Genomic DNA, 62200 nt, shown 5'->3' with positions numbered 1-62200 from the left:
GAATAATGAGCTGCTAATGCAGTGAAGAGAAAGCGGACATTAAACCTCTGAGGTCATCAAATTACACAAGAGGAAAAGGAAGTGCTAGGAGAGTCATCGACTATTGCACTCACTATTACACAAACCAAAAGGTCAACTCCCAGAAGGAAAGGGTGCCCAGCAAATCACGTCCTCAAGAAAGGAGGGGGTTTGGAGAGGGAAAGGAGGCACCTCCCTGGGCTAGGAGAAAAGGTAACAAAAGTTGCTATGGTGGTCCCGTTCCACCCAGGTAAGCATTGGGACCATTTGTTCTATCCCTTAAACCTAGGCAACAGAAGTTTTAATTTGTCTCTTTTCTTCACTTATTACATTGTATTTTGGCCATTTTCTCCCTCAGATGTCTCGGGCCTTCATTCGCTGCTGCGGCTGCCGAGCACCAAAGCTCGTGCTCGCCACTATTCTCAAGCAGGGAGATGGGAGAAGGAGCAGCAGGAATGCAGAGTCCATTTGCTCTTAACCCCTCCTCCCCTGGGCCTGGCACGTGAGGAGAGAAAAGAGGCCTTAACTGGAGTTTATCACCCCTGAGTTCAGCCTGTCCCCGGGCCAGTGGGGGTCTACTGCCTCCTCGTCACAAAGCTCCTGGCGTTCAGGAACGATCGCTCCCTGCGCCACAAGGGCACTTGTTTCTCAGCCAATCCGGAGCACAGGGGCCGTTGCCAAGGGCCCTGGAGGAGGGCAGGGCCTAGCGCTGGGATTTTGCGTCTTGTAGCTGAGCCAAAAGCAGGAGTGAGGTGGCTGACTCCGGGTTACTTGTGCAAAGTAGCCTTGGAATGGAATCAGTGAGCTCCATTAAAGTCTATTATACCAGCGTTTTAGGGTCTAGGGAGGTGAGTGAAAAGAAAAGGGCCTCAGCAGGCAAAAAAGATTAGAGTGAAGACATTCTAGTTGGAGACTTCAGGATTGTGCTAAGACATCCCCTTCTTGCCTTTCATCTTTCAACTCCCTCCTGTCTAAATTTTTAGGGGTAGGAGGTGCAGGGGAGAACAGAGAATGTAGTTAATGCCCTCAGCCAGGTTGTCCTCTGGAAACTGATTGATCTGGAACGTTTCTGTGTCCTGAGCTCAACCATCTTAAGGGCTTGAATAATTTTGCATATGTTTCAAATGGAAGAGATAAAGAACGCTGTTTAGGATGAGAGAGGAAAAATGCCAATGAGTGAACAGCCAAAATCCTCAGAGAAGACTAGGTAACTTCCAAAAGACAACCTGATAGTTAATTTCTAAGAACAAGGTGTATTTGCATAGATCAGACATTTCTTAGATCAGAATTTAGATGAATTATATTGACCAGGATGTAAGAAGTTTTATAGAATAGTGCTTTCCAACAGCAATATATTGTAAGCCACATATGTAATTTTGAATTTTATACTAGCCATTTAAAAAAAGAGATGAGATTTTTAATATATTTTATTGAACATGAAATATATAAATGTTATATCATTGCAACATATCAGTACAAAAATAGAGATGTTATGTATTCATTTTTCACATTAAGTCCTCAAAATCCAGTATGTATTTTGCATCTTATAGCACATCTCATTTTGGACTGGCCACATTTCAAGTGCTTGATAGTCACACGTGGCTAGTGGTTATCCCATTAAATAGTTTAGTTAAAGAAACCATTGTATGGCTAATAAACTCATTCTGCAAAGTTATGGAGAAACATGAAAACTGAAGGATTTGGAAATTGATTATGAATGGTTGACAGACATTCATCACACTCCTGCGTGTGTCAGACACCATGATAGGCTCAGGGAGGAGTGAGATTTGATCTCAGCCCAGAAAGAGGGCACTGCTTTTGCATAAAAGCTTGTCAGGGAGATTAAGGATTTCATCTGGGTACAAAGAAACAACAAGAACAAGAAACAGTTTAAAAAAGAAAAATACGGGCCATGTGACTAGTTTTTTTTTTAAACGTTATGATTTATGTTATTGGATATGGTACTAAGAGTCTCTAAGAGGGAATGATTAGGAATTAATAAAGACCACAACGAATGCAGCAGAGGACTCACCCAACTGTTGGTCTGTGTCTCTCAGGTTCTGTGCAGGGCATTATCTGGAGGGCGCAGCCGTAAAGCAGCGCCCCAGACCCGTGGGGACGCCCCTGCCCTTGGAGGCTCCTGGGGGGTCTGGCAGGTTCGGTGCAGGGCAAGGCTCCAGGGCTCTGGACTGCTCCGAACCCTGCCCCGGGTTAGCCTGGCCAACTTTAAGCCGAACTGGGCTCCTCTGGTAAGTGGGGTGGCGTTGCGGGCAAGGTGGCGCACGGGGCGATGGAAGCGGCCCTGCACTGCCCGCGCTTTTGGACTGCTTACTCCGAGGGTATTGGGATGGAAGTAGGGTTTCTGAGTCCCTGTTCTCCTTAACTGCAGGAAAATCTTCTCGCGTGGTTCAACTCGTAATACGGTTTATGCTTAAAAGCATAATTATTAGGGCGTAGGAGCGAAGTCGCACTGCAAAATGATTGTCCCGTTCAAAATTGGAATTAAAATGAAGGACTTTTCCAGTATAGCTTCATGGGAAAGAGTTGAATTGATTTATTCCGTTAGATGTCTCTTCAAATCACTAAATACAGCCAGAAGCTGTTATGAACTGTAATTTTGAAAATCGTCGTTGTGAAGTGACAGGAAGTAAATTAAGAAAAATGTTTTCTTTATAAATTATTTTAAAAAAATAATGTATGGGTAGCAATGATATTTTACAATTCCAAAATAGAATTTTAACTTTGTAGTTTGTGTGTTGTGGATGTTTAACTCTAGGTTTTTTTCCGTTAACCTGTTGTAGAATCTTAAAGTTCATTTGAGAGGACATTGCTTGAACTTGCCACTTTTTGCAAGAATTAGGTACATCTTAGAGGCAAAGGTGCTGATTTAGTTTTAGTACTGCTTGGCACAAGGTAGTGTTAGCTAGTACTGGTTGGTTGGATGAATAAATGGTAACAAAAAATATACAACGAAAAGATGAGATACAGTTTATAAAAAGGCATCTGTAGATCATAAAACTTTGTTCTTTCCTTTAGGAAAGACGACCGAGGGGCGGAGAGAGGTAGAAGATGTGGCAGAGGCGACAGATAAAGGAGAACGACAGAGAGGAACCCGGCCCCGACTGGGCTTTGAGGGAGGCCAGACTCCATTTTACATACAAATCCCAAAATACGGGTTTAATGAAGGACATAGGTAGGTTGTTCTGCTTTTTAAAGTAGAAAGCCCTGTTTTTCGCTGAGAATCACCTAAAAAATAGCTTGGTAGAAATTGATAGTCACTTTGAAGCAAACTTTTGCCCCTGTTCCTCTGAAGCATCTTTAGTCGTGCAATTAGTTTGGAATAGCAGGGAAAAAAGCCCAGACATTGAGCCTGCAAAATGGAGATAATGATGCCTGCTCTCCTGGTTGTTTAGAGGCTTAGCAATAATATATATAAAAACCTGGCTCATTGTGATTACCCAATAAATGACAACTACGATGGTTACTTTGAGTTCCATTAATGCATAATTCAGATAGTGGGTTAAATTTTCCCCAAATTTGTTTGTTGATTTGTGTAAATGAGTGAAGTAAAATGCTTAAGAGGCAAAGTATTTTTAGCAAAATAAAGGAAATACTGGTTTTGTGTCGTTACCAAAAATCAAGCAGTATAACGTTTCTGTTGTAGTCAGGAGGGTCTTATTTTGTTACCATCTAAATTGTTGGAGGAAAATAGAGAACAAAACTTTTAAGTTGATGTGGAGAACTTAAGAGGAAGAGAGTTGAGTTTTCCAACTGTTACTTTCTTGTTTTGTAGCTTCAGACGCCGGTATCAGCCTTTGAGTCTCAACAGGCTGCAGTGTCTTATTGATTTGGGTCGAGTTGATCCTACTCAGCCTATTGACTTAACCCAGCTTGTCAATGGGAGAGGTGTGACCATCCAGCCATATAAAAGGGATTATGGTGTCCAGCTGGTAGAGGAGGTAAGTCTGGATTAGTATTTTTGGAGTTAGATAGGAGGCTATTTCTGATTTTCATATAATCTATACTCTGCCTCCTTTGTTTTTATCCCTTTTGAATTGTTATAACCATTACATAGTGGTGATTGTGTTTATACTCAGTTGTGGTTTTAGAAAGCCAGCATGATCACGTCGAGGGGCCTCTGTTCCCATGGTCCGGGAATGCTCTTCTCCCGTGTGTCCGTTCAGCTTGTTCCCTCCCTCCCTTTGGTTCTCTGTTCAGATCTGATAATATCAGAAAGGTCTTTTTTGATTTTCTTTTATAAAGGAACACTCAGCCCCCACCCGCTTCCCCCACAGTCGTACTCTGTCTGCATTACTCTGCCCGAAGTATTTTTTCTTTGAATATATGAACACCTGACATTTATTACTAAGTAATGCATTTATTTTTCACTGTCTTCCTCAGTGTGATGTAAGTTCTTTGAGAGCAGGTACTGTGATTCATTCCTATGTTTGCAATATTGGAAATATTGGCTCATGATAATAACTCAGTATTTATGGAAGAAAGGGATCAAATCCAATTCTAATCGCAGTAAAGGACTTTTCTATTTATAGACATTGGCCAGGCATTTCATAAGCAAATAAACGTGTTGTTAATTAACTGCTCCTCCTCCTTGTTGTCAGTAATGTAACTGTGTGAGTAACTTAGTGTCCACTAGAGGGAGGCATATGTTTATGGAAAAACCTTTTAGATTCCTTTGAAAAAGTAAACCTTACGGATAAAGGATTTTCAAATAAGATGATTTGAAGATAGATTACCAAATATGCGATTAAGTCTCAGTATCCTACTCTGGGTGTATAAGGGAATGCACATGTAAATTGACATGGAAAAATCCGTGACCTCTTCAGCTGTTAAACTGCGCATCCCAGCAACTCACAGGTATGTGTCTATTAAACTAACAAAAATAATCCTGAAAACGACACCAGGGCAGTGGTTGTGTAAGTACAGTTCCACATCGTTTACAGCGCTGTAAATTGATTTCAGATTTGTAGTAAATAGTGGATAATAAGACTTTCTGATCCTTCAGCATAAAATTACCAATTTGGAAAGACATGTTTTCAAGGAAAAACAAAATAAACCTAACTGATAGAAAGACATTCCTAAAAATGCTTTTATAATACTTAAAATACTGCAACTAACCCCAATGTCCAAGGATGGGGAGTGGTCAAGCAATCTATGGAATAGTAATTAAAAATCACAAATTATAGGGGCTGGCCCTGTGGCCTAGTGGTTAAGTTTGGCGCCCTCCCCTTCTGTGGCCTGGGTTCAGTTCCTGGGTACAGACCCACACCACTCGTCGACGGCCATGCTCTGGCAGCAACCCGCAGACAAAATAGAGAAAGACGGGCAACAGATGTTAGCTCAGGGTGAATCTTCCTCAGCAGAAAAAAAAAAAAAAATCACAAATAATATGGCAAGACCTTACTTTATTGAGTCAAACGTACCATAATTATTAAAATGCAGGTCGGTATCATAGATGGAAAAAGTGTATCTTAGAATTGATGGAATATTTTTTAAATATATTAAAGGTTCATAATTAATAAAAGGAACTTGATTGGGAGCCAGCTTGTTTCAACCACACCAAAATAGGAAAAAATTCTTATCACTACAAAAAGAATGGTAATGATGCCATCTTTTTATTTTTGTCAGAATCTGTTTTGAAATTAAAATATAGCACATCCTAACTAAAGTGATCAAAAGTAGAACTTAAAAAAGTTCAGGACTACATTTTTCAGTGTTGACCATGGTAGGGAAAGGTAAACTTATTTTCTGTCAGTTTAGAGGCTGTAGTAAAGTCAATAATGAATGCAAAGTGAATTTCTGTTGTCCTTTGCTCCCTTTTTTCTTAGAGGGGGTGACCCCTCCAAAGCTCAGATATTTTATTCTTTCGCTGATTCTAGCCCACTCGTCCCCCTCTTTAACCTTCTCTTGGCCTCTTGCTTGTTAAGGGATAGGAAGATAAGTCATGATCTGTATCCTACAGCATAATGTTGTGGTTAAGAACACATACTGTGGCTGGACTGTCTGGGTTAGAATCCTAGCTTTGTGATTTTGGGCAAGGTATTTAACCTATCTGTGCTTCAGTTTCCCCATCTGTGAAGTTGGTTTAGCAATAATCCTGTCATAGGGTTGTTATGAGGGTTAAACAGCCAACTATTACCGAAGTACTGGGAATGGGTGCTTATATTGGTGTCTACGAAATACATCAAGTGAAAATATAGTCATCTCTGCTCACAGGGAAGGAAAATTGGTAAAAGAAGGGGGCCTAGAAAATGTAAAAGAATTTGATGTTATTTGATAGGACCTGGAAGCAGAAGTCTTTGAAGTAGGAATTGCTGTTACATTGTGGGCATTTTGGAGGAGGAAACACAGTGTAAAAAGGAAGCTTGCCATAGTTAATTTACTTTTAGCCAAGCTAGCTACTCACAGACTATTTTGACGTGTTACAGGGTGCTGATACCTTTAAGGCGAAAGTTAATATTGAAGTACAGTTGGCTTCGGAACTAGCCATTGCTGCAATCGAAGAGAGTGGTGGTGTCGTTACTACAGCCTTCTGTGATCCCAGAAGTCTGGGTAAGCTTGCTCCGCAGTCATTTTCTTCTCTCCCTCTTTGTCTCATGCTGGCTGCATGTGAGGATTGTAAAAGTCCTCATGGCTGTTTGACTTGCCGTTTGGACACCTCTGTTTTCTGTTTCAGGATTTCTTATTAGTGCTGTGGCTGGTGGGGCTCTGTCCTCTGATAGACCTCAGCCAGTAGGTCATAAAAAGGTTTTGTTTTTGTTTTTGAACACAGGGCTTAAATACAATGTTACCTATGTCTAGAAACTCACTAATGGTTGGTAACCCAGGAGTAACTCTGACTTTCAAGATACAAACTTTTGAAAATTAAGCATTTCCATTTGTTTACTTAAAACAAGCTTATTTAATTAAAAGAGTTCTTGGAATTAAGTTCTCATCTTGGTCATATTTAAAAATTAATGATTATAAAATACCATTATTAAAAGAAAACCATCATGTAAATAAAATAGTCAACATTTGCCTTTCTCTTTTTTTAATTTAAAAATTGTTTTAGAAATTCTATGCAAACCTGTTCCATTCTTTCTGCGTGGACAACCCATTCCAAAACGAATGCTTGCACCTGAAGCACTGGTGCCGTATTATACTGATGCAAAGAATCGTGGTGACCTGGCGGATCCGGCCAAATTTCCTGAAGCAAGACTTGAACTCGCCCAGAAGTATGGTTATATTTTACCTGACGTTACTAAAGATGAACTCTTCAAAGTTACTACTCGAAAGGACCCAAGGCAGATTTTCTTTGGTCTTGCTCCTGGACGGGTGGTGAATATGGCAGATAAGAAAATCCTGAAACCTACAGAGGAGAATGTCCTCAAGTATTACAGCTCATGAATTCCCTTCCAAGAAAGCAGAGTTGGAAAAGAGGACTGGAAAAGGAGGCCATGCGATAAAACAAAGAATTGGTGCGGTCACTGTGTTTGAGTGATGTCTACGACCTGGCTCTCAATAATACTTTCATCTTGGTCATTGTATTATTTCTTATCATAGTCATTGTCAAGGAAAGTCTGCCTAGCAATGGCTTAAACAAATTAGTTTTTTTCTTATTTTTTATCACCTAAGAAGAATTGGTAGTGACGGTAATAGCCATAGCAGTTCAATAATCTTGCAGTTTCTGTATCTGCAATTCTCATGGCCTCTCCCCAAGACCCTAAGATGATCACCATGGCTCCAGTAAGAATAACCTTAAAGGGCAGGAAGAAGCGGGGAGAATGGTTCAAGCTATAGCTGCCCTGTTCATAAGGAAGCAAAAGTTTTCTCATGACCACCCCTTGCAGACTTTCATATACATCTTATTATCCATAGCTGTGTCATTTGATTCCCTCTAAGGGCAATGAGGCTGACGCACTGAGACTTAACTATGCCTGCCTCTACAGTTGGTAGATGGGAGAGGCAGAACATCCTTGGGGATGGAAATTGATTAGCCAACCACTAAGGACTGCCAACGTCATCAAAAAAGTTATTCATTCAGTATATATTTGTTGAATGTCAAGTATTCTAGGTTCTATTTAAATAACATAATATACATATATTTTATAGGGTACTTGATATTTACAAAATATATTTTTATAAATATAAAATAATTAAAAATACTTTAGAAAAGGTGCACTACTTCAAAAAAAGATCATAATAGAAGTTTTCAATGTACATTTTTTAAAATGTGCTTTCAAAAACCGTACCTAGGCATTCTGGAAAATGTAATGAAAACAGGTATTGCAGTTTGAATGGTACTACGCTAGAAAACAGAAGTAAATAGTTGTAGCAAAAACTTGTAGATATAAAGATGTTTCTGTGAGAACATAAAGGGCTGATGTACCCATAATGCACATGACAGAGGGTTTAACAATGTGCTGCCAGGCACCGTAGCTTTTATATACTCGTTGATCCGTTGCTGCTGCTATTAAGTTGGTTTTTCTTACTAACGCAATAGGATAGACTTAGGGTAGATGATAATAACACATTGTGTTCTGTGAGACAATATTGGGCCGTGGAAAAGAGAAAATTAAAAGGGGCGATTTAATTTTGAAGTTACATATATGATCCTGAAAGAGATAGAGAAACAACAGGAATAGTATTATCTTATAATAGCACATCTATTTATTTGGTAAATTTAAGACAACTGTTTAATAGTATCTTTATTATGTTCAAGATTATCATTATTATGTTTAAGATATTATTATTATGTTTTTAAGACATAATTTTCACTCTGAGCTCATTAGTAACAGTATAACAAAAGTTGAGGCAAATTCATTTTTGTTTTCAATCTGAAAAAAGTCACTTTTGGAAGTTTCAAGAATGGAAAAAGTGCTATAAATGTGTTTCATTAAATTGTTCTTTTAAAAATGTATTTTGAAAGTCTACAACAATGTATGAACACACCATTTTACTATTAATTTCTTCTCCTGTACATATCCGTGAGACCAGAATAAAAATGGACTATTTTCCTGGCTAGATATGCATTTATTTCATAAAGGAGCTCCTAATTGCGAAAATACTTGGGTGAAACCATCATCTCCATTCTCTGGATCCATTCCCAACGTCAGATGGAGAGACGAATGTGACTGGATTTCACCTGTTCAGCTTGTAACCCCAACCTTTGTCTCCACTTGGAATAAAGTTGTGTACTTTCGCTATCAAAAGGAACTTCCCATTCACCATCTGGCCCTTCAGCAGTCCCCTAAGCACTAAAAATAGAAGTAAGACTAAACGGGTGAAATTAATTTTAATGATTTGTTTTACTTAAGCCAGTATTTCCAAGTATTGTCATTTCAATATGTACGTAGTGTACACTTAGTAATGAGATATTTGATCTTCTTTTTTTGTACTAAGTTTTCAAAATCTGGCTTTTACAGCATATCTCAATTCAGACTATCTGCATTTCAAGTGTTCAATAGCCACATGTGGCTAATGGCTACTGTGTTGGACAGTCCAACTCCAGAGTATCTGGGATTTAGCTGCTCTGTTTCCAGTTGACTAAAGCAGCACAGCTACCGTGACAATCAAGTTCGGTGGTGGGTTAAAATAGTTCTATATGAATTGATGTGCATAATGAAGATGCATGCCTAATTAAAATACAAAACCACCTCCCCTTGGAGAGAAATCAAGCAGGTACCATAAGCCAAAACATAGACCACACATCAGAAAATATTTAGATAATCATCACAAATCTGCTTTTAATTTTGAAATATTTGAAACATAACCAGCCAATATTAGAAGACTAACAGAAAATATTTGAAGTAATCCAATAGTACAAAATAGAGGCAATAAAAGTTATGAGTATTTAATAAATGTTGTGTTTAATAACATGGATAATATAGCCATGAAGTATCTTTAAGTAAAAAGAGTTAGAAGACACTGTGTCTGATATTACTTCATTTTGGTAAAATAAAAACATTTATCATTATTTGAACAAATACATAGTAAAAAACATTGAAAATGCTTATTTATGTTTTCTAAAGGCACCATTTTTTGTTCATAACAAAAAATAAAATAAGGCATGGCACTGTGCATGAGTAGCTAATCTGAAAAACCTTCCACTGTAAACGCCTGGATATGCAAGACAAATTATATCAAGCATTCTTGTACCTGCAAAATTGAGGTCATATAAAGGAAAGCACAATGCCTCGTTTTCCACAAAGGAGGAGGAGTTCAGAACAAGCTCAATGAGCATCCAGTGCTGAGGCTGGTGTACCGCTTCCCTAAGTTGATGGGTATGGGAGGATGGGTGGGGAGCTTCTCTAGAACCTAGAGGATTGGGTTTTACTATCCCTACTGGAAGAGGAACTCTGTACTGGGACCCTGAAGGATCCGTGTTTCACAATGAAACCCCTACAGTAAAACTAACCCTCAATGAAAAACTTGGCTGAAATAGAAACCCACAAACACAGGGAGTTGACAGACAAGTCTTTGTTTTTTTCTTGGACTCCAGCTGGGATTCCTCTAAGAATTTGTCACTAAATGTGTGCCATCCAGTTGGTGTGGCTTCAGTGTCCACCACAACTGTACCTAGGAAAAGTCTAGCCGAAAAATAAATATAAAAGTATATTCTAAATTAATTGCATTTCCGTAGCAAGAGAAACTCTACACCCAGGCTACACAACAGTTTCAAGATAAAGCATTATGAAGTTTTAGCTTCTAGTATAAATATAAATTTACAAATCCTATATTGGGGTTTCTATTGTTAGATAACAAATTCTTACAAAACTACTGGCTGAAAACCACCTTTCCATATACTTATGGGTTCTGTGGGTTTAGAATTCAGGAAAAGCATAGGAGGAAGCTTCTACATGTTGCATGGTGTCTGGGGCACAGGCTCGTGAAGACTTGACAGGTCAGGGTGACTCCGTGGCTGGTGGCTGGAATCAATCAGAGGAGTCTTCACATGTCTGTGAGTTGATTTTGGCTGTAGTCTGGGTCCTCAGTGAGGGTTCACAGGAGCACCAGCATTTGGCCTCTCCGTGTGACTTGGGATTTCCACTGCATGGTGGCCCCAAGGTTCCAAAAGCAAGCGTCTTTGCAAACAAGTCAGAATCAACATTGCCTTTCATGACATAGCTTCAGGAGTCCTGCAGCATCACATCTGCTATATTCTATTTGTTAAAAGTGAGTTACTTATATCAGCTGAGATTTGAAGGAAGGGGACACGGAAACTGCCCTCAATGAGAAGAGTGTTAAAGGATTTATGGACATATTTTAAAAACACCACAGTCTGCATTTGGGCTACAAATTATTTAAATTCCTCTCACTTGCAAAACATACTTACCTTCTCCCAAGACCCCTCAAAAATTTGATTTCATTACAGCATTTGGGTCCGGTTCAAGGCCCAGGATCTCATAATCTAAATCAGATCCAGGCCAGATTAAGTTCTTCAGATACAGTCACCCTTGATATGAAGACCTGTGAAGCAAAGAGGTAAGTTTTCTGCCCCCTCTAGCCACACCCCTCTTCCAAACATACACATCTGTGGGGATACAGGCATTGGATAACTGCTACTGATATACCCACTTAAAAAGATGGCAAAAAAAAAAATTTGTTATGTAACAGTGATACAGTGTCGGATACATATGCTGTGTATCCACAGCAATTCTGAGGTACACCCAGGTGCATGCTGGCAGTTCTCTGATGTAGGCTCAGCCCTACTCTCTGGAGGGTTTTTTTCTTGCTTTTGTTTTGCTTTCCCCATGGTGCTTGGCTTTGACTTCTGGTTTCTTGGTTCTGTACTCTGACAAGCTGCACGGTATTTCCATAGATAAAGCATGACAAATTATGAGCTAAAGATGCCAAGTTATAAGGCCCATTATGAAAAAACCTAACATGATTGAATGTAATTAATATCAACTGAAAGTAGGTTTAGAATGCTAAGAATTTATAAAAGTGGTATGATAAATTATAAAAAGCATATTTTAAATGATTAAGACACAATCTTAAAATCTGAAAAATAAGATACCACGAAGGGGTAGGTATAAAAAAGTAGAATTTTATAAACAAAAGTTTTATTAAAATTTAAAACACCTTACACGGGTAAAATAACAGTTTAGATACAACTGAAGACAGAATTAGTTAACCAGAAGAAAGGACTAAAGGGAATGCAGATTAGAGTGAAAAACAAATATGTAAGGTTTAATGAGCTTGTGGGATAAAACTGTATGGTCTAACATATCTAATGGAATGTCTTTGAGGAAAGGAAAGAGGCAATATATGATGTGAAAATGATTGAAAATATTCCAGACTTATCTTAAATCGTTAGATCCCAGAAGTATAATTACCCCCCAAAAGGATAAGTAACAATAAATCTATACCTAGAAATATTCTAAAGGAAATTTCAGAGTCAGATCTTACAAGCAGCCTGGGGAAAAAAGACAGGATAACTACAAAAAACAGTAAGCTTGACGTTAAAGTTAACATCAATAAAATGTCGAAAGATAATATTATATATTCATGGTGCTCAGAAAAATTAACTATCATTCTAGAATTCCAAGCCCAGGTAAACTACCATTAAGCGTAGGCATGAAATAGACATTTTCTAGAGAAACCACGAGGCAGGAGGTGTCTACCACTTATAGACATTCATAAAAGAACTTACAAAGGGTGTCATTTAGGAGGAGGGAAGTCTCCACACTAGGAAGGAATAGGATACTAGATCCAATGGGGATCGAAGAATCTGTTAGATACATGGGTAAGTCCAATTAAGGTTTACCCAAGTTCTGGAGATATAAAAAATTATGGAAAAGAAAAGTGTGTAAGACAGGAGGCAGTGGAGTAACTGGAAGTAACAGATAATAAGCATCTTGTATATCTTGGGAGGAGACTAATCATAACTCACTTTAGACATTCTTAAATGAATTACGGTTATTAAAATTGTTAAAATATCACAAAAGTCAGAGAGAGAAGATAAAACTCTGTTTCAGGAATATAGAAGAGAAGGGACTTTGAAAATTCTCTCATGACAAAAGCACTTAGAATATTGCAAACACCATTGTAAAGGTATACTGAAATGCTCATGATTGAAAGTGTAACACCTCGGCTCCAAAAACAAAGAGTGAATGGACAGCTGGAGTGGAAAGTGAGAGCTGACACAGCTGCTGTGCCAGGAGGCACGTCTGTATAGTGGTGACCGAAGGCTTGGCTGATAGTCGTCCACAAGACAACGTGTAAGTTCTACACTAGGGCTGAAAGGGAGCACCGATGCTTCAGCCGTGCTTGTGGCAATTGTTGATAGTGGTGATCAAAGGGCTTGAGTGCTAATGGTCACATAGGATGTGGGAATTTGAGCAACAGATTTGAGCATGAAGCCGGGACTTGCAAAGGATCTCTGCTCTCCGTGTAAATGTGGACCAAAAGAAAATGCCCACCTTCAATAGGAAATGAAAAGAAATATTGTCTGCTTCAGTTCTGGCTGTGGGAAGGGTAGAAAAAAAATTTTCCCCCTAACATTTTATGACCACATGCTTCCATTCACATGGATTTTTGTGCTCATATTTGTATTGCTTTACTTATGAGGTCTGGGAACTCAGACGACACAGGATTTCTGAGATAAAGTCGCACCAAATGGAAACTTTGAATCTAAAATAACAAAATACAAGAGGAAGCAAGCTATCATGATGTCAGCAGCAGACAGAAACAAATCGCATCACTAATCTGTCAAGAAAAGCAGAATAGAATTATTGGACGGAGACTATGTGGTGTAGACTGGCTAGCTGTTCTCTCAATGTATTTCATCTTCCTCTCGGATTCAGAGATGGAGTCATTACATCTCCAAGTTTCCCTTATGGTTGGCTATGGCCATATGACCAAGTTCTGGCCTATGGAATGTGTCACTTTCAGGCCTACTTGATAGAAACTTCCAAAATACAATCCTCCATTCTCAACCTTGCAGAATGGAGAGAACAGTATGGGTTTGGAGGAGGAGGATCCAAGATGTATACTCAAATAGGCACAAGGAAGACCACTCAGCCCCAAATACCTGTTGATCTGATTTCTGTTTGCAAGGAATACATGGCACAGAGACTGATTGCGTTTTTGCAGCAACAGCTAGCACTAAACAAATCAATAAACTATAAAATATGTGTAAGTGATTAAACAGATAAAAGAAGGAATTGAAAATAAGAAAAAGAAAAACTCTTTCAGTAAGGACCAGGCAGATTTGGAAAAGAACCAAAGTGAATACCTATAAATTATATGCGTCATCTTGTATATCTTGGGAGGAGACTAATCATAACTAACTTTAGACATTCTTAAATGAATGACAGTTATTAAAATTGTTAAAATATCACGAAAGTAAGAGAGAGAGAAGATAAAACCCTGTTTCAGGAATCATATGAAAGCCTGGGGGAGGGTGTGGTCTTTACTCCCAGGGATCATCATCTGTATTATTGATCCTTCAGCCAGTTGCAGCTATGTGACAGTGAGGTCCAGAGACGGTCCTCTGCTTCAAGCAAATTTGGAACTATTCCCTTTAGCGGCTGCCACTCTGATCCTAGATTAATCCATAAAAGCTATGATCTTAAGCATTTTCCATCAAGCTAATGAAGCTCAGCCATCAGGGTTCCTACACTTGCTTGCACTCCTTAAGGGCCTTGGGATAAAATCCAGCAGTTTGTTCACCTGGTCAGAGATTTTTTTGTAACGTTGAAATAGTTTTAAATGCAACTGACTCCTGTCTCCAACTCTCAACTTTCCCTACATCCCATATTCTCTCGTATCAGAAGGCTTGAGAACGACAAAGCTGACTTAGGGTATGACTAAATTTGGCTGAATGGCACTGATTTTTGTGGTTTGCAGTCACATCTGTATTAAGTTATTTAGAACAGATGTAGCAAGATGACCACTCTCCACTGTGCTGATTCATCCTGCACCGTTGTGACACAACAGTGTCACAAAATACGTCAGGTGCAGCGCATGTCCTTTTTTTCATTGGAGTAAAGGCTTCTACCACAGTTCCTCATGCTGTTGACTATTTCAATATTTTACAATAGTTTACATTTTCTTTGGGAATTTGGCTATTATGTGGAATATGTTGACTACAGAGCAACTTGAGTTTGTCTTTATCATTTAAATGTAATAAGATGCTCATTATACAGCTGTTCAAGCCTTGTAAGGTGAGTACAGCAAGGTTCTGAAAACTAAAACATATTTTTGCTGAATTAGAGGAGAAACCCATTCACAAATGAGATGCAAAATATGTATTTAAAAAGCTAATAAAGTTTGAATCCTCTATCTTAACTGAAATGACATTTGGAAGAGTTTCAATGAACCCTGTTAGAAGTGGCAGATTCCTGGTTGGGTGTAGGAAGTTGCTGTGGCTGGGTGGCACGGAGGCTCCAATATTTCACATCCCTCGGTTTCTGTGCCCTTTGCCATGTGACTTGCACCGTCTGCCAACTCAGCCCTTCGAAACAGGCCTAGACTTGTGAGCTGCTTTGGTCAACAGAGTGGGCAAATGTGCCAGTGTGCCAGTTCTGACCCTAGGCCTTCAGAAGCTGTGTGTGCCTGTGGAGTTGATTTCCCCTCTGTCGTGATCATGAGAACACGTCTGTGTAGCCTGTTGGGGGATCAGGAACCATGTGGAGGAGAGATGCCTCACTCCCCCTAGAGGACATTCCAGACCAGCCAGCACCCAGCTGACAAGCCAGCTGAATGCGGACACCTGAGTGAGCCCAACAGAGCTCGGCAGAGCCCGTCCGAGACCAGCGCAAGCAGCCAGCTACCCCCGAGACTGTGCAGAAATGGTCAGTAACAGGTTTTTTGTTCTACCCAAGTTACGTTTTGAAGTGGGTTTATTATGCTCGTTATTGTGACAACAGATGCCTGACATAGAGGGATGCATTCTTTGTTTTTGTTTTTATTAATGAAAGAAATAAGAGGAAAAACAGCTAAGAATTAGGGAAATATGGGAAATGTAATAAAATGAGCCCTAAACTTCATAGACATTATTCAAATACTGTAGTGGGCTGCACGGTGGTCCCCAAAAGATATGTCCACATCCTAACCCCTGAAATTGGTGACTGTTACCTTATTTGGAAAAAGGGCCTTTGCAGTTGTAGTTAAATTACAGATTTGAGATGAGATCATCCTGTAGGATCCAGGTGGGCCCTCAATCCAGTGACAGCTGTTCTTATAAGACACACACAAGAGAAGACAGACATAGAAGAGGGGGCGACGTGAGGACAGAGACACATTGGAGGGATGTGGCCACCAGCTGAGGAAGCTTCAGCCACCAGAAGCCACAGGGGCGTGAAGTGGATGCTCCCCGCAGTCTCTGCAGGGAACGCGGCCCTGCCGACAACTGGATCTGAGAATCTTGCCTCCAGAGCTGGAGGAGAGGACATTTATGGTTTTTTTAGGCACCCAGTTTGTGGCAACTTGTTACAGTGACCCTAGGAAATTAATGCAGGTACCCAGAAGTAATTTGTAGTCAAAACATTTTAGATTCTGACCAAGCCGCTGCCTCAGAAACCACACGAGCCTCTTATTGTCTGTGATGGTCTCTAGGGAATGAGCTGGTCAGGGTCAGGAAGGAGGGGCTCGAGACCTTCCCATCTGTTCACCAGCAGCGATGCCCTGACACTCACCTGAGCAGGGAACAACGCTTCCCCGGGCCGTTCAAGCCTCATTATCTTCTTCACCCTCGGATCACGGGATTATCCAATTCTTTCTCTACCACAAGTATCAGTATTTTCCAAGATTTTTGTATCTTAATGTCACGGTCATTAGCACTTCCTTAGGCCCATTCCTCACTAACTTTAGAAGCACATCCTGCTTAACACTGTTCAAAAATTATTTAAATACACTGTTTTCGTTGTCCCTCAGTCACAAACAAATGTAGATATTAATCAAACAGAATACTAATCTGTGATAGGAAAAAGCTGTAACCAAAGCCCTGTTAGACACAGTACGTCCGCTAGTTCCTGTGACTGCATCTATTTCTATTAGAATTTTATGGATTAAGCACTGAAGATCCTAAAAAATAATATTCATTATGTGAACAGCATTTCCCAGGTATGATAGAAATATCACTAGTGGCGTTTAAAATAAAGTTATCTACCACATGTTGGGATTTTTAAATAAGTATGTATTATTCAAATAGATATTAGGAAAAAATAACACACCAACCTATGACTCCACATGTATTACTTCTTATGACAATGCTAAGTTTAAAAAGAAAAAAGTGAGAAAGGGGCCGGCCCTGTGGTGTAGTGGTTAAGTTCGGCACACTCCACTTCAGTGGCCCAGGTTGGTGGGTTCGGGTCCCAGGTGCAGACCTACACCACTCATCGGCCATGCTGTGGCAGCATCCCACATGCAAAATAGAGGAAGACTGGCACAGATGTTAGCTCAGGGAGAATCTTCCTCAAGCAAAAAAAGGAAGCTTGGCAACAGACGTTACCAAACAAACAGAACAACAAACAAAAAACAAGAGTGAGATAAAATGCTGTGGTATAAAACACAGCAAAAACAATGAAGGAGTAGGGAAATGACTTAAGTTTGGAAAATGCCACATCATACATACCTCATACATTTGCTAATTTTTCAATTATGTAAATTCTAGGAAATCAATAAAAACTAACAATTCTTAGCCCTAAGATCATTATTAAACGAGAGTGCTCTGAAGATCAGTCTCTCCTCCACTGCTGGCAACCTTCACAGTTGGCATCACAAATCCTCATTCACCAGTTTTCACCTGAGTAGTAGCCTCCTTCAGATTACACCTCTAAGAAAGTACTGCAGCCTAATAAAACGTCCCAACTCTGTCACATCACACGTCTACATTCTGAGGAACAGATAACAGAATTATACACGTGGAGAAGGAAAACTGCAGAATACTAATTTTCTACATACTCAGAACCTGCCTTTCCTTTGAGATTTGGATACAGTGGCTAGAATCCATCTAACAAGAAGATAATGCCCTAATACCATACTGGTATAAAACGTGCACTTACAACTGGCCAAAGCACAACAGAAGTCTCTCTCTCGCTCTGGTAAACTTCCACGGCAGGTGTTCCTGGTCAGCAGGCGGTCTGTTGCAGGCCGACTCAGGGATCCTGGCTCCTTCCATCTTGCAGCTCTGCCCTGGAGCTTCCTCGTTCCCTGCATTCAGCTGACTGAAGAAAGCAAGCCTGGAAGCAGCAGACTCTTGATGAAGTATCATCGAGACGTGCTCTGAGACAATTCTCCATGTCCCAACCAGCTCTGCTTCCATCTGCTGACCTTTGACTTTCAGTATCTGGTCAGACATAACTAACAGTAGTCTTGCAATCTTGACTCAAAAGCAGTGTTGGGACCCAGGGCAGACTGCCCCCAAAATATGCTACAATGGCACGCTGATTATTTTGACTTAGTTATTTGAGAAGCAGCTGATGCAAAAATTGCACTTTGACCCTTTCCATTTCCCCCTGAAAGCAGCAAACGAATCTCCCATGTGAAAAACAGCTTCCTCACGAGGCTGACCCAACGGCATAAGGGTTAAGTTGGCGTGCTCTGCTTCGGCGGCCCAGGGTTTGCAGGTCCGGATCCCGGGGCGGACCTAGCACCGCTCATCAAGCCACACTGCAGCGTCATCCCACATAAAACAGAGGAAGGTTGGCACAGATGATAGCTCAGGAACAATCTTCCTCAAGCAAAAAGGGTGGGGCTGGGAGGGGGTGGAATTCAGGGCGGAGAGGCCTGTATAAACACACCTTGTTACTTTTTTACTAATTTACCACCACAAGTCCAAACTCTGCTTAGATTGCTTACTAATGAAGCACCCAAACCTAAGTATCTTTGTCCTGTCAAATCCTCACAAATTTAGTGTTTCTGTGTGTAAAAAGTATAAAAGCTGCCTGCTTTGGTCACTTCTGAGCGTTAATTTTAGGATCTCCCACGTGTACGCATTACATTCGAGTTTTCTCTTTAATCTGTCTTGTGTTCATTTTACTATGAGGCCAGCCACAAGAACTCAAGAGGAATAAGGGGGAAATTTCCCCCTCCCGGACAGGGGCATCTACCACTTCCACTCATACCTGCTTCGCCGCAAGGGAATCTGAAAAGTGAAACCTGGAGCTGTAGAACTGTATCTTATGGAAGGACAGAACCGATTTAGATGGACAGCTAGCCATCTCTGCCACATACCAATGCCCAAAAATTATCATATCGCTTGTCACTCTACCATTAATGAAGGCTTTGCAAGACCTTCGACAACCTTTTCTGAGAAACGCAACTGTCCCTGGAAGAGCATGCCTGGACTTACTACCTCCACGTCTGTAACACAAGGGAGCCACAGACAATACCAATCATTTATCAGTTTAGCTAATCAGCCAAACATGAATCCCTTGGTCCCACCCATGGAGAGATCCTGATTAAGAGAGTCTGGGGTAAGGACAAGGATCTGTAGTTTCAGAGAGCTCCCTGAGTGATTCTGATGAGCCAGATTTGGGACCCCCTGGAGTAAAGTCCCTTCTAACTTCAAAAAAAAAATAATATAAACCTAACATATATTTACTAGACAGAGAGCTGAAGTGTGGAGAAGAGGGGAAAAAAGGAGAAGAAAGGTGAATGAGGAAGGAGAGTAAACAAACGCACTCAATAGGGATGTCACACAGGGATTCCAAAACAATCTCTCATGCAAAATGACTCTGAGGAATGTCACTTTTAGCAAACACTGCCTCCACCTCCCACCCTGAAATCCTAGGGTGTTAAACACCACCCATATGGAAAACCAGATTACAGACCCTGAAGATTCTTAATGAAAACCATTTGGTCTCATTTTTTGAAAGACTATAATTCCTACTACCTCTCCTCGAATGATCTAAATTGTCTAAGCTATTTGTAAAAGCAGATTACCACCTTAGTTTAAATTCTAATGGTTTTATAGTTATATGAACTTCTATAACTGTGATTTCTCATTCTAGAATAATTGATCCAATAATACGCATCAAATTCTGGTCCGGAATCCACGATCAGCAGAAATCACAAGTGAATTACACACTTTGAAAGAAGTGGTTTGTTGCTTGCTCTAGGTTTAAAACACAAAGTTTCCATTATCCTTAGTAACTGACAAGCATGCTGGGCTTTGGCTACATTTGATGATTACACTGCTATTATTCCAAATGCATCAAACAATAAATATCTTTTTCCTATTAGGCTTCCTATTACCTTACTTGTTTTTATTTAAAACTTTTCGTGTTTCTGTTTAAAGGGGGGAAAAAAGCATATAAGAGAAAATAAAAGAGAAATAGGAACATGAAACACATTGAAAAGCACTGGCAATTAAGACTGAGATTATCCAGCTTCAGCAAAATGCATCTGAAACTAGAAGAGCTGAAGTACTTAAAATTTGTTTTAAGAAGCCTATGTTCGGATCTCCAACAAGCACTACATGTGTCTCAAATGCAGACATCCCTGCTATGGAAGGACTCTCCTGGCTGTCAGCTTAGTAAGGGGCTGACTCTGCTGGAAAGCATGACATTACACAATTACAAATGCTTGACAGTTCATGTGGTTTAGACAATTTGAGCACTCTGAATTGAATACCAAACAAAAACAGTAGTGCTATTTGGTTTCATATCATTTGACTTATGGCTTCTGGAACATCTTTTAATTTTTTCTGTATTTGTTCATTTTAAGGAGTGACTGTCATACTACGGTGGCTTAAAATAAAGTTTACAATATAACCAATGTTTATCTAAGAAATAGTCCTCATAATATGAGATAATTATGATACAAAAACAATTATCAAAGGCTAGAAAACAATAGGCAAAGGGAGAGTCCCCAAAAGTGCCCTTTTTAGCAACCAAACTGCCTAAGCAAAGAAGTAAGATTTCCCAAATCCTATGGTGTGATCTTACCAATTTCTAATGAACTGGAAGATGCAATCCTTAAAACTAAAAACAAAATCCAATTACTTTTCTGCTTTAGGGACTCAGCATCTGCTAGAATGACACTCATATACGCTGGTTTAGAAACAAACCTACTAAGATAAAGAAAGCAACTTCAAAAATGCGGGTATATACAGCCTTCCCTCTCCACAGTCTTCCACACTCCCATTCCTATTTTGACTTTTCCTTTTTGTCTCGAAACTCCAACACTCTCAGGCATAACAGTCTTGTCTGGCTGTCCTCTCCCTCTGACCAGGTCTGACAGAGTGTTAGGAGTCAGCCAGCCTCTACCGTTTTCACCTCTGTATCCACACACACCTTTCCTCCCCTAGGAAACAGGAGGAGTCGTGGTACCAACCCCCATATGCTCACTGTGAGGCTCAATCCTCAGTTAACTGAGGATAAACTCAGTACGTAATGTCCTTAGACCAGTGTTTGGCACCTGGCAAGTGCTCAGCAAGTATTAACCATCATCATCATCAAAAACAATCTTCTGTTTGATATCCCTACTGCTGAAAGTACTTTCAGACCATAATGCTGCCAGAACATATCTTCTCCACCATCACCCCCACCAGATCTTTTTCATACAAACTGAATAGTCCCTGTGTAGACAGACTTCGCAAAAAGAAAAGACCTAAGTGTATGTTTTTTAAAAATTTGGCAGGTACAAAAAATAATTTGAATATGTGCGAGGCACTAAGCATAACATAAGAAAACCCTGAGTACAGATCACAGTTTAAGAAAATTAAATTCAGGGGGCCAGCCCCATGACCAAGCAGTTAAAATTCTGCACACTCAGCTTCAGGAGCCTGGGTTCACAGCTTCGCATCCCAGATACAAACCTACTCCACTCATCAGCCATGCTGTGGAGGCATCCCACACACAAAACAGAGGGAGACAGGCAACAGATGTTAGCTCAAGACGAGTCTTCCCCACCAAAAAAAAAAAAAAAAAATTAAATTCCTATCTTTCAGTTCCGTTTCGGGATCCCTATCACCTTCTCTCTTCTAATAGAGCTACCCACTAATTTGAATGTGTTTGTAATTAATCTGCTTTATTACTTTGCCATATCTGTATTCCTAACAGTATGGACTTTTGCTTCACATGTTTCAAAACTTTAAAAAAGGAAAAATACTATGTGCATTCTTCTGGAAGTAGCTTTTTTTCCTCAATATGATATTCCTGACAATAATCCTCAGTGGTGCAGGTGGCTAAAATCCATTCAGTTGCACTCCTATAGGAATACAATTTATCCATTCTCCTCGGATGGACACTGCTTCCAGTTTTTGCCTTTTACAAACAGTGCAACTGTGAGCATTTTGTCATGTCCTCAGGCACTCACATACATGCGTTTCTCTGGGGCACCAGTTTGCCAATTTTAGCATGCATTAAACCACCTGAACGGCTTGTTAAGACTGAAAGCTGGCTCATCCCCAAAGCCTCTGATTCAATAGGTCTAGGGTGGAGCCCCAAATTTTGCATTTATAAGAAGTTCCTGTGAGATGCTGAAAACACAATTTAGAAGCACTGCTCCAGGATAAAGACCCAGGAGTAGAATCACTGGGTCAAAGTGTACATCCATCTTTAACTTTACTAGGTAATCCCAAAGTTATGGTACCAATTTACAATCCCACCAGTTGTGTGTAAGCATTCCAGTTATTTCCGCCCTTCCTAAACAGCAGACATTGTCAGATTTTTACACTGTTGCCAACCCAATGTTATGAAACTATACACCACGTTGGTCCTAAACTGCCTTTCCCTAATTGCTAACGAAGTCGAGAATCTCTGCATGCAGGTTTCCTCTTCTGTGAGATGCCTACTTGGGTCATAGGCCCATTTTTCTATTGTTCTTACTGATTTGTCACTGTTTACCTTTCTAGATACAATCCTTTCTCAATAATACGTACTGAAAATATCTATTCTCACTTGTGACTTGTCTGTTCACTTTCTTGATGGTTTCTTTTCATAACCACAAGCTGTCAAATTAATGCTGTCAAAGCAGTCAATCTTTTCCTTTATGGTCTACACCTTCTGTGATCTGTTTAAGAAGCTCTTCCTTGTATTAGACTCACACAATTACTGTCCTACATTGTCTTCCAAAAATTTCATAGTTTTGCCTTCTGTATTTAAGCCTTTAATTCACCTGTAGTTGATTTTTCTGAATGATATGAATTAGAAATGTATCCCACTCTCAAGGAGTTTCCTATTGGCTAAGGCCCACAGATATGACCAACTATAACTTCAGAGAGGATAATGATTCCTGTTAACCCCTACCTTATTGAGGTTTATTCTGCTCTCTCATCGAGGCAAACCAAAAACTGGATAATTTCAATACGGAAAACTTGGAGGGTTATTAGCAAATTAGTGAGACTATGATCCCCACCCCACCATACTCCAGGAAGAATCCTTAAAAATACCACACACACAAAAAAAGAGGCCAGCCCTGTGGCCAAGTGGTTAAGTTTACACACTCGGCTTCAGCAGCCCCAGCTTTTGCCAGTTCGGATCCTGGCTGCAGGCAGGGCCATGGCACCACTCATCAGGCCATGCTGAGGCAGCGTCCCACAGAGCACAACCAGGAAGGCCTACAAGTACAATACACAGCTATGCACTGGGGAGCTTTGGGGAGAAGAAGAAGAAAAACAAAGGTGCAAATCGTAAAAACAAAAAACAAATTTTTTTAACTCTAAATTTAGTCTTATTCTAAAAAACTGAAAGTTGAGCATTGGGGAAAGTGTGGCAAAATGAGCATTCTCAACAGTACTGGCTGGAATATAAATCTATACAAACTTTCTAGAGGGTTATTTGCAATATATCAAAAGCCTTAAAATACATATCTTCTTTGAGCTATCAATGACTCTTTACAGAACTTATCTTAAGGAAACAACTGAACAAAATACATATTTAGGAATATTCACCATGGAACTCTTTCTAATAGAAAAAATTGGAAACAGCCTAATCTCCAACAACGCAGGATGGGTTACAGACGTAGCTGCTGCAGCACATCCATATATGGTCATGCGCCACCTAAGGACGTTTCAGTCAACAGTAGATCACGTAGATGATGGCCATCCCATGAGATTAGTACCACAGAGCCTACATGTGTAGGAGGCTATGATAGAAGAAAATTTTATATATTGAGGTGTATGGGGAAGCCGTTCTGGTTTAAATGCGATTTGGACTAAATTTTATTTAAACCAAAGAAGCCTGACTTACAGCCTGTCAAATGTTCGTTGTATATTGTCCCAAAATAAAGAATGTACTCTTTTTTTTTCAATATTTCTTTTTCTGCTTTATCTCCCCAACCCCGCCCCCCCCGCACACAGTTGTATATCTTAGTTGCAGGCGCTTCTAGTTGTGGGATGTGGGAAGCCACCTCAACGTGGCCTGATGAGCGGTGCCATGTCCGCACCCAGGATGCGAACCCTGGGCCGCCGCAGCAGAGTGCGCGAACTTAGCCACTCAGCCACAGAGCCGGCCCCAGAATGTACTCTTTGAAGGTAAGAACCAATGCCTCTCTTCTTATGACACCAGTACTTTTTGAAGATAAGTGTCCTTTCCCATGACACTGGGGTCATGCTGACCCACTGTGTATGTACTAATCTATAACAAAGTATCTCCTTGAACCCTTGAGAGAATGTACCCCTGTCACACTTGATGTATGTCTGTTTGGAAATGGTATATAATGGTGCTGAAAAATCACTCTTCTTCACAGCACTTACGAAGGCTGCACTCCCAGGCTGCAGTCCTCAGCTTGGCTCGAATAAAACTCCCCGCTGTAGAATGACTATTGATTATTCGTGTCAACAGCTCGACCATCTAGGTTTGTGAAAGTACACTTTATGATGTTTGCACAATGATAAAATCACTTACACATTTCTCAGAACGTATCCCCATTGTTAAGCAAGGCATGACTATAGTGGAATACTATGATGATTATATAGCTGTGTTAATGTGGAAAGATGTTTCTAATAGTCTGGTAATTTCTAAAACCAGTTAACAAGATGCACATATGATATTCTTTTATTCTCAAATATTTATGGAGAGCCTTGTGTATGCCAAGCACCAAGCAAGTGACTGGTAAACAAAAAGAGATCTGTTCCCTGCTTCTAAGGAGCTTACAAGCTTTGGAGGGGAATGAGGGGGAGGGAGACAGGCCACATACATATCTTCCAACTGACTCCTGTTGGCATATTAAAGGGATATACGTTTTGAAAATACAGACCATTTCTATGTGTCTGTGTATCTATGTAATATCTGCAGCACCTCATCAGCATAGTCTACAAAGAGAACACACACGCTCAGCTGTATGGACTAGGAAGTGGGTCAACAAGAGGATACTTGGAGCAACTGCCTTGTGATGAACTGAAGCACACAAATCTTCTACAAAAATGCTCTAGGGAGAATCTTAAGAAACGCAATGTAGTTATGGAAAGTCATCCACTGGAAGACAGATGCGAGACAGATCGCAGAACCACAGAAAAAGAATTGGAACAAAGAGCTTCCGCTGTTGACAATTCAAGACTAAGACTGACCAAGATCAGGTACAAGTTCTTGAACAAATAACTGTTCTTCTACAAGTCTACAGCTTTACCCTTCCCTACTATGTTGGGATCTAACAAATAATAATGAAGCCTCCAAGATAAGAAAGATCTCATAATTAGGGTCAGGCTCAAAGGATTCTGACATTCTATATCCATTTCATTTAAACATCTGCACTACAATCAGTAAACTTACGAGAGTCATTAATTACAAAGGGAAAATTTTTTTCTTTGGAGCACAGAAACATGTCAGACACCTCAACCAAGAGATCAAAAGTTAACATTCACCAGCGATAAGACCTATCTACATCACACATGTGCCAATATGATGCACTGAGAAGGGAACAACCTCACCACTGTGGTATTCTTGTCACAAATGCTTAACCCTCAATTTAATCATGAAAGAACACCAGATAAATCCAAACTGAGGGACATTCTGCAAAATAACTGACCGGTACTCTGGAAAAGTACCAAGGTCACGAAAGATAAAAAACTGTCACAAATTGGAAGACACCAAGGAGACACCATAACTAAATGCAGTGTGGGCTACTGGACTGGATCCTCGACCAGAAAAAAGACATCACGGGTGAAACCCGAATAGAAGACTTTAGATTAACTCTATCAACTGCCTGGTTTCAATAACCGCACTATGGTTACATAAGAGGCTAACAAAGGGACGCTGGGTGTAAGGTATATACGAATTCTCCGGGCTATTTTTGCCATTTTTTTCTACTTCTAAAATTATTTCAAAGTAAAAAGTTTGCAAAAGTAACTTCACATGAATGATAAAGAGATATGGGGGATCACTCAATAACTCTTACATAAAAATATGCTACCTCCTCGGGGCTGGCCCTGTGGCTGAGCGGTTAAGTTCGTGCGCTCCACTGCAGGTGGCCCAGTGTTTCGTTGCTTCGAATCCTGGGCGTGGACATGGCACTGCTCACCAAACCACGCTGAGGTGGTGTCCCACATGCCACAACTAGAAGGACCTACAACGAAGAATCTACAACTATGTCCTGGGGGGCTTTGGGGAGAAAAAGGAAAAAAAAAACTATGCTACCTCCTCCAATAATTGTGCTAAAAAAAACCCAGTAATTGCAAATAAGGCGTAAACCAGAATAATCTGTAAGTATTCACTAAAAACCTGTGATTGGGATAATCTAGAGAGCCGACTAACTTTCCTAGGGCACTGAAGTCTCTCCAGATAAATAATCTACCTCATTTTCCCTATTAATCTTTTTTAATTCAATTCAACTTATATTTATTTAACATCTACTATGGGCATGGAACTGTGCTGGGGCCTGATCAGATTTTGATACATTAAGAACATTTCAGTACACAAAATGAGAAAGAAAAACAGAGAGTAACAAAACTGGAAGGAACTTTTCACTCCCATACAATCTAGCAATCAATACCGGCACCCTTTTTAGTGTGATTGCTGCTAGGAGCTCAAGTGCATCCCCTTCAGCATAAGCGGTTCTGACCTCTACAATTATCTCCAAAAATTATCCCTGAAGATGCCAAAATGACTCTAAAACATACTCCATTTCTAGTACTTTTTTTCCATCTAATCATTATGTTGTTGGTGCATTACAGTACACAACACAAAATTAAAGAACTTGATTCTCTGAACGTCAAGGAAGGGTCAAGCTGGTATAAACCCACAGACGTTTACTTACTATCCTCTTAGAAGAGGTCAAAGGCAACATCACAGAAGGCCGGGGTTCTCAAAGTGTGCCCTCAGAGTCAGCAGCTTTAACATCACCCAGGAACTTGTCAGAAATGCAAATTCTCAGTCCCAGTCCAGACCCGCTGATTCAGAGACCCAGCCCAGCATCTGCGTTTTCACAAGCCCCCCCAGCTGACTCTGATGCACCATCAGTTTGAGAACCACTGATGGAACAGCAGAAAGACTGGCCCCGTGAATCCGGAGGCCTGATTCCAATCCTTGCTCTGCCACTAACACCTCTACAATGCATTAGCCGCTCAGCTTCTGTGGGGCTCAGCCTCCTGATCAGTGAGGGAACTGCAATAGCTCACTACCACAGTCCTTACACCCTAATTTGATAACCATGAAAGCATTCATTTGTATAAGGCCTAAAAGTGAAAACACCACTGCAGTATTTCACCACGTATTTCTCTCTTTCATCCAAATGAAACAATTAAAATTTCTTCTTGGCATCCACCAGCCTCTGAATCAGACTTAACATAGCTACAATAATTTCTTCTGATTTTAAATAAAATTGTGTTTACTACTTTGCTGTAGCAAAAGCCATATAAACGCTAATTTTACAGTTTCCTATTTAGTTCTCTATCAAGCCTATTTTGGAGCAATTCCTCATAATAACAAAAATTCCAAGAAACCCACCTACTACAGACTGAATTGTGCACCCCCCCCCCCCACACACACACAATTTTGATGCCGAAGCCCTAATCACCAATGTGATGGTATTTGGAAATGAGGTCTCTGAGAGGTACTTAGGTTTAGATGAGGTCAGAACGGTAGGGTCTCCAAGACGGGATCAGCGTCTTTAGAAGAAGACGAAGAGAGACCAGAGTTCTCTCTCCATCTCTGCCATGTGAAGACACAGCAAGAAGGTGGCTGTCTGTAAGCAAGGAAGAGCCCTCACCAGGAATCAGCACCTTGATCTTGGACTTAACCTCCAGAACTGGGAGAAGTAAATGACTGTTGTTTCAGCCACCTGGGGTTATGGTGTTTTCCTAGAGCAGCCCACAACGACCAACACACTCACTCAAAATACCCCTCTGCTGTGGGCATAGTTCAGAAGAACTGTGCTCCAACCTCGCATAAAGAACGTGTGTGATCAGACCACTGAAGTACTCAGCAACTATGAAAGAGAAAGAATTTTAAAACGTACAGATCTAGATGCTTCCATTACTAAGAAACACAGCTTAATTTCATCTCCTAGTCATGGATTTATAAACCGCGATTCTTCTCACAGCCTGTGGAAACTATGACAAAAACCTCTCAGAGGAGATGTGAGAAAGAGGGAGAGAGGAGAATCAAATAAGAAGAGTCCGTTTTATAAAGGTTAGAGAGTTCTCTTCGAACACAAACCTAGGTAGCACGAATGTGGGCAGAAATGTCCCATCAATCAAGTGAATACCCACTAATCCTTGAGACCTAACTCAAATGCTGTATCCTGCAAGCTCGCGCCACTCCTTCCCGGGCAGTCAGACATAAATCACTCTGTGCTCCCCTTTCTCCATTTCAGCACTGAGCAAAAGGCACTATACTTGCTTATGGATCTGTCTCTTCCACCAGACCTTGGAATCATCTAGGGCAGCGTGTTACTCTCTCCAGCACCTAGAATGGTGACTGGCATGAAGCAGTTTGCTCAAGTGGAGCCACTCTGCTTTGCTGAATACAAGAGGAACTCTCTGTGCTATCTCACAGCTTTTCTGCAAATCTGAGATTATTCCAAAATACACAGGTTTTTTAAAAAAGGCACCAGGAGCCAGTGTATTATCAGTAATAATCACACCTGCCTTACATGTCACGCAAGAAGACACCAGCTACTAGAGAGCCTTGCCTCAGTGTTTTTCAGACGTGCCAGCAGGAGTCAGTAACCTTACATGTAGCAAACTTGAAAAACAATGAGTAACAAACACTTGAGACGCTAATCCTGACCTTAACTTTGGTCAAACTGTTTAACTTTAGTCTCAGTTTGTGAAAAGGGACTAGTATTTCCGACCCTACACGGCTGCCGTGCTACATGAAGTCTACAGAGTATACATCAAATGAGCTCTCCTAACGATGTTCTAATCAATACGTGTTAGTGACCTTCCCCAGGCAGTGTTGCATCTGGACTAACGCTTCACCGCAAACCAGGTGCGTACTGTAACTAGTTCCACCGGCACGGACTGTAAAGTCCCGACACAATCACCATTCGGGCTATGATTACCTAGAAAATAATCCTACATATGTGTCCACAGATGCCAACCCTGCCAAGATGTCCTAGTCCAGAACCCCCCAACCCAATAAACAGGCTATTCAAAACTCAACGCAAGCGCAGGGGTCAGCAGCTCCTGGCACCCACCTCCCCCCGACTAAGCTCCAGAAAGCGGGCACGCACACTCAGGCCGTGCTCGCCCACTAGGAAGAGGTGGGTATCTCCAGGGACGATCCCGCTGCTGCCAACAGCGACGTGCGGCAGCCTGGGGTCTCCCGCTAGTTGCTGAGAGCAGCTGGACCCTGAGTGGCCAGGACCGTCCCCTTCCAGGCGTGGTGCTCTCGGGCACCAGCATCCTCAACCGAAGGAGGCGCGGGTGGCAGCAGCGCATCGGTGCGCTGGGGAAAACAGGGCGTGGGCGGGCAGCCACGGACACCACCGCCCGGACTAGAAACCCACACCGGGCAGCTCCCCGCCTGGGCGCCCGCGTTCCAGTCGGAGAAGCCAGGCGGTCGGAAGCGCCCCGACTGCGTGCAGGGGTGCGTGGGGCGCCCGGGGAGCCGCTCCCGAGCCGACAGCCCGGGCCCGCGGGGAAACGGAGGCCCGCCGGGTCCCCGGGAGCCCGGCTCGCGGAGCGAGCAGGTGACGGCGGGGGCAGGGCGGCTGCGACGCCGCGCGGGCGGCGGGCGGGTGTCGGGCGAGTCGGGGCGGCGCCGGGAGGGACCGGCGAGCGGGGGAGGGGCGGAGGCGGGGCGAGGAGGGAGGAGGAAGAGCCTAGGGCCCTGGCGGGACTCCCGGCGCCCAGCTGCCCGGCCCGAGCCCTCAAGCCACCGCCCCCAGGCCCCGCGCAGACGCTGGACGGTCCCCGCCTCCAAACCTCCCCCCAGGCCCGGCCAGAAAATAACTTCCCCGTTTGCCGACGGAATCGCTCCTGCTGGCCCCTCTGACGGACTCCTCCGGCTCGTCGTCTTCCGGAGATGAAACCGGAAGTCCCACCCCTCCCCAAGAGGAAAACGGAAAGCCGAAGGAGTCAATCTAAGGAAGGGGAGACGCAAACATGAAGATATTCAAAGAGATAGTCAAAAAGAAATGATATACTAAAAAACTGTTTTCATAGTTAATAGTATTACAGGTACAAAATTAGGTTCTGTCTCATCTACCATTAAAATAGTTTTAAAAGCAGTTATTTAAACAATAGACTGAAACATACATTTAATAGGCATAGAACATGAATGGATCATTTTAAAACAGAGAGATGTAAATTTTTAAAAATTAGATAAAGAAGTTTGGCCAAAATAGTTCATCAAAAACTGCCAAAAGCAGATTATGAGAGTTTCCATCCATTAAATGAGAAAATACCAAAAATCTAATGCTAATGGTTAGAAGGTGCAGTAAGCTGGACAGCACTCACAAGTGTCAAATGGGTCAGACTTTCTGAAAAGCAATTCAGTTGTATCTAAGAACAACTTTAAAACCTCATCATTCACTTTGAAACCCAGTATGTCTACTTCTAGGGGCCTGTCCTAAGAAAATAATATGAAAAGGTTGCAATGATGTATACAAAAAGATGTCCACCACAGGGTCATATATAAAAGTAAAAAACTGAACAACCAACGTAACAAGCATTAAAAAATGGTCATATAAACCAACATATGCATGCATACGAAGTATTATACTGCCATAAAAATATCTACCAAGAATATCTAATGACAAAGAAAAACACTTCTCACATGATTTTAACCAAAAGCAGATTTTAAAATATTATGCATAGCACATTCAGTTGTGTAATACCCCCCCAAAAAATCAAAATATTAAAGTGGATATGGGTAATTTTTTTTCAGATTCATTAGAATTTATTAATTCCTCTCAATTTCCTACAACGAGCATATAATGCCTTGACAACAAAATTTAGAACTATTTTTAAAGAGGTTTGGGGGCTGGCCCGGTGGTGCAGCAGTTAACTGTGCACGTTCTGCTTTGGCGGCCCAGGGTTTGCCAGTTTGGATCATGGGTGCAAATATGGCACCGCTTGGCAAAAGCCATGCTGTGGTAGGTGTCCCACATATAAAGTGGAGGAAGATGGGCACAGATGTTAGCTCAGGGCCAGTCTTCCTCAGCACAAAGAGGAGGATTGGCAGCAGATGTTAGCTCAGGGCTGATCTTCCTCAATTTGGAAAAAAAAAAAAAAGAGGTTTGGTTTTTTTTTCTTTCACTTCATATACTTCTGGTACAAAATACTAAGCTTCTAACAAACCAAACCTTTCACAAATAACAGCTACGAAGTCTGGATAAAATACTAAAAAAATAACTATGCGATGGCTCTGGAGACTAAACAAAAGCTGGAAGTTTTTAGTGTGGAGTCAAGGCCCAAAGCAAGCAAATGGCAAAAGGTAATCCAGCACGCCTCCCCTTTTGGGAGGCTTTACCCAGAGGATATCCAGGGTCGGAGACCACTGACGAAAGACAGGCAGCTAAATCACAAGGGAAAAACCAGTTGTACTTCTGGATCAGCGGGAAAGTGTCCGAATGCAATGATAGCCACAGAAGAGTAAGAAGTAAATACCATAAAGGAGAGAGCTAAAGGAACACCTGAATCTATGAATAAACCCAGAAAACATAAACCATGTATGAACAAGAGTGAAAGCAGATTGCAATTAAACACCAGGAATGAGATAGGAGTGGCTGACTACTGCAGACATGACAGATAACGATGTGGTCGTAGTCAAGTCATCCGCCTGCTAAAATGAAAACACCAACAATATTTAAAGCAACACAACAAAATCCAGAGACCACACAACATAAAATTCAAAATGACCAAAATTACTTGAGTTAGGAAGAGTCAGAAAACCGTGTCCAAATCTCAAGCAAAAAGATGTATGGCAAACATGATGGTCAAAATGATGGAATTATTTTAAAAGAACCATACAGTAGCTGTTACAACAATATTAAGTGAAGTAAAGAAAATATGTTTGAAACAAATGGAAAAAAAAATAATAAATTTCAGCAAAGAAATAAACATTATTCTTTAAAAAGCCACATGTTAATGTCAGAAACAAAAGATAAAATATTTAGAATAAAAAAAGGGGCTTAATAACAAAATGGAAATGACAAAGTAAAGAATCAGTGAGTTTGAGGACAGATCAACAGCAATCATCTAACAAAAAGAATCTAAGGAAAAAGACAGAATTAAAAAAAAAAGTAAAGAGGGGCCAGCCTGGTGGTGTAGGGGTTAAGTTCACGGACTCTGCTTCAGCGGCTCAGGGTTCATGAGTTCAGACCCCGCATGAGGACTTACAACACCATCATCAAGCCATGCTGTGGCAGCATCCCACATACACAATAGAGAAAGAATGGCACAGACATTAGCTCAGGGCCACTCTTCCTCAGAAAAATAAATAAAAAATAAATTTAAAAAAGAAAAGAGACTCTCAGGGTCCTATCTGAGGACTACAAAAGGTCTAATGTATAACTAATTAGCTAGAGTCCCAGAGGAAAAGAGAGAGAGAGAAAGAAAACGGAGCAGAAGACACTTCTGAAGAAACAACGGCTTACTCAGGAATATCCAGCTTTGGCAAAATAAAGAAGTCAGTGAACCTTCTCAGCAGATACAAGTATAAAACTGCATAGGACTGTCAAAAGCAACAATTTTATGATTCTGAAAACCATATTCAGGCAACGAGTGGAAAATGCACTTTATCCAAAGCCCTAGGTAAGAGGCTGAGAAAGGAGCACTTGCCTGGGAGACTACCATCCCCGCGACTTGGTGAGAGAGCATGCTAGCTCTACCAACACATGACTGGCACAAAAAGAGGAGCTATGAGCTAAGGTGGTGGAGGGAGGAAGCTATTTGGAGCAGGCAGCAAACCTCTATCGCTCTGTCAGCCAGAAGGGACCAAAGTTGGTGGGAAGCAACCAAAGAAATCTCACAACATTGGTCCACAGAGGTATGAGCCCAGTCTGGGCAACTGTCAGACTAGCAAGAAACTCAGCAAGGAGATCCTATAAATGAAAGGCCAATAAAAGGACCAGATGAAGTTCCCCACACATGCCTGGTTGACTAAGCAAAGCAACTTCGAGGGAACGTGGTAGACAGTAAAAGCCCCAGAACAGAGGCTTGGTAACTAGGTAAACTTTGAATGTGCCCCCTGTACACCCACAAACAGAAAGACAGATGGCAAAGATCATAATGGGCTCAAGGTGTTTGACTACAAATTCTGCCCAAATCATTGTGTGACCATTAATTCTTACATTTACAGGGGAAACACCCAGAGAGTAAAGCAAAATACAAGTAAGCAAGCATTTAAAAACTGAACATAAACATCAGTGTCTGTACACCACAGGGAGATAAAATTCTATGCTTTTAAGACCATGCAAGTTAAGGGAAAAAAAGACATTCTAGAAAAGTGCATCAAAATCCAAACTTACCACATCACACTATACAAAATGTCTTATTTTCAACAACAACAAAGAAAGAAATCATAAGCTGTGTTTATAAGAAAATATAAACTATGGTCCAGATTCAGGAAGAGAAAAACGTCAATGGAAAATTGGCCCAGATGTCAATGTAGCAGAGAAAGTCTTCAAGTATCTCCTGTAAAGAGGTTCTAAGAACTCTTTCAAATTTTCAAAAATTTTTTAAAAATATAATAACAGTGATTCCACAAATAGGGAATGCGAATAAGGAAATGAGAATGATAAAAACAACCAAACAAATGCTAGAGATGAAAAGCACTATAAGAGAAATGAAAAAATTATTACATGGGAAAACAGCAGATTTGAGAAGGCAGAGGAAAGAATCAGTCAAATTAAAGATAGAATGATATTAATTATCGACTCAGAAGATTGGAAATGAAAGAAAACTTTAAGGAAAATGAAAAGAGCTTCAGAGACCTATGGGACAATTTGAAGTATTTCAACAAATGTGCAGTAAGAATCCCAATAACAGAGAAAAGAGGGAAAGGGGTAGAAGAAATATTTTAAAACGTAATAGCTGAAAACTTTCTAAATTTGATGAAATACATTGATCTACAGATACAAGAAGCTTAACAAACATGAATAAGTACAAACACGAAGAGAGTCACACCTACAAACATCATAGTCAAATTACTAAAAAGAAAAAGACAATAAGAAAATCTGGAAAGCAATCAAATCCACCACATACAAGGAACAGCTACATGTTCAACAGGTGACTTTGCATCACACTGAGGAGAAAAAAATACAAATAAGAGCTGACTTAGAAGAAATAACAGAGGCCGAAAGCCAGAATAATAATACAGTCAAAGTGCTGAAAGAAAAACCATCAATAAAGAATCACATATCCAGCAAAACTATACTTTAATAATGAAGGGGCAGTAAAGACATTCCCAGATAAATAGAAGATGACAGAATTCATGTCAACACAGAATAAGGCAGTAAAGGAGGAACAGACAAAGAAAACACAGGAGACGCAGAATAATAAAGAGCAAAATAGTATAAATCCAACCAACTACATTACATTAAATGTTAATAAACACTACAGTTAAAAAGAATTATCAGATTGTATTAAAAGATCAAAACTATGTGCTAAGCATAAAAGACACAATTAACATTCAGAGACAAATATATTCAAAATATAAAACCTGGAAATGATACTCTCATGCAATCTGTAACCACAGGACAGCCACAGTGGGTAGATGAATGCCAGATCTAAGAACAGATTTTAGGAAGAAGACTTACTAAAAGTGAAGAGGAACAAAGAAGTGAAGGCATAAATACCGGATAAATACAAGTAAAACTACTTCCATTCTCGTTTACATAGAAAATCCTCAGGATGCAAAATACACACATACACACACACACGCCCACACTAGAACAATTAAATGAATTTAGGAAATTCAAAGGATAATAAACAAAAATCAATTGCACTTTTAAATATTAACAGCATGCGATTTGATTTAAAATTGTGCAAAAATAAATTTAACCAAAAAATGTGCAAGGCCTATGCACTAAAGACTAGAGAACACGACTGAGAGAAATTAAAGAAGACTCGATGGCAGTTTCTTAAAAAGTTAAACACAGAGTCATCACATTACCCCAGTCATTTCCCTCCTAGGTAATTACCCAAGAGAAATGAAAACACGTGTTCACACAAAGACTCAGACAACAGCACATACGACAAGATATAGCAAATTAATTTACAGTGACAGAAAACAGGTCACGGGTTCCCTGTGGCAGGCAGGAAGAGGTGGTGGGCTGCAAAGAGGCATGGGGATACTTAAGGGGGTAAGAGAAATGTTCTTTTATCTTGATTCTGTAGATGGCTTCAGAGGTGTATAGAACTGTCAAAACCCATCAAATTGTGCACTTTATATAGATGCTGTTTATTGTATGTAAACTATTCTGCAATAAAGTTTTTGAGCAAAAAAATAAACAAAAGAATAAGTGAGTGAATGAACAAGGGTTTTAAAGCAAATAAGCATTATACACCTGTTGAAAAGGAAAGAATAAAATTTAAATGGTGAGGAAACTCTGTAAACAAGTTACACTTTTTAAAAAATCTCTAGTTTTGTTTCTTCTAATTTGTCTGTTTTAAGTCTTAAATCTGTCTTGAGCATAAGGGGATAAAACCTTAACAGGTTATACTATAAAAACCAGTCATAGAAACAAATCATTTAACTATGGCTATATAAGGAAAATGACCTCATATCTCATAGATTGTTTTTCGATCTGTAGAAATAATTCAGTTTTACTGCTGAAAGCAGTACCAGCTATCAGATGGAAAACAAGTCAATTTTATCGTCTGATTCATCTTGAACACATCACGTCTGCGTAGCCCACAGAATCACAAAATGTAAAGCTATTACAGCACTACAGTAGAAAAAGCGTCACTCCCTAACAGACTCAAGAGTATAGTCTACACTTGCCATCTCCCTGTCCAAAACAATGCTGGTGGAAACAGACTCCTCCTGAACAAGAATTGTCACAATAAGTAATTGCACTATGAAACTGAATGACTGCGTTTTTATTACCATTTTCATACAGAATTTTTACATACTTAAAATTCTGACCAGAAAGGTTAGATTAGAATCACCTGGGCCAATTTGGAAATGCTAAAAGATATGTATGGACACACACAAAAACACACACTTACACACTCTCTCTCTCAGTCACACACAGACATGTTTGTTAGTATATATATTTGTTTTTAAAAGGTAAAGATAACAGTAACATTAATAACAACAGATAGTACCTCTCTCTATCTAAATATAGAAACATATCGCAAATGTATAATACTGTCCTAGTTTTGCTTTACTGCCAAATAAACAAAGCAATTAATTCAGAGGGTGTCACTGATTCCTAAACTCATCATTCATGAACTTGATTATTAACGAAATTAATAATGAATAAATAAAACTGATATACCTAATTTCTTCAAAATTGATCACAATAAAAAATGCCTGCTTTGATACTATAATTGAAGTAAGTTATATAAGAACAAATGGATAATATAAGCCTTGTCTATTAATTCTTAAAACATAAACCATTTAAAAGCATTCCTGAAATCAGACAAAACAGTTAGACCACATCAGGAGAGCAACGAAAACAAAATGACCTGAATCGTGATGCAGGGAAACACGAACACCTCAGCTATCAAAAACTCACCAAGGCAGCAACATCACCCACCAAGCCTTAGCTAAAAGTAAGAAACCTGCCCAAAAGGGCTTGGAGCGGCAAAACATATTTGAAGAGATGATGTTTGAATTTAGGTACTGGGATTGAAGGTGAGTCTCTAAGTTCCTTCCTCAGATCCATCACCCCTTCCTGATACTTACTGATAAACCTGATTCATTGGCTTCTTATCGATGGCAAATAATGGAGAGCAATTGTGCTACTCTAGACAAGATCACTGATAGCAGTGAAACGGGAAAAGGGAAGAAAAACTAGAAAAAGCAGACAGAAAAAATTAAAAGTAATCAGGGAACATTCAGATATTTAAAAACACCCTTCTCTGGGTCAAAATGCCCAGAGGACATGATTTCTTAGAGCCCAACATGACAACGCACAAAATAATAATCCTAAGTCACTGAGACAATATTAAATCAGGTTATGGAGAGGTTCCAAAAGTTGAAAACTAGGAAATTAATTTTTTCAAAGGTTCTCACGAAAATGATTAAATTTAAAAAAAAAAAAAAAAAAAACAAGAACATCATGAGACATAAGTCCCCAATGATTCGGGTCCATCCACCAAGCCATCTAAGCAGTTATGGCTGGTGGGCAAGGCCTGCGCGTGCTCCATGGCTGTGCTCTGCTGTCCTCAGGCCTCAGGCTTGCTGCCTCCTCCAAGAACCAGACTGCCAACCCTGACACTGGATTAGCCCTCTGCCTGCACATTCCCATCTGCCCCCACCACAGTTCTTACTACTCTGCGTTACAACTGGCATGTGACCTTCTTGAGCAGAAGAAATAAACTCTTTCACTAGCATCCCAGAACCCAGCACAGTACTCAGCATATAGTAGGATTTCAGTAAATACGATTTTTTTAAACTTATTAAAAAAAACTTAAGCTATGCTCTATCTGCAAAGCATATTTTGATAATAACAACAGACACCCAAAATATGCCACAAGAGCATAAAGTAAGAAGTTCCTGTTGACTGCTAAGATTAGAAAGTCTTCACAGAATGGACAGAGTTCCAACCACACATTCAAGCTCAGGATGAATTTAACCAAATGGCTAAAAAAAGTACAATGGTCCCCCCCTTACCTGTGGTTTCACTTTCTGCAATTTCACTTACTTATAGTCAGCAGAGGTCTAAAAATATTCGATGGAAAATTCCAGAAATAAACAATACACAAATTTTAAATTTCTCGCCATTCTAGGTAGCGTGATGAAATCTTGTGCCATCTAGCTCCCTCTCACCGGGGCCGTGAATCATCCCTTTCTCCACCGGATCCACGATACCCGCCTGTCAGTCACTCAGTAGCCCTCTTGGTTATCAGAGCGCCTGTCAAGGTATCACAGTGCTGGTGTTCAAGTCACCCGTATTTTATTTAATAATTTCCCCAACGTGTAAGAGCAGTCGTGCTGGAAATCTGGATATGCCAAACAGAAGTTATTGCTGTTACTCTCTTACTTTGCCCAATTTCTAAGTTTATCACAGCAGTGTACATGTCGGAAAAAACGTATATGCAGGCTTCAGTACTATGCAGTTTCAAGCACCCACTGGGAGTCTTAGAACGTATCCCCCCCACATAAGGGGGGACTACTGTATTTCGGGAGACAGGGATACTATAAGCACAAGTAAAAGAAAACGAGAGCAACTGGGTAACACATAGGTTTTCAAAAATGGCAGCAGTGAAAGGTAAGGCTGGAAAGACAGGCAGGGCTGCAGAGGAGCCAAGAGGGGTTAACATAATGGAACTTAACAAAATGGAGGTTAACATTACGGAGCTTCACACAATGGCATGCTCCAAAGGTCACACGGACACTTAGTCCTCCAGAGTGACTCCCTCTCCGCAACGTCCAGCAGTTTCATTGCATGTAGAATACATTTTGCAAGTAAGAGACAAAAGAAAGACAACAACTTTGCTATATGATTCCTCATGTCAACACTGTTTTACCCTGGACCAAATCAGAGAGTTGATACCATAAAAAATACTTCAAAACACTACGTGATGTTACGAGGAAACTACTGGCAAAACTTACTTTCGGGTGGTGATTATTATCCAAACCACACGTGATAAAATACTACTCATCATAAGAAGTGGTACTCTTATAATACAACTGCTATGCAATTTTTTTAAATTCTTCAATTTTGAAATCAAGTTGAAAGTATTGTGTCAAAAGACAGTGAAACAACTATCATTAATCTTCAAAACTGACAAACAAAAAAGACATATAAACAAGTGCCAGGATAATAAAAATGGCAGTGTTCATTTTTTAGAAGAAAAAAATAAATTGTACTAAAATTATTAAGCTAACAAAGCAACAGAAAAATATGAGCAGAAAAATGACAGTTATCTGCAAAATTCATAAATGCGTCTTTTGTATAACCATAATGATCATATTTTATGCTGTCATTTTGCATTTAATTGCTCACCCTGGTACTTTTCTTCATAGAAGCCATCGATATCCCACAGAGCCAGATGCTGAATTGCAAAAACATACTGTGACCATGGACTTATAAGAAAGTTACTTTGCTGAGCTGTGGTGTATGACAAGTTAATTTTTGTAATTACACTTCTTCCAACAATATATGAAGCTACTGCCTATGATTAGCCTATATTATTCAAAAGAGGCAAGAAAGTATTCTCTATAAAATACTAATCAGATTTTTTAAAGACTTCAGCTGATGTGAGAAAGTTAACTTTTCAAAAAGCTTTTCTATAAGACGGCCAAAAGTAAAAATCACCACCTCAGCTGAAATATATAAGCAGATTAATATGTTAAGGCATGACTATGTTTTCTGAATGTTATTAATACATAACGCCAAGTTATTTCAAGCCTTTAGGAAACGTCACATGCTAACCTTGGTCTTTTGATCATTACTTTTAGTTCTGCTATATTATGCTAAACATAGTATTCAAAGGATAAATCCATTAACCGTCATTTAGAAAGAAATGGCTATTGCACAATAATCTATCCGCAGGGCGTAAATTGTTTTAAATTTAAAATATTTGCAATGACGGTCACTGTCACATACTCAATAGTAATAAAACAGTAGGACATCATACATTGCTAAAACACAGGCTATTCCCTATAATATAGTATCTTTGTGCACATACTACAAAATTTGGCAGCTATTATGTTTTGTTTTATTCATTAAAAGAGAGCAAATGACATTTCCCTTTTAATAAACTTCCCCCATGTTGAAGCCAAAAGAGTTATTTAAAGATTAATGTTAATTATCAGGACAAAACAACCTGAGCCAAGTTTTCCAAATGCCTAGGTCAAATCTGCTCACTGGAGGAGGATATTTAAAAAATAACTATGTAATATATTTTTTTTTAAAAACTCTATCACTTAGAGACTTAAAATTTAATAGAAGTTATGTTTTAATTACATAATACTAACAAAATGGATATGTTCACTGCATTATACAAAAGGAACGTAAGATACTAAAATGCTCTAGATAAATCTGAAGTTTTCCTCAGGATTTTAATAAATATATAATGACCGATTTTTTTAATGTGTAACGTCGTTCCCACGTCATTTCCTAATCTAAAGGGGTTTGTGTTTGTGAAGGTGTCAACTCAATGTATATTCAAGACTTAATAAAAAGTCCTAGAATTTTGAGAATCTTGGAAATCTTTTATTTCAAATCCCTCGTGTGTTTTTTTCCTAACTTGGACTGCAATTTGAGATATGCTATTTCACGGTTCCACGTCTGCTTAGAGATCACCAACTCAGACACTGATCGTACAACAGGAGAAACATAAAGCACACAGAGCTGAAACACAATCACCAATAAAGCAAATACCTGGCCTTTCGGGTCCTCTTTGTTCTGACCCCTGCTATTTAAAAGGGAATGATAAACTCTGCAGACGTCATCGGGCATATACTAAGAAGGAACATGCTCAAATCCCAGCTATTTGTATTTTTCTTTCCCCTGCCCAGCCTCGATCTTCCTCCCTGGTCTACTTCATTCATTCTGCGTGCTCTCCAGCCACCTCAAATGGTCCAGGGACTCATTGCCTTTATTTCCAGTCTCTACCTTACTTCTAATCTCAGCATCTCTTCCTGGATGACCTACAGATATCAAACACTCAATACAACCAAAAACAAATTCATCTTGCTCTCCTCTCCCAAACCTGCTTCCATGGAGCTAGTCTGCCAGCTCTCTACACAAAGATCAGTGCTCTAAACTATTCTTAGTTCCTCCCTCTCTCACCTCCTCCTTCACTGGCCCTTAATCCTGTCCTTTCCACATCAAAAATGTCTCTCCACTCTATCCTCTGTACTCTACTTCTACTGCCTTATGTGGAACGTCATCAACTCCAGCCTCTCGCGTGCCTCAGTGGCTCCAGGGAGAGAGCCTCCTCTAATGGGGCCTCCACAGAAAAGCCTCAGTTACTGAAGCGAGCTTCTCACACAGCCCCTGAGGACAGTATTCAGTGTCTGAATAGCTGTGCGAAAGGGAATGGTACCTATTAAGGAAAAGGGACAACACCAGAGGGTGGGAGATCTGACAGCTTTGACGGTTTCAACTTGACCATAGGAAAAAGTACCAAGTAAAGCACACAGCCTTCAATTCAAAGCCCTTGACAAACTAAACCTTGTCCTCTTTCGGCGCTTCTCCCTCTTTTAGGCCCTGCTAAGACCCACATTAGGCTGCTGACTGGTTCTCAACCAGGTGTGCCTTCCAACAAGCTGCCCTCTTTGCCCAAAAAGCCCTCTCCTCCTACATCCGCACAGAAAACTCCCATGGGTCTTCCACGTTGCTGTGATATTTTCTGTGACTTCTCCAGGCCAAGCTAATTACTCCGCCGTGCACCTCTGGCACTGACAAATGTTCTGTTACAGCCAGTATCTTGGGACTGACTGCTGGGGTTACTGAAGATTACAAGGACAAGAAGTGGGATGGTTTACTTTTTGTGCCTAGCACAAAGACTTTTCAAAAACTTCATTAATTTTAAATGAAGTGAATTTGTTGGAACATAAAGCATTTTGGGAATTTAAATAAACGGAAAATAATCATTTTCTTTAAACTTAAAATGTTTGACAAGAAATGAAAAAGGTAACAAATTAGTTCTGGAAAAATGCAAACTAATTCCTATACTCCCATTCTGAATCAATCTTACAAATGGGACTAAAAAGAAGGAAGGAAGCGCCTGTCTGGTTTTTCAAGTAAGAGAAGGCAAAACCAATATGGCAGCAAGGTAAGGTTCTGCCTGCTCCACAGAACCCATGGTACAGAATCCATGTTTCCGACCTCTTGTTGTGCAGAACTCTCACGTTGCATGTATTAAGGCTGGATTTAAAGACTGTAGAGTAGTCTTAATAATCTGTGCAGAGACAGCATTTTATAGTTTCTAAGCCACGCTCACACACATTATCTCATCAACTACTCAAAGACACATCATTTCTCCACTTGGAGAGGAAGAAACTAAGGCCATTTTCCTACAACTAATACATAGAGGCTGGAATATGAACCCCCAAGAATTCTAACACTAACTACATTGCCTCCCTAACAACCACATTTTAAAGATGTCCAATACAGGCCTCAGAACACTAACCCAGGACACATACATGATGCATGCCAGGGCCAAACCACTCACCTAGCGTTCTTCTGAAGTTCACAATAAAAAACAGAATGAATGAACATTAATAAAATGGTTCACTTTTGGAGCCGTCCCAGTGGTGTAATGGTTAGTTCATACACTCTGCTCCAGCAGCCAGGGGTTCGCAGGTTCCAATCCTGGGCACGGATCTAGCACCACTTGTCAAGCCACACTTTCGCAGTATCCTACATAAAATAGAGGAAGATGGGCTCAGACGTTAGGTCAGTTGACAATCCCAAAGTTATTAAGTGTACAAGCAAAAAGAGGAAGATTGGCAACAGACATTAGCTCAGGGCCAATCAACCTTACCAAAAAAAATATTTCACTTTGAAATAGACCTTAACGAATAACTTTGCTTTAAATTATAACACTACATATTATTACATTTTACACGTTACTACATATTCCATAGACTATGTAACATAACATAGTCACAGATTCTAGCAACTAGGACGTGGAATCTTTTGTATTGGGAGGGATAGGGCTAAGGAGGAGTTGCATTATTCTGCCAACCAAAATAAGCAAGATTACAATTGGATACTAATTAAAATCCAAATTTAATTTTGAAGTTTTGTGCCCCCTCTCCATGAAATGGGTCCATGAGGAATGGACAGAAACAACTCATATCCACTTGTCTAATTCTGACAGGACATCAGATAAAATAACAAGAGTGCTACTTTAAAAGACTCTGCCCAATTACCCAGTAAAATGAAGGATTTATCACATTCATTGAACTTGGAACTATTCCTTCTTATACAACTAAGTTTGACTGCTCTGACTTTTATTTTCAGAGACTGTTTTTCCCTTCTCCACTCAGGTTCACTACATTGATTTAAAATGCAGAGGGCAAAACTCAAAGACAATGACTAACTCATTTTGATTGTCAACTTGTAAGCTAGTGAACATTAGTAAACATATTAGATACTAAAAATACAGTAGTAAAACTTATAGCTCTTTACCACTTAAAAAGCATTCTTATTATCTCATTTGACGCTAGCATCACTGTGAGGTATAGTTACAGAAATATTACTCAAATTTTTCAATAACACTCAGAGAAGAGAGGTGATGTTGACAATCCCAAAGTTATTAAGTGTACAGCTGCCTCGGCCCATGAGGACAGTATTCACACTGTCTGAATAGCTGTGGGAAAAAGAATAGTACCTATTAAGGATAGAGGGGGAAAACCTAAATTCAGTAAAAACATTATAACATTTCCCCAAACTACACTATTCAATTATTTTAGATATGATCATTAGAAAAAAAAATGAAGAAAATGTATAATTACACATTTCTACTCAGTAAGAGAAATCTGAATTAATTAGAATTTTAAATTGAAAATATTAAAACAAAAATCAATACTCCTACACTAGAAAAAATGAAAATTAGAAATCTCATACCACACTGGAAAAGTTTATACCATTTCTTCAATTTCATTTTTCTATTAATGTGTGTAAACTCTGTAGAACTAGCCAAAGTAATTAAATAAAATAGACATAATATCCAAAAATCATGAAAGTTTATACATTTTGGTAAACTTTTAAAAGTTAAAATTTATCTTTCCTAATTGAAAACTGGGTTAAAAATCTATCACAAATATACAAGTACAAAATTGCAGTGAAAGTTCCATCTTTGGTATATTCACATGAACAAACAAAATAATTATCACCTCTTTGAACGGAAGTTATAGACTTTTTCAGGTCAAAATTCTGTTAAAATATAACTATTTGAAGTGTTCAAAAATTTGCATTAATGTTAATATGGCAACATTTTAATGTGGACAATAACAGAAAAACGTCATTCCCTCCACAGAATTCTGCCTCTAGAAGTACATTTAACAAAGTTGGAGGAAACAGGATGCTTGTTGATAGTGACAGGCTTATTTCAAAACCCAATTATATCTGTTCATTCCCTTTTGCTAATTAAAGCAAAAGGCATCAAAATCTCTCCTAACGATGTTCTAATCAATACGTGTTAGTGACCTTCCCCAGGCAGTGCTGCATCTGGACTAACGCTTCACCGCAAACCAGGTGCATACTGTAACTAGTTCCACCGGCACGGACTGTAAAGTCCCGACACAATCACCATTCGGGCTATGATTACCTAGAAAATAATCCTACATATGTGTCCACAGATGCCAACCCTGCCAAGATGTCCTAGTCCAGAACCCCCCAACCCAATAAACAGGCTATTCAAAACTCAACGCAACCGCAGGGGTCAGCAGCTCCTGGCACCCACCTCCCCCCGACTAAGCTCCAGAAAGCGGGCACGCACACTCAGGCCGTGCTCGCCCACTAGGAAGAGGTGGGTATCTCCAGGGACGATCCCGCTGCTGCCAGCAGCGACGTGCGGCAGCCTGGGGTCTCCCGCTAGTTGCTGAGAGCAGCTGGACCCTGAGTGGCCAGGACCGTCCACTTCCAGGCGTGGTGCTCTCGGGCACCAGCATCCTCAACCGAAGGAGGCGCGGGTGGCAGCAGCGCATCGGTGCGCTGGGGAAAACAGGGAGTGGGCGGGCAGCCACGGACACCACCGCCCGGACTAGAAACCCCCCCCCACCGGGCAGCTCCCCGCCTGGGCGCCCGCGTTCCAGTCGGAGAAGCCAGGCGGTCGGAAGCGCCCCGACTGCGTGCAGGGCTGCGTGGGGCGCCCGGGGCGCCGCTTCCGCGCCGAGAGCCCGGGCCCGCGGGGAAACGGAGGCCCGCCGGGTCCCCGGGAGCCCGGCTCGCGGAGCGAGCAGGTGACGGCGGGGGCAGGGCGGCTGCGACGCCGCGCGGGCGGCGGGCGGGTGTCGGGCGAGTCTGGGCGGCGTCGGGAGGGACCGGCGAGCGGGGGAGGGGCTGAGGCGGGGGGAGGAGGGAGGAGGAAGAGCGAAGGGCCCTGGCGGGACTCCCGGCGCCCAGCTGCCCGGCCCGAGCCCTCAAGCCACCGCCCCCAGGCCCCGCGCAGACGCTGGACGGTCCCCGCCTCCAAACCTCCCCCCCCCGGCCCGGTCAGAGAATAACTTACCCGTTTGCCGACGCAATCGCTCCTGCTGGCCCCTCTGACGGACTCCTCCGGCTCGTCGTCTTCCGGTGATGAAACCGGAAGTCCCACCCCTCCCCAAGAGGAAAACGGAAAGCCGAAGGAGTCAATCTAAGGAAGGGGAGACGCGCGTCAGGCTGAGAGCCTGGCGGCGTCTGACCGGGAAGGCCACCTGGCACTTCCAGCGGCTCCCCGAGCGGGTAACCCCCGGGCGATCCCGCCTCCTCCCTCTCCATCCCTCCTCACTCCACCCCTTCGCTCGCCCGCCCGCGGTAAAGAACCCCGAGGGCGGTGCGGGAGAAACGGACGCGCCCGGGCCGGGCGGGAGCCGGAGGCCTGCGGGCCGGGCGGCCGGCCTCCGCCTCCACCGGCCCAAGCGATGCCCGGCGCCTCTGAGGCCTCCTCTAACGGAGCGAGGTTTTCCTGCTGTGCCAGGCGCGTGCGCACCTCCGGGTTAGGAGAACAGCCTCTGGATGCTCCTAGCAGGGGTCCTCAGAGTCGCAGACCCTAGGAAGCCACGAGCCGAATTCGGATTCTAACGGGTTCTAATGAAAAATGCAGGAGGATCGGGGTCCAGTTCTCAGAAGAGGGGGCTGGGCTGCGCTGGGCTGGGCTGGTGTCTGGCTAACACAGAGGCTGAGGGAGGGATGCGCTGGAATGAACATGTGGAGCGAGAAGAAGCCCAGACCAGGTTCTTTGTGTGTCTGTGGCCGACTGCCTTCCTCCAGCTGCAAGTGCAGAGAACGTGTGTCACCACAGGGCTCTTGCACTGTCCAGCACACACTCACGCAAGGTTTATTTTTATGAATACAACGTAAAACCAAGAACATTCCCAGTCCTCGTTATCTTCCATAAGAGCATCTACCAAATCTAACTGACAGTCCAAACCTGGACAGTCCCAAACCTGACATGTTGCCCTCCTTCAATACGATGACGTCCCCTCCTGATCATGTCACTATATACTCCCAATAAGTATACTGGGTGGTCATCTTTATCCATGTGCATATGCTTCTTTGGTAAAATTTTTTAAAGCAAATACTTAAATTTCTCTATCCCCAACCTCTTTGTCTTCTTATTACTAGTTAATTGGTCTTCTGGCTAATCACTGGGCGGATTTCTGTCATCCCTCTGAATGTAATCTATCCGGAAAATACTTCCTATCTGGCTCCCAAACCACAGCAAGACCCAGGTAGCCACATGGCTTGGGTTTGGGTAGAAAACGTGGACCCATCAATGAGAGCTGGGGAGACCCATCATGACCCGGGGAGGCAGAAAACCACGGCTCTGGACTCAGGCATCCCAGGGTTGGAATCTCCTAGATTCAATGACCTCATTCGTCCTCCTCCTCTCCTCACCTGGTGGCAGCTGAATAATTGACCAAGACACTGCAGGTCTCAGAGATTCAGCAGGAATGCAGATCAGCAAATACATCTTCTTATTTAGTGACTTGGTAAAACTGATGTTCCCTTGCTCAGAAATGGTTATATTTTACAACCAACTTTTGTTAATTGACTACTATGAACACCCTTGTTAAAATATAAATTGGCGTCAGAAACCTCGTGTACAGTTAGTCCTTGGGACCTCTGCCAAATACATCAGGTAGGTCCACGGAATCCGAAAACCTCACAAGATTCAACCAAATCTGGCGAGCATGGACTGTGCTTAAATAGTGACGAGTACCAAACACCTGCGAATATTTAACCAAGAGGACTTGATGTTGTCCAGCACCAGAGAAGAAGTGGCTCCTTATGGATGCCTCAGCGAGGCTGATGCCACAGGTGGGTCCCGTTTCTGTGACAAGAGGCAGGGTAAGCTGGCCCCATGATCCAGCCGTTTTAGACATGACGCAGCAAGCTTTAAAACTGACATTTCAAGCACCCACAAAGAGATGGAATGTGTGGCACTTTGTTTTTATTTGGAATCATAAGAGAAACATTTTTAATAAACCCTTAACTTCTTCTCCATTAATGCTATTTAAATAGTGAATTCATAAAGACTGAAGTGATTTGTTTACTTATACTTAGCTGTAGAAAACTTACGTGCTTTTGTTTATTTGTTTACACCATCAAATCCAATCAAGCCAAACAAGATGGTCGACTGAAATGACTGATGAATGCAACCTGAGCTGACAGCTTCAAATTTGGGATGTGTTACTGATGTCAGGTTGATCAGTTCTCTGTCTAAAATTGATGCTATTTAAAGCTTTGAACAATTTAGATGTAGTCACTGAGTAAAATCCCAACGGGGTGAGAGAATTCCATCAGGGCTGATTCTGCTGTGGTGAATTTCCACGTGCGCAGGTGTCAGAGGGAGAGTGGCCTCTCCCGATGGGGTAGTGAGACAGAACAGGATGCAGGAGGGGCGGTGGGCTGGCGTCACTCACAGCAAAGGTAAAGAGGCTTAGAATAAAGATAGACGCATCTTCTCACAAGGAATCCCAAATGGCATAAGAGTGTGAATATTGGTCATTTCTGTTTCAAAACTTTTCAAGAAAGGAAAAAGTGAAGGGGAGGCAAGAAGTGAATATGTATCACGCTTCAATAACTCATCTGAAAATGAACCCCCAGGGAAATCATGGTAGTCGGTGGGGTAGACCAATGTTTTTATTAACAATATAAAAGGAATGTGTGGTGAAAGCAACGGTGACATAAGTACTGACAGTCAGTGGATGAATGATTATGTGTCCTGAGCACCTCAGGACACAGCAAACTAGAGCAATTCCACCAATCAAATGGCAAGAGAAGTCTAATCGAAGAACCCTCCTTGTGCTGGAAGGGCAGAATGAGTCCAGTCCGGGGACTACTGGGGCCAGACTTGGGGAAATCAAGTTGTTGAAGGTAGCTGTGACTTTAGAGAGGTGTGCAACAGAGACATTAAGCCATTTCCAGTGTCTCTACCTTTAAAATAGTTTATTACTGGTCCAAATGTCCAAAGACGTATTAAAGAGGGAAAATATTGTTTACTGGACAGAAATTCTCTGGATATTTAGATTCTATTCCTGTCCAGGGATGTGAGAGAGGGGATATGTCAGCAGCTCAGATGTAAGCTGGAAGGTTCCCGTCGTTGTTAATGCAGCTTAGCCGTCTCTAGGAAAAAGGCAGCAAATAATTGGGATCCTTCTATGTAGTTCCACCTAACAAAAGAAGAAATAAAGAGAAACTGTTATTTCCATTCAAATAATGGAGGAAAAGTAGTGTACAATTTAAACAGGAAGATTTGATGACATAAATTCAATCTAAAATATGCAGCATGTCGGAAGGTTACTGATGTGGACACCCTGTGGTTTGCACACTGAGAGATCAGCCCCCTCAAGAACCTGCTCACTGTTGATTTTCTCCTTCTGCGCGTGCTCTCCATCGTCCACAGTGCCCAGCGGGAGCATCATCACACTCTTTTGGATAACATCCTGGAATATATTGGCAATTGGTGTGGTTGATCCATCCCGGATCATATCTGGTTCTGTTCCAAACACTGAAACACAGGAAAAGAAGGCATTGAATAAATTAATGAGAAGACTACCCCCAGTGATCTCCGCAAATGTCGTGTTCACTTTATCTTTCTTTCTTTTTTTTTTTTTTTCCCACCATGAAATTTGGTGGCTGGGATAAGTAAGCGTCCTGATATCATGCAATTTATATTCTAAAATAGTCAATAGAGTCAAGAAGAAAACTGTGGTTGCCTTATTTACTATTATCTACTTTCAAAAAATATTTTTAAATAATATTTTAAAGTAACGTTAGACTTACAGAAAAGTTGCAAAAGTAGTACAGAGAGAGTTCTCATATATTCCTTACTCTGCTTTCCCTAATGTTAACATCTTACATAACTATTGTACAATTATCAAGAATAGGAAATTAACATTGGATAATATTATTAACTAGACTCAGCCTTTATTTGAATTTCACTCTTTCCCTTCTGCTGTACCAGGATCCAATGCAGAATCCCACACGGCATTTTGTCATTGCTCCTTAGTCTCCTCTTGTCTGTGACTGTTTCTCAGTCTTCCCTTGTCTTTCATGACCTTGACCCTGCTGAAGAGTACTGATCAGTTGTTTTGTAAAATGTCCCTCAGTTTGGGTTTATCTGACGTTTTTTCACGATTGGAAGAGGTCATGTGTTTTTGGCCAGAGTACCACAGAAGATGTACCTACCTACTTTTATGGTTGCTTCACGAATTAAGTATTAGAAACACTAATATTAAATATTAGGAACACATTTCTTTGGTGTTTTGTGTTTCTTTTGTAACCAACATATGAATAAATCGCTGTACTCAACTTTCACCTGAATGTTGCAGTGTTTGTACTCAACTTTCAAGGTATCCCAGGAAACAGTTTTAATGGATATCCTGGGGTCTAGAAAGAGATGAGTTGAAACCTTCTAGGCTATAGGGAAAGTTGCCAGAGATGGAGTGGGAATGAAAAATAAATGAAGACACAAAAGAGAACATGCCGTGTCTTCTGGATCCACAGAGCAAGGCGTGAATGTGAATAAAGATGATGTACACTCGTGCATTGCTTAACGACAGGATACATTCTGAGACATTCATCGTTAGGTGATTTAATTGTTAGATGGTTTAATTGTTGTGTACTCACACAAACCTAGGTGGTATAGCCTACCACACGCCTAGGTGATATGGTGCTAATCTTATGGGACCACTGTCATACATGCAGTCCGTTGTTGACGAAAAACTCATTATGTGGCAGACGACTGTCCTTTGTTGGCAGGACTGGTTTAGCACACAGACAGACAAAAAGGTGCCTTATGCATTCCTGCATTTTCCTGTATTTCATGTCTTTACTGTTGAATTTGACATTTCAATCACACATCTCTCTTCAGCTGGCATTCCATTTAACTTCCTAACTCTTCTTCCTCTTTTCTTCACCCCCAAATTTTACTGGTAAAATACTGCTACAACTGAGGGCAGTGGGGATGATTGTGTAGAGAAGTATGGCTCTCGGTGTTGGACTTGTCCTCTAATTTTTGACGTCTGTGTCCCTTGTACTCATAGATGCAGAGAGTTAGTGCTCCAAGGAGGTCTGGAGGCCATTAAACCCAGAGCTCTGTGACCGGGAAGAGCAAGTCCCCACAGGGCAGCCCGGTGCCAGCTTGCTCGCTCCACTACAGTTTAGCTTCTTCATTTTTAACCCCAGAGGACTTCCTTTACTTTCGTGCAAGTTCAGCTGTGCTTTTAAAAGTTTTTATGTATCGGCCAATATTTCCATGAGTTTTGCAGAAGGAGGGTTGGGAGGTTTCCAAGTCCATCATTTTCCCCCAAATTCAGGTCTCCAGAACGTGAGTTTGAACCCTGGCTTCGCTACTTCTAGCTGAGTGCCCTCCAGCAAATTATTTAATCTCTTCTCGCCTTAATCTGCACCCCGGGGAGGGCTGTTGGGAGGATTCATGAGACAGTGTGTGTAAAGAGCCCTGAACCACACCGTTTACCGTCAGTAATGCAGCCCATATAAAAGGAGAGTCCACAGTGAAGTTTTAAAAGTGTCTGCTTTATCTACAGCCCCACCGGGTACCACCCCTTGTTCCCAGTGTAAACCAGCAATCAAAATAGCATAAGTCTAACCTGTTTTGATGGCTCTTTTTGCTGCAAGATACTGATTATCTTTAATATTTGCGATCCATGGGTGTAGTCCTAGTGCCATAGAAACAACCATCTGGTTGGAACGATTTCTTTGGGAAAATATATATTCAAGATGCTGCTTTACCTAAAGGTAACATTTTCAGTTGTAAGAGAAAATTTTGAGTAGCTCTCATAGCCTTGTATCAAGAAACTGATTGGAATCCCAAGCTGACGCATTCAAGCGTTCTGATTTTCCCTCAGCTCTTCCAGAGGGAGGACGCGGAGTGAGCCGGGTCTCCAGGACGGAGAGCTGCGCCCAGTGTGAGGAATGCTTGCTCTCACTCCCACCCCTCCCGAGACCCCCCAATCCCCCCTCCCGTCCCCACCCCTCCCCGACCACAGTGTCTCACTGTTAATGTCGGCTTATTATGAATTTGGGTAATTATGAAACCTTGAATGATATTGTGGGTAATACAAATATGATGAATGTTTGAGGTAATTATGAAACACAACACAAGTAGAACTTCTCAATTTGAATATCCCTCTTTTTGGACTTATCAGTATCTTAAGGAATATTTTGGGAACATTACACACTTGGAAATTTCCAAAAAGTGGGAGCAATTTCACGCTAAGCTGTGAAGGAGGCTCATTGACAGCATCTTTCTCTCTCCCCTGGGCTCCATTCCGGTTGCCATTATGGAAATCCACCAGAGAAAAACTCCATACTCTGAAATATTCATCCCTTCGACAAACATTTAAGGCACACCTGTCACGTGGCAGGAACTGTTCTAGGTGCTGGGACATAGCTGTGAGCAAGACGAAGACCGTCCTGCGCTCATGTAAAGTGTGTGCTGTGAGGAGGAGGAACAGTCCATCCAGAAAGGGAAGGAGGGAGGAAGATGGAAACAAAAAGACGGAGGGACGCAGAGGGGAAGGAGGATCTTTGAGAATGTAATTAGCGCTAAGACGACGATAAAAGCGGACAGTGGATGGAGAGAGGGCGCCGAGGTATTCCTTGAGCTCCCTTCTTCAGAGTCTACCTTCTGTGCAACTTGAGGTACACTGATGATAGGTCGATACTTCAGGCACGCACCTCCTTCCACACACAAACATTTTCATTAAGGTGGCTGCTTTCAGGGGGTTCATTTCAGACATCATGGACGAACCAACGCTGGGGGTAAAGATTTTCCGGCTCAGTCCAGCCGTAGACAAGTAGCTTCTCCGTCTGTGTGTAAAACCCATCTTGCCTTTTTATGCACCATTTAGTTTTCAAAAATTTCCCATCACTCCAACTCCAAATGGTTATTTGTCTGATGACTGTAATTGCATATAATTGAGGGAAGAGATTTTTACTGAACAAAAATCCTGTTGGTTTCTTGACATTTGTTCCAGTCCCTTCTGTATTGGAAAAAAGTGATACTTCAATGCTAACAACTGAGTTGCTCACTACTGTGTGGCATGTGGCTCTCAGGAACGGCGCTGCTGGACAGAAGAACAATGCACGTTTGTTACCTGTGTTTCCACCACGGACATGTTCATGTGAGGGACTAGACGGATTGAAAATTTTCCTACAACTCGGCCAGGTATGACTGTTTTAGCTCCAGGCTCCTCAAAGGCGCCCTCAATCCCGTGAATAGAAAGAGATGGGTACCTCCATAGGTGCATTAGAATTTCCTCCTAAATTGAAATAAAAGTATTTTATTATATGAAAGAATGTTTAATTAAAACTCAGTTGAATTGTATTGCTTGCATCACCAATTTCTGTACATCTGTGACACGGTTAATGGCAAGTTAATTATCGCCTCACTTAGATATGTCTGGACAAACAGTACAAGTGGACTTTCCCCTCAGGACACGAGATCTCTGCTGCCTTCGCCTGCCCAAGCCACTCCCATTGGCGAGGGCCCCTCGTCGCTGAAGTTTGCAGTTACTAGATGGCAAAGGGGCCCTTTCAGAAACTTGGGTTCAGTTATAAATTTCTATCCCAGTCATTGCGATGATAATTTGTGTGCTAAATGTATTTTATTTTTCAGAAGGCTTCAAAGAACTCTGCAGATGTTTGAGCCAGTTTTCAATCTTGCTATGGCCGCTGTAGAGCTAGTCTGAGGAAGAGCTACACTTCATGATAAGAAACTCTATCGCTCTCTTCTGCATGCTTCTCCCTCTCTTGGCTGTTCCCCCAGGAACCAGCCATAGCTAGCAAACACCCTAGCAGGCAAGCGTTTTAGAAAGGAGGAGGAGGAGGAGGAGAAGGGAAAAGGAAAAAATCTAAATTTGCCAGTAACGCTTTCGGCTTTGGGTCTACTTATTACACCAAGGCAGCAGTGACGTGGCAGTCTACAGATTAGCCCCTAAGTCTCTTGGTTTTGTCTAGAAAAATGAACAATTAGGGTCATGGAGCTGGAATAACCTCAGACTATCCTCAATCTTTAAACAGTTAGGGAGCCCAGCTCACCGGCTGCAGGCCGGCTTGGGATTGAGTCCAGAAAACTGATTTGGAAAAACGCATCTGTGAAATGAGCAATTGCTCCACGGTTAGGTGCCTGAGTCCGGTGCCAGTGGGACCCCAGATAAAGGTCTGCTTGATCTAGACCACAGGGAAGTGGCCTTGAAAGTGAAAGTCCCCCTTGGAATTAACATCTGCTTTCAGTTCTAAGATGTGCAGATAAACAGGACACAGTAAATTAAGCCTTGGGAAAATATTTGTTACCATCATTCTTTGTTCAGATTATCCATCAACTTGTGATCATACCTTGGTGTCAAACAGAAATTTCTTAACCTGGCTGCTATTCCGGTATTCTTCTAGGTCCAGGTCAATGGCTTCGTACATTTTTTTTTTCCTCTTCAGTAAGAGGAGCCACGTGGTCATAGATTCCAGGGATCAGAATATGACCCGATGAGTCTACAAGGCTACCTACAAGATACACCCAGGAAACAAAGCCACACGGAGTCACCGGTATGCTGATGTTCTGGCCCTGGAGCAGGATCACTGGGGACTCTCCTGGGCTTGCAGCAGACCTTGTGACCGGCCCTGGTCCCCACAGCAGGGCCACTGACAGCAACTCACATCCCAGAGGTGATGGTCAGAAGAAAGAGCTGGTCACCAGGCAAACTCAGCCTGACTTGGACCCGCGTGAATGTCCACCTTGTCAATGGCGGGATGAAAACACACGGCTCTGCAGTAAATTCCATTGGGTATGACTTACCTGCATTATATCCCAGTTCTCAACTCCACCTTTATATCATAAACAAGCTTCTTTTTTTTAAATTTTATCTTATCCTGAGTTAAAAAGTAACACGTTCATTATTAAGAAACTTTTTTTTTTTTGAGGAAGATTAGCCCTGAGCTAACTACTGCCAATCCTCCTCTTTTTGCTGAGGAAGACTGGCTCTGAGCTAACATCCGTGCCTATCGTCCTCTACTTTATACGTGGGATGCCTACCACAGCATGGCTTTTGCCAAGCGGTACCATGTCCGCACCTGGGATCCAAACCAGCAAACCCCAGGCTGCCGAGAAGCAGAACGTGCAAACTTAACCACTGTGCCACTGGGCCGGCCCCCAAAATTTTCAATATATATGTTTATATATATATATATACACACATACCTGAGAAACTGAAAACCATCACTCCTTCTCAATTTTTCTCCTCCTACATACACCATAATAATATAATAAATACTCATCTTTAATCAAAAGCATCATATCCCTGAGGTCTAGTCTATGAGATATACATCATGACCACAAAAGCCTCCACAGTGAATAAGAAGATACTCAAATCTGTTCTTTATGAAAGAGTTTTGGACCGATAGGAATGGGAGAAAATCATCAGTGACTATCTATAAAAGAAACAGAAGTCAAGATTTAGCAAACACTGCTCAATATCTTGAGAAAGTACTTATCAAAGATACAATGCAACTAGCAAGTAGACGAACAGAAATGACAGGAAAATGTCTCCAGGGCAGCCAACTTAATCCCCATTCAAGTAAAGACACTTCATAAAGATACGCTTCATATTCTTGATGGGACAGTCTTTCTTGACAATATCAGAAAATTACTGCGAAGCACTGTACTTTCAAATCTTTCTGTTAAAGTCGATAATTACAAAGCACAGAGTTGAAGGCTCTATGAGGATGGATGCCTTCCACCTAGTGATTGGACACCTGCTGTGTTCTAGGCCCCAGAGGAATGAATACACAGGACAGCGCTGTCTCTGACCACAAAAGGCTAAATATCAAGTGTGACCCGACATGAGCAGACCACCAGGTGGCTGGCTCTGTAGAGACGCAATCAAAGCCAAGGTAAACACTCTACCAAAATCTACAGTAGTGGGGACGGCAGTAGTGCGATACATAACGGGCTTCCCAGCACTCTGAGAATGATCATAGACAGCAAAGCCCTGAGGTCTGAGGGTGTCAAGGGAGCAAAATGTGAAGCGATGTCATCACTGTTCTGGTTTTCAACCACATCCTCCTTGGGCCCCCTCTCCTGGTCCTCCGAGGACTTTGCCCAGACTTGTGTAATCCCACTTTGGGGACAGTACTGCAGATTGCTGTGCATGCATCAGCCTCCCTGCAGGTCCTGAGTTATGGAATTCTCCTCATTTAGCCCAATCAAGCATGTTGTATACTGAGTAAATGACACAAACTCATTAGTAAAATTCAAGTCAAAATAATAAGCTGAGCACTGAGCGATTGGGACTGTCACTGATTGGCAGTCCACCCTCTAGCACCCTCACCAAAATCAAAACAAAACATCAAAGTACCGCCAATAATACAATCACTAAGTCTTCCCTTTAGGGTATGTCCCTCAACTTCTGCTGGCATTCTTGTGTGGAAGAACAGAGCTGCAAAGATGAATAAGAGACAGACCCTGCTCACAAACCAGCCAGAAAGATGCAGGGTAAAGAAATAACTCTGGGTCCACGTGCAAAGAGCTCTAAAGAGGGGCAAACCGTCAGGAGCACAGAGAGCACACGGTGAACCAGCCAAGGAGGAAGCGTCAGGGAAGACGACGGCATCGCAGTGGGGCCTCAGAGGTTGAGTAGGAGGCGACAGGCACAGTCTCAGTGGTGAGAAGAGAGATGCATGTCTGAAACATCCAGATTGACAACAACGAAGACCCGAAATACTCTAGCAGCCAGGATGCTCAGTGTCCATCTTATGACACTGAGCTGTGACATTTTTCCTGTCAATTTAGCTGGTGTTACCAGACATTACCACAGTGCGTGTTTGTGTATTGGGGGATTCAGATGTCATTAGCACATTAGGCTGTGATTTGAGCAGCACGGGCTCTCCACATGTCACTGCACATCTCCCGTAGAACTGCCCGGCCCGGTCCTCGGTGTAGGTTTCCACCTCGGACCCTGTTTTCTCAGGACACAAAGCAGCCATCCCAGCTGCTGGCTCAGGCTGTGCCAGCAGACACACATCCTGACAGGAGAGAAGCGACATGTCCTCCTTTTCCTTCCCTTTACATCCTACGGCGCCGTGATAGTTGGTGCGTCCTTCCGGGCTTCAGAAACAGTTCAGACCTTCACCGAGCCTTTCCAATCTAAAAACTTCTTGCCTTTCCCCTCACTTTCCACCAAGGGGGTCATCTCCTGCTATGTTGATGAGTTAGATCATTACAAGAAATACTTGAGCTCACTGCCGCAAAGTCTACAAATATCCCACCATTCTTAACCATCAATGACTCCTCTCCTGATTCCATTGAAAATTCATCTTGATCCTTGGTTTAGCCTAATTGTCTCCCTTCTTCCTCCTCTCTAGAGAAGTTTTATTATTGATTCCAAACGTCATGTTCTCTGCTAGCAATCTCCCCTCCCCTCCCCCATCGAATTCCTTTCACTCATTCAATCTCTTCATTGTTGAAACAACAGCCTCTCCTGAACCCATTTCTCTCTAGTTCTCGCCCCACGTCTTCCTTCCCCTTCACAATGAAGCCGAAAGATCAGTGTTCATGGAATTACCAGCTCCTCACTCCCCCACACTTCAGACAATGGTCTGTGTATTAATCAATCTTGATAATATCACAGCTATCTCCCCATAATTAAATCCAAAGAGTGTTTCTGCATCTTTCTATTACTTGGAACAAACGCAGAACCGGGCCACGATTTTCATTTGGAATGATTCCCTGTCCTCCGTTTCTCGACATCTCAGGCTCCTGACTGCCTGTGAACCAGCTCACACTCCCTGGTGTCCTTCACAGGGTCCTTCTCACACAGCACTATTGCGAAAGCTCAGGACTCAATGTGAGCCCTATTCTCTCCATTGACCCTACGTTGTCTCAGTACTCTTGTGCATTTCTTCTATTGCTTCAATGCCTTCCACTGTTATCTCTATGATGACGATGTCTAAAAACCACGTCCAGATCTTATTTCAGAGCTATAATGCTCCAGGTGTATGTTATAGGCACCTTAAGCAAACATATTTCCAACGGAAGCTGTTAACTCCCCCTCGCCAACTAGACACCCCTTCACCTCTCGGTCTCCGATCTCGTCTGATGACTACAGTTGACATCCAGGGAGTGATGTTTAACGCAAACTCTCAGAACCACCTGACAGAACAAGCACTGCTGCTGCCAGCACACTGAGCAGTCACCCTTCATCTCCGCCCCAGGATCCACACACGTATTCCTACTCTCTACTCCGTTTTAGTTCAAAACGTCAGGTCCTCCGAGATCCCTTTGTTCAAACTGCTGCTGAAGTAAGCCTTCCCTCCCCGCCTGTTGTCTGGTGACTTTCCCTTCAGGCCACTGTGGAACAAATTAGGACATTCTTTTGATTGCATATTGTGTAACCTTTGAAATTGTCTCAAATAATAGTAAAATGATTATAATCACAGTGGATATTTGACAACCGAGATATGAAAGTATAGAGCAGAATCCTGATTTTATAAAAACAAATGCATGTTGACCTCTGCAGGGAAAGTTCATCCTCTGTCGCACCAAACAGCATCATCCCAGGGGATGAGACAGTGAAGCACGAGGCCTGTGCTCATTAAAGAACAAGGTTCCTGCCAGGAGGCCAGAAAGTTTGTTTTTCCATTGTTTCACCTCACAGTTAGACGCTTTGCGTGCCCTACGTGAGCAATTCATTTGATTTTTTTTGTTTCTTTTCCAGATTGGCGCCTGAACCAACATCTGTTGCCAATCTTTTTCTTCTTCTTCCCCTTCTTCTTCTCCCCAACCTCCCCTCCCCAGTTCATAGTTGTGTATCCTAGTTGTAGGACCTTCTGGTTGTGCCACGTGGGATGCCCTCTCAGCATGGCCTGATGAGCCGTGCCATGTCCCTGTCCAGGATCCGAACCCTGGGCTGCTGAAGCGGGGCACGGGAACTCCACCACGTGGCCGTGGGGCTGGCCCCCCAACTCATTGAATTTAACATGTGCTCTCTCTCTCTCTCTCTCTCTCTGGGTTGTCTTGTTTCAGTTTCGATGGGCTGGGGAGTAAGGTGAACATCCCTGAGGACTCCCCTTGCTGAGTGGACATGTGTGGTCCTGGTGAAAGCCCTCACCCAGTGGGGCTCCTAGAGATGTGACTCAGGGCCACTAATTCCCTTTTGGTGCCTGGCAAACTGGGACTCATCTTCCTCTGTCTGCTATTTGCTCTGTATTATGTCTGCTCCTTTGGAAGACAAAAATTTGTGTCCAAAGGGAAAGTTCCAGAAATGCTTCCAGGGATGATGATGGGACTTTGATTTCCAAGTGAGTATTTCTGGCATCTGATTCAATTCCGTTGTCCTTAATCAAAAGCTGGCTCGTTCTGGATTGGTTCCATCCTTTCACAGCGATAGCACCATCTTCTACGGTCATTACCAAAAATGATCATTTCGTTTGAAAGCTCTTCCCTTAGAAGCCACTGCTGTGTTAGTACTTTATCAAGTTAAAACACTTAATTTTACATGCCTGGGTTTCTGTTTTGGTTTTTTGGTTTTTGAAAGCAGCTGAGCATGTTTGAACTGAAAATGAAAAGTATTTATTATGGAAGTACCCATGCTACCTCATTAGGATAGAATAGGACATATCATTTATTTGTTATAAGATGCGAAAATTCAGAAGTTTTCCCTTGATCGGTAAAATTGCCCCTCTCAAGAAAGGTTTTTTTCTTTATGTTCAGTAACTTATTTTGGAGACCCACGGGGTCATGTCCAGTGAGATAGTTCTGTTGGAGTGAGGATAGTGCTGCTACAACCTGTCCTTCGTGCCACCTGCGACATGCCCTACTCTGCACCAAAGACCAAGGACGGTCCTTCTGAAGACAGGGCTATGTTTGCATTATGAGTTGAGAGATGCTGAAAAGACCTCCTATGGTTTCCCTTATACCCTACACTACACAAATAGACACTTATGCTTTTAAGTCTTGACATTTCATCTCGAGTGTCTGTTAAAACGTGAGTATCTAGGATAGAAAGCGGCTGTCCTCCAGAATCTTACCAGGGTTTCCTGCTGGCCACTTTGGAGGACAGAGCAGAGTGACCCACTAGGGGAGGGGCGCATGACTGCCGGGCCTTGGGGAAGAGCTGACCGGAAGCTGACTCACCAAGGACTGTCCATGCTTGTCTTGGTTTGCAGTGACAGCAGCTGAACGCAACTTAAAGGATTTTAATTTGCATGCAGCTTTGCACAACAACTTTCCATCTTACTTCATCCTCCTTGCTTCCTGTGACATTTGGGGATGGGATTTTTTCAGGGATTCACTGAACTCGTTTACAGTGTTCAAATAGTCTTGTATGATGTGTGCGCTTGTTAATTGAGGTATAATTGACATATACTTTATATTAGTTTCATTTGTACAATATAATGATTTGCATGTATCGTGAAATAATCACCACGATAAGTCTAACTAACGTCTGTCCCCAGACGTAGTCAATATTCATTTTCTGGATGAGGACATGTTGTGTTTTAAGGTGCAGAAGAATCGGTAATGATGTCATACTTTTCCATATGCAACTTGATGAATTTGAACATAAGTGTCCACCCATGAGACCATCACCACCATCGAGGCCATAAACATATCCATCATCTACCAAAGTTTCCTCCCACCCCCTTTACTATTATCATTATTTTGCTTTAAGAACACTTAACAGAATATATACTCTGTTAGAAATTTGAAGTACAAAACACAATACCGTGAGATTGCTACATTATACGCTAGGTTTAATTTTTAGAGGAACCTCCAGACTATTTTCCATCATTACAGTATTAGTTTACATTCCCATCAACAGTTGCAAGGCTTCCTTTTCCTCCACAACCTCACCAACATTTGTCACCTCTACTTTTTTTGATAATAGCCGCCCTAACCGGTGTCAAGTGATATCTCCTTGTGGTTTTGATTTGCATTTCCCTAAAGATTAGTGATGCTGAGCACCTTTTCATGTGGCTGTTGGCCATTTGTGTGTCTTCTTTGGAAAAATGGCTATTCTACTCCTTTGCCCATTTGTTAACTGAGTGCCTTGGTGTTTTTGCTATTGACCCGAGAGATGAAAAAAGAAAAAAAAATGTCCAGGCATTATGGATGCTTCCCAGTTGATGCAGATGATTTTGTCTTTATGGTGATGACAAAATATCGTGTTGTGTGCTTTTTCTTCAGCAGTTATCATAAGACTAGCAGTAGAATGGCAAAGCAGATAATCAGGATCTCCCGGGTTTTACAACACAAATAAGACGAGTGGTAAGGAATTTTTGATTATTTCAAGGAAATTATTGAGATCACAGTCCGTGGAATGTAGGACTGACAGGTCCACGAGGAAATTAAAGTGAGGACATGGTGATCTGGCATCACTTCCGATCTGAAGGAACAGGTATCTTCTGTACGAATGTTTGAAGACATATTGGAAATCAGGAATTTGTGGTGGATGAATACATTTTCTGAAGGGTTTATTTCTTTATTTAGGAGGAAGATTACCCTGAGCTAACATCTGTGCCAGTCTTCCTCTCCTTTGTCCGTGGGATGCCTCCACAGCGTGGCCGATGAGTGGAGTAGGTCTGCACCTGGGATCTGAACCCGCAAACCTCAGGCCCCTGAAGCAGAACACACGCAACTTTAACCACTCAGCCATGGGGCTGGACTCTAACTTATTTAGTTGTGAACATGATCGTTTGGGTTATGTAAATGTCAGGACCTGGGAGTGAGTCGCTAAGAGTGGGGTAGTTGATAATGTCACAATTGATTTAGACCCTAAAGAGGCTAAGAGCAACAACTGGCCAATGGGTTAACCAAAGGAATAGTCAGAAAACACAGAAAGGTTGGGAATTGGGATCTATAGTAAGCTGGGGGATCACGTGTCCTCAGAGAGAGTGCCAGGACTTGCACAGATGAGAATGGCAAGAGCAATAAAAGAGAATAAAATCACACTGAAACAAGGAGGGGGTGTTACGAGACGGGGGAGGAAAACTGATCTGGAGCAGTCCTGAGTTTTGACCTTGAGCTTTCTGTCCTTGACCCAAATCTGCTTGACGATGTCCTGGGACACAGGTCAGAAGAGCTCCAGAGGGAGAGAGGAAGGGTGGAAGTACAGGGAAACTGAGATAATTGTCCTAAGAAGCCATGCTTCATTTCTCATTTGGGTCCAGTTTCATGATTACTTTTACAGGACGAGAGGAAAAGAAGTGATGATGGTCAAGTCTTCGCAGAGGAAGCTGCGTGATCGTGGGAATCAACCCAAACCAAAGCCCGGATTAAGAATTCCCATCTCTTTGAGGATGCGCAGTTACATATTCAGAAGGCCAGTTACTAGAATGCCATCCCACCCAGCAGTGAGGGGTCACTGGGAGAGCACGTGGCACCAGCCCCAACAGGTCTGCTGGCAGGAGAGAAGTGGCAAGCCCTTTGGAACTTGCCGTAGCCTTGCAAAATTGCACCTTGCAGCAGAGGTGAATTCCTGCGGGGTGCGCTCGCATGGGGTGCCCCGTCCAGTCCCATACACACCCCTGCCCTTCCTCAGATTTGGCAGAG

General features: G+C 41.8%; 1 protein-coding gene and 2 long non-coding RNA genes across 7 annotated transcripts; 2 read left to right on the top strand and 1 right to left on the bottom strand.

Moving 5' to 3' along the window:
- Nucleotides 1-3073: 3073 nt before the first annotated feature.
- On the top strand, nt 3074-5486 carry LOC138922313 (uncharacterized). The gene is made up of 2 exons (XR_011435404.1): nt 3074-3211; nt 3812-5486. It is a non-coding gene; the product is annotated as an uncharacterized lncRNA (long non-coding RNA).
- Nucleotides 5487-6226: 740 nt separating this feature from the next.
- LOC138922314 (uncharacterized) lies at nt 6227-9039 on the top strand. The gene is made up of 2 exons (XR_011435405.1): nt 6227-6588; nt 7088-9039. It is a non-coding gene; the product is annotated as an uncharacterized lncRNA (long non-coding RNA).
- Nucleotides 9040-9735: 696 nt separating this feature from the next.
- Nucleotides 9736-46129, bottom strand: LOC111771854 (cuticle collagen 34). 5 transcript variants are annotated; one of them, XR_011435400.1, is made up of 3 exons: nt 45659-46129; nt 42653-42840; nt 9736-18750 (listed from the first exon to the last, which is right to left on the bottom strand). XR_011435400.1 is itself a non-coding variant. In XM_070259058.1 (3 exons), the coding sequence occupies exons 2-3, from the start codon at nt 42697-42699 to the stop codon at nt 29676-29678; spliced, it is 804 nt and encodes a 267-aa protein (XP_070115159.1). In that variant the 5' UTR covers nt 42700-42840; nt 45659-46129; the 3' UTR covers nt 26720-29675. The 5 variants fall into 5 exon arrangements, 1 of the variants encoding a protein (XP_070115159.1); XR_011435402.1 differs by having other exon boundaries at nt 12059-18633; XM_070259058.1 differs by lacking the exon at nt 9736-18750 and adding an exon at nt 26720-30432.
- Between the last annotated feature and the right edge of the window lie 16071 nt (nt 46130-62200).

This window comes from Equus caballus, unplaced genomic scaffold (assembly GCF_041296265.1).
Source record: "Equus caballus isolate H_3958 breed thoroughbred unplaced genomic scaffold, TB-T2T haplotype2-0000766, whole genome shotgun sequence".
NCBI classification, from domain to species: Eukaryota; Metazoa; Chordata; class Mammalia; order Perissodactyla; family Equidae; genus Equus; species Equus caballus.
This window is presented reverse-complemented; position numbering and strand designations above follow the sequence as displayed.

Bases quoted from the DNA above. Each gene is read 5' to 3' on its own strand.
- LOC111771854 (XM_070259058.1), bottom strand. From the start codon at position 42,699: ATGTTCATTCATTCTGTTTTTTATTGTGAACTTCAGAAGAACGCTAG. The intron at 30,433-42,652 runs GTGAGTGGTTTG...CCCCTTCCTTAG, and splicing joins GAACTTCAGAAGAACGCTAG to ATTGACTCCTTCGGCTTTCC.